General features: G+C 48.0%; 2 protein-coding genes and 1 long non-coding RNA gene across 9 annotated transcripts in view; 2 read left to right on the forward strand and 1 right to left on the reverse strand.

Annotated features, from left to right (window-relative positions):
• The window catches only part of ETV4 (ETS variant transcription factor 4), a 14,342-nt gene extending 14,143 nt beyond the window's left edge, over window positions 1–199 (forward strand). For all 7 annotated transcript variants that reach the window (XM_037068189.1, XM_037068224.1, XM_037068198.1 and 4 more), the window contains one exon: window positions 1–199. This exon is cut by the window's left edge and continues 642 nt beyond it. The gene's annotated coding sequence lies outside the window, so the exon portion shown is untranslated.
• A 1,041-nt stretch (window positions 200–1,240) lies between these two features.
• Window positions 1,241–28,567, reverse strand: DHX8 (DEAH-box helicase 8). The gene is made up of 23 exons (XM_037068167.1): window positions 28,272–28,567; window positions 26,582–26,667; window positions 25,891–25,963; window positions 25,324–25,409; window positions 23,702–23,811; window positions 22,928–23,311; window positions 22,370–22,514; window positions 22,075–22,278; window positions 21,316–21,403; window positions 19,567–19,664; window positions 18,475–18,622; window positions 17,337–17,518; window positions 15,976–16,170; window positions 15,497–15,682; window positions 15,197–15,407; window positions 14,682–14,863; window positions 12,008–12,148; window positions 9,155–9,310; window positions 6,505–6,642; window positions 5,639–5,767; window positions 5,277–5,473; window positions 4,684–4,863; window positions 1,241–3,947 (listed from the first exon to the last, which is right to left on the reverse strand). The coding sequence occupies exons 1-23, from the start codon at window positions 28,417–28,419 to the stop codon at window positions 3,728–3,730; spliced, it is 3,687 nt and encodes a 1,228-aa protein (XP_036924062.1). The 5' UTR covers window positions 28,420–28,567; the 3' UTR covers window positions 1,241–3,727.
• Window positions 28,568–45,320: 16,753 nt separating this feature from the next.
• Window positions 45,321–47,231, forward strand: LOC119003354 (uncharacterized). The gene is made up of 2 exons (XR_005069939.1): window positions 45,321–45,636; window positions 46,889–47,231. It is a non-coding gene; the product is annotated as an uncharacterized LOC119003354 (long non-coding RNA).
• The last annotated feature ends 24,038 nt before the right edge of the window (window positions 47,232–71,269 follow it).

A 71,269-nucleotide genomic window follows, 5' to 3' on the forward strand; every position in this document is an offset into this window, starting at 1 on the left:
TTGCCAGTTCTTGGTGCTGTGTTCCCAGAGGCAGGGGGAGGCTAGAGGAAGGACCTGGGATGGGGGCAGGTTGCTGGTGGAGGCCAGGGGGGCTGCGTGCCTGCTCTGAGGGCCCTCTGCTCTACCTGTTCCTAGGCCCAGGCCTGGGGATGTCACCTCCACCTGCCAGCCCCTAATAAAGGCCCCCGAGTCTCCTGTTCTCCTGTGTGCTCTTTGCTGCCAGAGAGAAGACCTGGGGTTGGAAAGAGCTGGGCCTTGGGGCAGATGATCAGATTTGGGGCCTGACCCCAACACTCAGGTTACAAGTGGGTTCTTGGGAAAAGACAGTTCGCCTCTGACTTCCCCTCTGAAAAACAGGCTCATGGGCTCAGTGATAACATGCCCTTTCCCCTCCTGGGACCTTCATGTGAGAATCCCAGAATAATGCACACCAAGGACTTTGAAATCTAGCCCAGTGCTTTTTGGTCACCTGCTGTGTGATTCCGACAGCCGCCCCCAGTGTGGATGACGGCTGGGGCAGGTCACTGAGCTTGGAGGCCTCAGGGCTTGCTCAGGCAGCGGTTGGCCTGTGGCTTCCGTGACCAACACAGTTGCTCCCGTGAGCCGCACCACTTGCATGCACCCTAACTGCGTACCTGCCTGTGGCCCCAGGTTGCCGTTTCTGCTGGAGCGGAGGACGGAAGTTGGCAGAGGGTCTGAAGGAGGGGAAGGCACCCCCAGGCAAGAAGGTGAAGGGAGAGGCTGGAACAAGCCCTGGGTTCTGGTCACTAGGAAAAGGACACTGGATCTCTGGGGAGAAGGGAAGCAGGATATTTAGATTCTCCTTGCCCACACCTGGGAGAGACTGGAACCCAGGCCAAGTCTTCTGGGGTGAGTGGGAAGCCAGGGCTGGAAAAGCGGTGACACCTAGAGGTGGGCGCGACTGAGCAATCGTGACCGAGGGGTGGCCGTGGAGGTTAACAGGGCAGTTGTGGGCCCGGCCCCTGCTCTAGGGAGGAGCTTCCTGGAAGCCAGGCTTCTCCAGTTAAGTCAGAGCCACAGCCACACGGAGCCTGGGCTGCCCGCCCTCATGAATGCCTGTCCCACTTCCACAGGGAGCGATGCCTCTCGACCACTACCCACAAGTAAAAAGCAACAATTTCTTTTCAAAGCATTGAAAAGAAATGCCTCTAAACAAAGCATTGATGTACCAACTTATAATTTAGAGCAAGGAAAAGAAAAATTTTAAATGCAAGTTTTTAAAAATATCTATGATTTAATTCCATATTAAAGCCAGGCTATCAGTTGAGAAGGCATAAAATTTGAGTGGAAACGGGTCCTGAGTACCAGCCCGTGAGAGACAGGGATTTAGGTGAGAAACAGCATCCCGGACACGGACATCACAGGCTGAGACGTGCAACCTCTGCCCTCAAACATTAACAAGCCACTCCTTACAACTCTTTGTTCAAAGCCTTAGCTTGGAGGGGCACCGCTCAGAGGAGACACACAGCAGCCAGCAAAGGAAATTCTCTGGGCTGAAGGAGAGGCAGCCAAAACCAAACTGTGCTCCAGAGTGGATGACCCAGCAGTAGAGCTTAACAGCCCCACGGGATGGCCCCGCCCCCTACACACAAACAAGCACAGACTCAGCACATGTGCGGGGGCAGGAAACTCCCGAGCTAGGCTCCCGCAGGGGTGCAGTGAACAGACTTTAACGGGCCGAGAAGACTCCAGCTCCCTGCGTGAGACCCACATCCTCTCCCGGGCTGTCACTCAACTTCGGGTAATACTGGTTCAAGGAGAAACAAGGGCCCCATTGTGTGGGAGCAGCAGGGGAGCCTGCCCTCCAAATCTGGCCGGAGGCCCCCTTCTACGTGAGCTAGGCGACTCGGCTACATGCGGCTCCTGACGGACCACCGGGTCAGACCTCAACATGCCGCCGCTGCAACAGCAGAGCCAGGGCCCTTCTCCCTGCGCAGCAAACCCAGAAAGATGACCAGCCCTGTCTGCCCCTTGGCCTGTTACACGTCTCCTTCTCCGCCTGAGTGTAAGGCCCAACATTCCATCCTTGGGGGTCATGATCTCAAGGGTGCCAACGCCACCAGTGCTGGTCACTCAGCAGGGGCAGGTAGGCTGCGAAGCCGGGTTTGTTGCTGACCCAGGGAGACCGGGGCTGGAATTGAGACTGGTGAGCCGGGTGCCCAGCCCCGTTGCCACTCGTTTCCTCTGCCAGCCCCGCACCACCCTCTCCCCGGAAGGCCTGAACTGTTAGTGCGCAAACCCCCCTGCCCTTAATCACAGGCCTGGGCTTCCTGAGGAGCACACTCAGCTCTGACGAGGGGCAGGGACCTCTGTCAGCAGACTCCGCGGCCTGTATTCCTCTCCACACGCTTCTCTGAACTGTCTTCGAGGTGATTTGTCTGCTGCCCAATGACAGCCTACATTCCTTCATTTCCTGGAATGCCGTACGGTCTTAGTGCCTGGCGTGCACTTCCATGGGAGTTCCAGTTTTTACATCAATTCAGAACTCCCTAGAATGGGGATGGGGAGGCAGTGCAAGCCGTTAACATACAATGTGCTCCGTTCCCCTGGGGCTTCTAAACCAGCCTCACCTCGAGTCTCGAATCTCCAGTCTCCAACGGCTCACCAGTTGTCCCAGGACCTGGCCTGGCAGCACCTGTCTGCTCTTCCTAGTCAACAGCCTCCCCCACACTGTGAATGGGGCGCTGGGAGGTGGTTCCTCCCTAACAGTGTGCTGGGGGCAAGCCACCCAGTGCAGACCCGGAGCACGGAGGCTGGGCAGCACGGACCAGCTCCAAGAGGCGTTATGTTGGTTTTCAGTTTGGGGCAGGGGAGCAAAGGCTCTGACCACAAAAACCCTTTGTTAAAGCCCATCGAGGGCTTCAGGGGAAATAAAACAAGAGCTCTGTCGTTACTCACATGTTTCTAAAGGAAATAGGATACACTGCACATGATGAGTGTGGTGGGCGGAGGAGACAGAGAGAGCCTTCCGCAGTCGACATGTGGCGTCTGTAACCACTCAGGCGCCCGTGCAGTCCCGAGAGCCCGTGCAGTGGATGTGGCTGACGGGGGCGGGGATGATCTGCAGCAGGGCCTAGCCCAGGTGCTGAGATAAGACTGGGAGTCTGGGCTGCGCGTCACCTCTCAGCCCAAAGAGGCCCTCGGCTCTGGTCTCAGTGGACTCTCCATATGCACCAACGCCACAGATACTGAACCTCCCCACCCTGAGCCCAGGCCAATTTCCTAACCTTTTAGCGAAAATAAACCTTCAAGGAAAGTCATTTTTGTTTCCTTAAGAAAATAAATATTTTCAGGAGGTCAGTCAGAAGTTCGGGGGTTGGACAGGGGCAGACATGGGGCCAAAACTCCCATCGAGCTTCACGGCTCCCTCCATCTCAGAGAACAGAGTAGGGAGTCAGGGTCTTCCCTGTGTCCATCTGTCTGCACGTCCAGGTGTCAGATGCCTACAACCCCCCGTTTCCCATCCCAGGGCTTCGAGCCCCAGGTGGTCCCAGTGACTTAGGGCAGTGGGGGCTGAAGGCTCTCATCAAACCAGGCATAAATCCCTGTCTCTATTTCATGAGGGAAGAAATGCAAATCAAGTTTGGAAAGCATTCGGTTAAGATATGCGGTCACTGGAGAGCCATGTCCTCAGGCTCAGGATTTCACCAAGGGCGAGCCCAAGCCCTGGGCCGCTGCTGCAGGACAGGCCAACAGGTCCTGCCCCTCAGCGCCGCCGGAAAGCCCGCGATATTCTCCAGGCGTTGGGCTCCTCATAGCGATTGTACAAGGGCTCAAGACGCTGCTGCTTCTTCTGCTTGCTTAGCTTAGTTGGGTCGGAGACCTTGAAGAATGCTGGAGCAAACTCCACAAGCCATCGGGGGTCGATGGTGGTGACCTCGCGCATGTACTCCTTTGTGGTCAGCACCAGCTCGTGGTACACCACCCTGAGGGGGACAGAGATAGGCTCAGGCCTCCGATACATGCTCACCCCAGTCACCCTGGTCCCTGGTGGGCCACAGCTGGGCTTGCATTTGACCCTCTTACCTCCCCTGCCTGACCCGCAAGAGAACACTCTCTCTTCATACAGCCGCGCTCCAGTACTGAGGAGGCTGCATGCCTCTAACCACCAGAATGCTGTCAGGATGATGTGCCCTGGGCCTGCCTTCAACTAGTTAAATGACACAGAGCCAATCACATCTCTTCCCTGGACCTCAGCCTCCCACTCTGTGAAACGGGATGGTGGTTTTTCAGCTGCCTCCGCAGAACTCCAGGGCCCTGAGGAGGAGCAGGGGAGCCTCAGCAGCTGCCATGAGACAGGGAAAGCCAGGCCAGAAGGGCTCTACCTCTCCTTCCCTTTGCCGTGGCGGCCCAGTGGTTTTAAACCAGTTTTATATTAGGGTAGTAAGATTACAACTTTTTCTAAAACGCTACTTGAAAAAAATAATTTTTTAAACAACCTCACTAAACCATCTCTAAGATCCTTCCTAGCTCGCACTTCCATGATGTTCTCTCTCTCAAAAGGGTCTGACTGTGCCTAAGTCGAGCTTCTGCTGCCCTAGAAACATAAGCGATGTTAGAACAGGAAGCGCTGGGGGTGGGTGAAGACACGAACAGAGTGCCAACAGGTTTACAGGCCCTCTCTGCCGAGAACGGCTCCCAGGCTGGGGCCTGCCCACCTACCATTCCGGCTGTCGGTTGAAGAGAGCACTGGAAGGGTGAATGTAGACCACCTGCTGGTCGATCAGGGTCCGGTAACCCTCCTGCGGGTCTTTCTTGGCAGCGTTTCGGAAGAATCCACTGCAGATGGCCTTCTGCACTCGGACTGTGGACTTACCACAGGAAACCACATCCAGCTTGTGTCTATCGGGAAAATAAATCAAGAGAAGACCAAGATGTGAGACAGGGCTGTTTCCAGAGGTCCCACCTGCCAGAGCGACAGCGCCCAGCACCCCAGCCAGCCCTGGGTGCACTGCAGGAGGCTCTGGCCAGTGACAGGACGGACGCGGTAAGAGCCAGAGTTCATCTGATTTGACTAGTCATGTTCCAGAGGCTTGTAAGCAAAGGTTTCTTCCAACAATAAATCTTCCTCTCAGGAACTTTCTGCAGTGACCCTCAGCTGCACCCTTGCGTGGGGAGGAATAAAACAGAGATGGAAAAGCTGCAGCAGTGTTACACGGGAGTCCAGAGCTCCACGGGTCCATGCGTGCGGAGATAAACAGACACAACATTCAAGGAAGTTCAACTGAAATGTGGGGAGAGATGCCAGACATCACCTGTCCATTATGCCTAACATCTGCTTGCGGATGTCCTGGGCCCGGCGCAGAGAACGAGCCTGGATGAAGTTCTCGTAGCACCATGGGTTGGAGAACTTGTTGTTCTTCCAAGAGTTGTACACGGCCAGCAGGGTGAGGTGGTCTCCTTCCGTCTGGTGGAATTTGGCCTTCTTCTGATCGGCGAGGGCTTGTTTATCCTGCCAAACAGTGGGGGAAAGATCATTGTCCACCCGGCAGCTACTAGTGAACACCCAGCAGTTTTGAGGAGCCCCACCTACATGGCCCCGTCAAGCACCCAGGCGATGGCTGATTTCACCCAGCTTAACCGCAGCCCCACCTGAACACAGGCCTGAACGCCCTACCTTGGGCCTGTAGAAGACATTCTGTACAGACAGCATGGACACAATGGTCAGCATTTCCTCACTGCAGCCCAGATGCACAGACATGATCAGCATTTTGCACAGCATTGGTTCCAGGGGGAATTCTGCCATCTAGCGGGAGAAAAAGAAACTACAATTTCTTCCTGTGGAAGACCTATCTGGACTTGGCAATGGGAGACACTGGTCAGAGCGGGCAATAGACCCACCACAGGAAGTTCACCCAAGCATGATGATGTGAGATGCCCATCTCTATCAGAAGATGTTGTTGTTTATTTCCCAGAGAAATCCCAGTGAAAGATACAGATGTTACCAAGAACATAACTACTGCTGTGTAGGTTGAAATTTTGCAGACATCTTTTAAAATTAAGATGAGACTAGCCCTGGCCAGGTAGCTCAGTTAGTCAGAGCATCAACCCAACACGCCAAGGCTGCAGGTTTGATCACTGGTCAGGTCACATAGAGGACTCAACCAGTGAATGCATAAATCAGTTGAACAACAAACGGGTATTTCTCTTTCCCTCCCCCTCTCTCAAATCAATTTAAAAAAAATTAAGGCTAGATTCAATACTATGTGCCACGGTCACACTGAGTATGGAAAAAATGTCTTTTAAAAAAATTAAGGCTAGATTCAATACTATATGCCACGGTCACACTGAGGGTGGAAAAAATGTCTTTTTCTGTAAAGAAGGAGTCTGAACTGAGAGCGGAAAATCCAGGTGAAAAACAGATATCTAGAATTGTACTCAAAGCTTATCCAGAGCCTCAGAGCTTGATTTTGCACAAAACAAAAAGTCTGGGAAAACTGGCCAGGGAAGCTTCCCCAAAAGCACCAGAAGTGTGTCCCCTACCCTGCGTCCCAGGCGAGTAAGCAGGCCCTCGTCATCCAGCGCCCCCAGTGTGTACAGCTGCTCCATGGCTGTGATCAAGGTTTCCATCGGTGGGGCGTCCATGAAGTCGAAGGACAGCAGGTCATTGATGCCCATGGCCTAGAACAGAAGGGAAGAAAGTGTGAGACGAGAGGGTCAGCCTCGCCAGTGTTAACCGGGGGAGAGACGCTGGTCGCTGGTCTGTTTCTTCAACTGCAGTCAGGAAGCCACTGGCAAGATAAGTGCAACCAACCTCCAGGGCTGGGCCACGCAAAACTCAGACTAGTAGAAAGCATATATTTTCTCAGGAAACTTTAAAAAACACTCCCTCAAAATGATAGTATATTCAATTCACCAACAAAAAGAGAACATTAGCCCTGGACAGGGGGCTCAGTTGGTCGGAGCATCATTCACCAAAAGGTTGCGGGTTTGATTCCCAGTCAGGGTGCGTGTGCGAGACAACTGATAGAAGTTTCTCTCTCACTCTCTCTGTCCCTTCCCCTCTCTCTAAAGTCAGGAAACAAATAAAATCAATAAACATATCCTCAGGTGAGGGTTTAAAAAAGGACAAAAACCTACAAATTGGCAAAGGACATCATTACACATTTCTACCAAAAATATAAAAATAGCCAAGAAGCACACGAAGAGATACTCAACACAACTAGTAATTAGGGAAATGCAAATGAAAACCACAATGAGATACCACTCCATATCCTTAGGATGGTTATTTAAAAAAAAAAAAAAAAAAGACATGCATTGTCAAGGATTCGGAGAAATAGGAATCCTCACATACTGCTGGTGGGAATGTAAAATACTGCAGCCAGCGTGGAAAACAACTTGGTGAAACCTCCATTAAGTTAAGCACAGAGTCACCACTACGATCCAGCAATTCCACTCCCCAGTGTACACACCTGAAAGAATTGCAAGCAGGGTCTCAAGCAGACACTTACTTATATGCTAAGGCTCACAGCAGTGTTATTCCCAACACCAAAAGATAAAAACCACCCAAATATCCACCAATAGATGGATGGATAGACAAAATATGGTAAATACATACAATGCAGTATTACTCACTTTTAGAAAGTAATGAAATTCTAACACGATGAACCCTGAAAACATTATGCTGGGTTAAGCCAGATACAAAAGGATGAATGTTTGATTCCACTTGTACGAGGTAAACTCATAGAGAAAGTAAGTAGAATGATGAGGACCGGGAGGTGGAGGAAGGGAGAAAGGGATTGTTTAGTTTAACGGGTGCAGACTTTCTGTTTAGGATGATGAGAAAGTTCTGGAAATGCATAGCAGTCATGGCTGCACAACACTGTGAGTGAACTTTATACCACTGAATTAGCATTTTTAAAAGGTAGTAATGGTAATGTGTTGTGTATTTTACCATAATTAAAAAAAAATAAGACAATATACCAGTTTGCCCTGTCTCTTGCACACACAATTTCTACTGTGCATCTGGGAAGTGCCACGTACCATATTCGGTGGCAGGGACACGAAGATCACGAAGATCACTAAGACACTGTCCCTGCTCTCAGAGAGTTCATAATGGTGAGACACAAGGACACAAAACCCCAACAATGCACTGGAATCTGCATGCCTGGTACAAAGTAAGCAATCAATATATGTTAGCTAATTTGATGAAAAAAAGAAACAAATGAATGTTGCATTATCCAAGTGTATCCACAGCGTGATGTGGTAGGACCTGGGCTTTCTGTGTCTTTCCCATAAACTGATCATGACCATAAACACAGCAGGTGTTCAATAAACGTTCATTGTGTAATAACTATAAGGAATGATAGCAATCAGTAAGCACTGTGCCAAGTGTCTTCACCTGCGTTATCTCATTTATCTTCACAACAACAGATACTAATAATAGCCCTTCAGAGAGAATACCGAACAGAGGGCTGAGCAGGTAAATTTGCCAAGGACACACAGCTGAGAGCACTGCCCGCACTCCAGAGGGTGGAGCAAGTTCTTTTCTGAAGCTCTGTTGCAGCCTCTCTCACAGGGAATGAGCAATAAATGACAGCAGAGCAGGCTGCACCAGCAAAGCAGGGGGCTCCAGGGGAGCATCAGCGTCAGGGGCGGGGAGGAAGGGGGTGTGCCATCATCTGGAAAATTACTCTTGTGGCTCCCCCTGCCAAAGGAGAATGAAGGTCCTCACTGGGGACTGAGAGAGGAAGAGCAATGATTCAGAATGACAACCAAGACCCCAGAGGGCCAGTCTGAAACCTCTACTGATACAAAGTTTTTGGACTGGGAGTTCTGCTTCCCGTTCTAAAAGAGCAGAATTGGATCTGACAGCCAAAGGGATGAAGGAAGTGTGTTTGTCCACAGTTTGGCCCTGATTCAATTTTTCTCATATCCTTTCAGAAAATACTCCTAACAAAGTCTTTTATAATCAAACCTTCTGCTGGTTATTATGGTAAGGAAGACAGATGTGTGTTCACAGCAGACGTGCTGACTTAGCCCCAGACCACAACCATTTGCATTTCACTCAAAGGGACGGGTTCTATGAGGCTACTAAAGTATTGAACGAGGTTCAAAATATTGAGATTCATTTACTAAGGCCATAGGATCAGAGTGTTCCATCAACCCATTCCAGAAAGACAGTGGTTTCTACCTTGAGCGAGAGCACCGTGCTCGCCAAATTGGTTCTCTGGATCTCCGGCACGTTGGTGGTCAGCATCTCATCCCGGTAGGCGCGCTCTGTGTACAGCCTGTAGCACTTCCCCGGCCCGGTCCTCCCAGCTCTGCCGGCGCGCTGCTTTGCCTGAGCCTGAAGGGATGTGCACATGAAAGTAGAGTATCTGTTCAACATCGTTTAACTGCCCTGCCCAGGAAATCCGCTGGAAGAGAGGCACTTAACTACTGGCAAAATCCAGAATAGGCTTTATTTCACTTCCTTTAGGACCATTTCCAAGACTACCAAGGTTATTACCATCCCCTTTCCAACACTCAACATTTCAGGAGAGTTTGTTCACGTGAAACAAAAGCAGAAGGAAAACAAAATGAGTATCACGAAGATCACAGAAATACGCCCTCAAAGTAGGGTGGCATGACATAAAGACAAAGCATAAAACAAGATGACAAAATGCTATTCCTATGGTTACAGCCAGAAATTGAAGGGAACTAAATAAAACAGTCATCATCGTATACCAACGATGACTGTAGCTGTTTTAAAAATTAGGTTTGAGATGCTCAACACCAGAAGGAAATGTTCACTCACATAGGTGAAAAAGCAAGTTATAAAACAATATAACATTGATTTTGTTAAAAAATCACTATGATATAGCCCTGGCTTGTGTGGCTCGGTGGATTGAGCACTGGCCTGTGAACCAAAGGGTTGCCGGTTCGACTCCCAGCCAGGGCACGTGCCTAGGTTGCAGGCCAGGTCCCCAGTAGGGGGCACATGAGAGGCAACCACACACTGATATTTCTCTCCCTCTTTCCCCCTGCCTTCCCTTCTCTCTAAAAATAAATAAATAAATATTTTGAAATAATTTTAAAAATAATTAAGTTAAATTTAAAAATATATCTGTAGCCTAGCCATAGGTTGCTAGGAAACACTGAATAGCAAACTAAAGAGAGCCATTTTTTGACAAAACCATCTGTCTTACAAACCGTATTAGGATTTAAAAATCCTTTTGCCAGCTCCAATGTAATGTGAAAGGTCACGAACCACACAAAGGCAGGCAGCAATCACGCACCGTGGCAGACCCCACAGCATTCCACAGGTGTCTCTCCACATCCGAAAGGGCAAGTGGAGCTCACTTCTCCATCCCTGTGAGTCGCCCGCACCACCCCGAGAAGAGGTACAGAGCACACACACTGGGGCCCGCCCGCCCAGATCCAAATCCTGGCTCCACAGCTGTGTGCCCTCAACCCCTCTGTGCCTCAGTCTCACCTGCGAAATGAGGCTGATGATAAAATCTACCACAGAGGAGCAACACGACCTGCCGATGAGAGGGCGCGGCTGGACCGAGCTAACCAGGCGCAGCCCTGAGGTAGGAAGCAGGACTTCTGACCTCATCGAGTGCGTGTAAGTGCCTGGGACAGCACCTGCTATGGCACTTAGTAGGCACCCAGCAAATGTCAACTACTATCACTTACATTTCAAAATGAAAACAGCCAGATTTTAAAATGTTTATTTTTAGAGAGAGAGAAAGGAAAGGAAAAGAGAGGGAGAGAAACATCTATGTGTGGTTGCCTCTTGCACGCCCCCAACTGGGGACCTGGCCCGCAACCCAGACATGTGCCCTGACTGGGAACCAACCAGTGACCCTTTGGTTTGCAGGCCCACGCTCAATCCACTGAGCTACACCAGCCAGGGTCTGATGGTCTTTATAAATTATGAAAGTAACCCATGCCTCTTAAAATACTTTTAGTATTATATATAATACTAAACAATATATGAAAGTATAAAGAAAGCAAACGCACTTCAGCCATCCGCACGGTAACCAGCAGCACCGTTCTGACTACATGCTTTCCAGTCTCAGGCAGGTGCACAAGTGCACACCATCCACTTTTAAACAAGAATCGGGTCACACTATGCCTGCTATTCTGTAACTCACTTCAAAAAATGTACCACAGTTACACGTTTATGTCATTAAATATAGATATACCTCACCATGTTAACGCCACACTACACTGTGTGGCACAGATATACCATGTTTTATTAAACTACTTCCCTTTTGAGGGAATTTTTCCAGGTTTCTTCTAATATAAACAGTGCTTCAGTAAACATTCTTTTGCATTACCTTTAGATACGTATTCAACCATTTCTAACTTTCAGATGTATCGGAACTGTTTGGTTAAGGAGATGATCTAGATTTTTGATACACTGTGGCCAAACTGCCCTCAAAAAAGGATAATCAGGTTATTCATTTTTAAATATAATTTAGGCAGGAAATTATTCCATAACTATCAAAGAAACACATTATCATCTCTTGAATTGTTACTATCTCAAATACTTCTGGCTAAGTACAGTACTTAAAAAATATGTTCTTACTGCCCTGGCTGATATGGCTCAGTGGATTGAATGTCAGCCCATGAACCAAAGGGTCGCAGGTTCAATTCCCAGTTAGGGCGCATGCCTGGGTTAGGGTCCAGGACCCCTGTAGGGAGCGCTCAAGAGGCAACCACACATTGATGTTTCTTTCTCCCTCCCTTCCCCTCTAAAAATAAATAAATAAATAAAATCTTTTTTTTTTCATGTTCTTACTACTTGTATTAGATAATCTATGGTGCCAGGATTCAAACTCTTTTTTAAGTTCAAATTTTATGGGGCTTTTTAATGTTGAAACACTATTCTAAAGATTAAAAACAACACAAAAATCTTCCTTACCTCATGAAAGCACCCAGTATCTTAAAAACTCACCTTTGAAAACGACCAAGTTCAAAATACAAAACCATAAACGTTTTCAGAAAGGCCCTGACCCGGACGTTCAGGAAAGCTGTGGCAGAACTACCGTACCTGAGAAATGGGGGTCACCACGAGCTGGTCGATTCCTGTCTTGGAATTGTACACTTTCTGCTTCACAAATCCAGGGTCCACCACGTAGTAGATGCCATCGATAGTCAGCGACGTCTCTGCAATGTTGGTGGCAATCACGACCTGCAGATGAGAGGGCACAGCTGGACTGAGCCAACCAGGTTCGGCCCTGAGGTAGGAAATGGGACTTCTGACCTCAAACATCTCCCCACAGGAGTGTGTAGTCATCTCCTTCAGAGGGTCAGATTGCACTTAATCTCAGTTTGGCTTCAAAGGGGCAGAAGGGGAGGTGCCTTCCTTTTAAGGGTCAGGTTGAGGGGGGCGGGATGGGAAGGGATCGTAACTAAGAGAAAAAAGTGGAAGAGAAAAAAGCAAAGGCCAATCAAAGCCAATTTCTTTTTTTTAATGACTTAAAAAAATATTTTATTTGTTTATTTTTAGAGAGAGGAAAGGGAAGGAGAAAGAGAGGGAGAGAAACATCAATGTGTGGTTGCCTCTCATGTGTCCCCCACTGAGGACCTGGCCTGCAACCCAGGCACACACCCTGACTGGGAATTGAACCAGTGACACCCTGCCTCACAGGCCCGTGCTCAATCCACTGAGCTACACCAGCCAGGGCCAAAGCCAATTTCATTTGGTGCAAATGGCTACATAGGCTACATACCTCATTTTCTAGATCCAATGTTGATGACTACAATTTTAATTTTCTAGTACCCTGGGAAAGCAGAGACTTCCTGGCATCACATGTGCCAGTGCAAAATGAGATTTTCCTTCCCCCACAGGGACATCTGGACTACAAAACGGCTGTTTGTGTGTGTGGAACAAGAGGGAGTTGTTTTTTTCCCTAGTCATAAAAGGAACCACGAGGCAGCAGAGGAATTTCACGGTCCGCGTGTACACGGCAGTGTGTGCGATCTAGAAGATTATTGGTCTCAGCTTGGCACTGCCACTGCTCCAACACCCGGAGGTTCAGCTAATAAAACACAATTGCTTGGAAAAAGCACTGCCAGGAGACGCCAGAGCATCTCGCGTCGTGCCAGCACCTTCCCAGCCCTGAGAGGCTTCCACCTGCCGCAGGGCGACAGAGCCCTCTCAAAAAGAAGTCAGTCAGAAACAGGACAGAGAGGAGGCACCATCCTCCTCCCCCAAACCTGCTCCCCCTCCATGTTTCCCTGCTCAGCACCACCTTGCACCCGGCCGCCCGAGCCCCAACCCAGGAGTCATGCCTGGCTGCTCCCCTGCCCCTCTCCCCCGCACTGCAGGCATCCACGAAACCTCGTCCAGTCTAACGCTTTAATGGTATTCAAACCCATCTGTCTTCCACTCCTGGGGAAAGGGAAACACATGTACATACAGAAACTTGTACATAGGTGTCCACAGCAGCATTATTCATCATAGGCAAAACGTGGAAACCACCCAAACGCCCATCAACTGATGAACGGAGACAAAATGTGGTACACATCCACATTCTACAACAGACTATTATTTGACAACAAAAAGAAATGAAGTGCTTATACAAGGTACAACATGGATGAACCTTGAAAACACAGTGTGTCAGAGAAGCTAGTCACCAAGGACCACACATATACGACCCCACGTAAGTGAAACATTCAGAACAAGCGAATCGAGACAGACAGACAGATGACCAGCGGTTCCCACAGGCTGAGCAGGGGGGTGAATGGGGGGTGATGGCCAAAGGGTACAGGGTTTCTTTTGGGGGTGATGAAATCATTCTGAAATTGTAGTGATTAGTGATTAATCATTAATTAAAAATAATAATGGTAATTAGTGGTGGCACAATTCTGTGAATACACTAAATTGTATACTTTAAAGGAGTAAACTGTGTGGTATGCAAATTACATCTCAATAAAGCTGTAACCTAAAGAAAACCCACCTGTATTCTTTCCCGTCGCCTGTTATTCACTCGCCGCCAGTTCCCACTGCCTGAAACCGCCCCGCCTCTCACCTCTAGGCTGTGGCAGGCCATTCCGTGTACTCAGAACACACGCCCCCCCCCCCACCCTGCTGGCTTAGGTGAACACCCACACGTCCTTCGAGACTAGCTTAGATCCTTACTCCAAGAGTACTGGGCTGGGTGCTCGTCCTCTGGGTAGCCAGGGTACCAGCGCTGGCTGGCGCACTGTACATTATAGGCCTGTCCGCTGGGGGATGCCTCTCGGCAGAGACAGAGGCCGGTCCTCAGACTGCCGCCCTGGAGTCTACCCCGAAGCCTGGAAGATGCTCAGAAACATTTGTTGCCTCAAGGAAAGGAGGAGAGCAGCACGGTCACATACAAAACCCTCACTCCTGCCCTGGCTGGTGTAGCTCAGTGGATTGAGTGCGGGCCTGCGAACCACATGCTCATGGTTCGGTTCCCAGTTGGGGCGCATGCCTGGGTTGCAGGCCAGTTCCCAGCAGGGGGCGCACGAGAGGCAGCCATGCATCCATGTTTCTCTCCTTCTCTCCTTCCCTTTCCCTCTAAAGATAAATAAATAAAATCTTAAAAAAAACCCCTCACTCCTTAACAAAGTGGCCGGAGCAGTCTCTAGAGCATAATAAACAGGACTTGCACACGTCTAAGCCGTCCCCGTTAGGGCCAGCGGCACCCGCCACGTGGTTTCAAACACAATGGAGCTTCGCTTCTGCCCAGGCTTACCTTTCTGCTGCCGGGTGGAGCTGGGTCAAAGATTCGGGTCTGCATCTCGCTGGGAAGAGCGGAATACACCGGGAGGATAATCAGCTCGGGAACGTCAGGCCCCAGGGATTTCATTCTTTCATACAGGATCTCGCAGGCAGTGTCAATCTCTTCTTGACCAGTCAGGAAGACAAGGATGTCACCTAAGAAAAGAACAGGGGCATTAATTGTGCGTGTTCTATCCAAAGGCCATAGGGACATTAGCAGACTCCAAATGACAGAAAATACACTCAAATTCCGACCTTTAATAAACCAAGTGGTTTTCATCTGTCCACGTCTATGCCATTTACTTATTATTTGTGTCTGTGTTTAAATAGGTGCATTTAAACCCTGTGCACCATGATTTACATTTTAACTACCATCATTTTACACATGCGAGCCTGACACACTATTTAAAGGCACCTTTAAAAAGCCAAGTGAAAAAGACACCCACACGAGGACTCTGACCTAGGAGGGAACCACACTCTCGCCCCCACCTGGTGGCTCTGTCAAATGGATCTGCATGACCGTGATCAAGCTGGCGTCCAGATAATCCGTCTCAGGCTCCTTCGTGTACAGAATTTCCACTGGGTATGTTCGACCGGGGATGGTGAAGATGGGGGCTTCATAGAAGTACTGAGAAAACTTCACTGCATCCAAGGTGGCGGAGGTGACGATCAGCTTCATGTCCTGCCGCTTCTGGACTGTCTGAAGGAAGTACGCTGCAGCTTACTGACAAGAACTACCCAAGAATTCAGCCCCCCAGAGCACGGAGGGTCACCGGAGCACCCAGTTACCTTCTTCAGCAGCCCGAAGAGCACGTCCGTGTGGATGGTCCTCTCGTGCGCCTCGTCCAGCATGATGATAGCGTACTGGGTGAGGTCGGGGTCGATCAGGCACTCTCGCAGCAGCATGCCGTCCGTCATGTACTTGATGACCGTTTCGGGGCTGGTGCAGTCCTCAAACCGAATGGTGTAGCCCACCTATGGCGGAACGGAAGTCGGAACCTTGGACACAACCTCTCACTTGCACAATCACAAGACTTCAGCCCAGTTGGACCGTTACCCATAACCCTAACAGACAAGAATTTAACCAAGATGTACAGTGATTTCCTCACAGTAACATCCGCTTTGGGCTCGATCCGAAACGCATCAACGATGACAAGAGAACCGCCTCTCCCTCGGGAGAGAAAGCGGCCCTGCTGTCAGCATTTACAGGGACCCACGCCCCTGCCCTTTCCCTGGGCCTTTACAGCGCGGCCCCGCCACCCACTCACCTCCTGGCCTAAGCAACATCCGAACTCCTCTGACACCCTCTTGGCCACCGACATGGCCGCCACCCTCCGGGGCTGGGTGCAGCCGATCTTGCCCCGGGAAGTGTAGCCCGCCTCTGCCAGGTACTGGGTGATCTGCGTGGTCTTCCCAGACCCCGTCTCTCCGATGACGATCAGGATCTGGTTGTCGTGGACGGCCTGAAAGCAGCAGAATACGGATCTGGTTATTAAAATTTGCTGTGCGTTACTCTGAATGAAATAGCTAATGCTTATGTTCTAACAGTACAGGAGAAAAGGCGGACACGATAATACACAAGTGGTACAATTACTTTTAAATTACAGGATTTAAATTACTTTTGATCGTGCACAAAAAAAAAATAATAATGATTTTCCTCTAGGCAATGCTCTTTATTTTAATTGCATGTATAACTTAAATTTAAAATGTTAAACTTTATGGTTCTCTTTTTTCAACTGACTCAAACATTTTTTTAAATTTATTGGTTTTCTTAAATTCATAAAAACAAAAGTGGATGCTAAAACCATAAATTACCACCCAAACCTCCCTAATACATAGTTTTTTAAGTACTACATGCACACAGTTAAAGAGTTCAACACTAAATAAAAAGGAACACACAGGATTCCTTTTTACTGTCAGTCCCAAATCTCCAGTGCCTTACCCCCACTGTTATCTCATTTTTACACAGTTATAACAGCAAAGGGTTGCCATTGGCCTGCATGTCCACTAAAACAGGACTATTGAAACAAGCCAGAGCACATCCACATAACAAAACACTAAAAAAATAATAATGAATAAGGAACAATTTCTGAGCTATGTCATTAAGGAAAAAGGCAAGATGCAGAACAGCGTATATAACACACTGCCATCTAGAAACACAAAATACATATAAAATCTTTCACATCTGTGTTACTTACACACGTATATACACATACACATATAAGACGCTACCGAGAGCACTCACTGGAGACTAGTAAACTCAGCTGCCCCAGGACACTCGGTGGTCTTAAAGTCAGGTCTCCAGAAAATGGAAATAAGTACCTGAAACAGAGCCTGGCCTCTGTGGGGTCGCTGGCCGAGCGCCCCCATTTTTCTCACTGCCCGGAGCCGCTGGTCCGTGCAGCACGACACCCTGTCCACCTGGAACTGCTCTAGGGCCCCCCAGTTCAAGCACATTTACTTCCTCATAGGAATAAAGTGTGTACACTAATACACATTGTTTTAAAAGTACTTAGAAACATTCTGGGTTTTTCCCTATCCCCTTTGGAAAAGCCACTTTAAATGTGCACGTATCTGTCCGGCGGATTCCAGAAGAGCCCCGACCCCCCCACCGCATGGGCCTTCTTACCTGGACCAACTGCTCCTTCAGTTTGTAGATGGGCAGGCTCTCCCTCTGCTCAATGATTGACATCTGCGTCTTTTTTCCGTAAGAAGCTTTGTTGCCCCCAAAGGCATGCTTTTTCCACTCAGGAATGTCATTGGGCATCATCCCAATGCCCCTCATGTTGGCTGCAATCTGCCTGCCTTCCGCTGCAGAGGGAACAAGCAACTTGGCATTGTCCCCAGGCTACCCCACTGTCCCCTCCTCCACATTCACCCAGTACGAATTCTCCGGTACACCCCTCCTTTGTTAGCTCAGTCTTCAAGCTACCACCCTCTCCCCTCCGAACTATTACAATAAAAGCCTCCTAATTCATCTCATGTGCCACCTCCAATCCATTCTACAGCGCACCCTCCAAATCCTTTGGAAATGCAACCGATTGTGCCACACCCCTGCTTAGAACTTGGCAACATTTCCCAGGGAACTTCAGAATTGAGCCCTAATTCCTAACACCATCTACAAGTCCTGGCCTTCCACCCCTCGTCCCCACCACTGGCCCTGTACTCCAGCCACACGGGTCTTCTCTCCCACCTCCCAGCCCCAGCACAGGCTCTTCCTCAGCCCGGATCAGACACGTTCCCTAACCCCTGCCCAACCCCCTTCAACAGACTAAGTCCCGCTTCTCCTTCGGTTCTCAGCTTTCCCAGGGAACTGGCCCAGCACAGCTCACTACATTACCTGTACTTCTCATACACCATTGGTCATGACTTGGTCATTTGGTAATTATTTGACAAACATAATCATCCCCACTGAATTGTAAGCCTCATACATGCAAGGATGGCGTCTGATTCACAGCTATACCCCCAGTGGCCTAACGTAAACCAATAAAATGCTTGTTCTGACTGTATCTGCCAGCAGTTACACACGCTGTACAAAGAATTATATGGAAAGGGAAGTTTCCAAGCTGTATGACTTTTAAGTTACTTAGAGGAAAAACTCAGCTGGTCTAATAATTTGACCAGGGTTACTAAAACATTTTTTACTTTAAACATGTTTGAAAAATAGCCCTGGGGAGTGTGGCTCGGTGGATTGAGCGTTGGCCTGCAAACCGAAATGTCGCCGGTTTGATTTTTTTTTAAGTGCCCACACCCTCCTAGGGTCCTACCATCAGGCAGAGGATCAACCCAATGTTTGTTGAGTCCCATGGGAATAGAGTCCATCTCGGCTTCCCGCTGGGCCTGCTTGAGCTCCCGTCTTTCTTTGGCCAGGGCACTCTGCATCATGGCTGCTTGGGAGAGGGAGCCGTCTGGGTTCTGGTGCACAGAGGGCAAAGCAGCAATGTCAGCATGGACCTCAGCACACAGTAAGCGTCCAGGAATAAAGTGTGGGGGTTAAGCCATTTGAATCTAAAAAATGAGACCCATCTATAAAAAAGTTCATATTGACTTACCAGACTATATGAAAGAATTAAATTGTAGCAAATTCAGAGAAAATGAACTAAGACCATGATAAATCACTAAAAGAATTGAGGTGGCTGGCTTAAAGAGGAGACGCCCAAGAAAGACAGGACATACAGGAAAGGGGTAGAAATTCTTCTGTATGGACCAAGAACTAAAGTGAAGACCGATGGATACTTTAGCAAGAGATTTCAGTTCCGCCTAAATAACTAATGGTCGGATCCACCTGAAGATGCTACAAGCCTCCCAAAGGGCTGGTTCGTCCCCTGTCACCAGCGATGTCAAGCAGAAGGCCACATGGAGGGCCACATGGAGGATTCACGGGGGAACAGGAGAACTGAATGGGGGGCTGGGCGGGAACACTAAGCTTCCCCTTCTCCGAACCTAAAATTTCATCTCCTCTCACTGCTCCGCCCCCCACAACACCCAGTGTCACCGCTCTCTCAGGGGCCGCAACAATTGGTCACGCGAACCCTGCCAAATTGCCTCTGAACACGCAGGGTAACGATTCAAGCCCTAAGGCTGGGGCAAAAGCCATGACGCGGATCAAGCACACATTTATCACTGCTTCCTCCAAAAAAACACTAAAATGAGAGCAAAATAATTAAAAAGCCAAAAACAACAAAGTCGGTATCTCTTTAAAACAAAAACATTCGAGGCGCTGATCAACAGTCAGTACCCCCTCCTGGGGCCTCAGTTCTGCTCACACGGGTCCGATGGCCTGCTCTGGAAAACAGGACCGTCCCCCGAAGACAAGGGTTCACGTGACAAGCCCAGACTGGCGTTCCGGCATTCCTTACCTTGACAATTTTAATAGGGCTCATGTCCATGCTTTGCTTGGTGTGCCCTCTCAGGAACGGGGGCTCTTCCTCAACCAGCTCGATCTCAAGGTCCTCATCTAAAATTCCCCCAAAAAGAATTAGCCAAAAACAAAAAAGTGACCAGTTATTTTCACCAGAATAATTAATTTCCATAAGCAACAACAATGTTTCTCAAAGTTGGCTCCCAAGGTCAAAAGCACAGCAGTGCACGTAAAATCATAACCCAGGCATCTGTTCCCCTGACTCTCCAGCCCAAGAATTAATCAGAGTTACTGTCAAAACAAGTTAAGCCTGTGGAAAAATGGTATTCTGACATTCTAGGCGACAAAGGCACTTGCCATCCAACTTCACTGCTGAGTGTACTCTTGCCCTGGCCGGGTGGCTCAGTTGCTTAGAGTGTCGCCCCAACACCCCAAACTTGCAGGTTCAATCCCAGGTCAGGGCACATACCAGAATCAACCAATCAATGCATAAGTAAGTGCAACAACAACTCAGTGTTTCTGCTCTCTCCCTCTCTCTCTCTCTAAAATCGATCAATAATAATAACAGAGTTTACTCTTAACCCACAATAGAGTGGCAAAGAACAAATTAAGTTGGACAGTGGGATTATACCAAATGCTGGCAAGAATGTGGAGCAACAGGAAGTCACTCACGCTTATAGTAGAAAAGTAAATTGGTACCAAGACTTTAGAAAATGTTTTGCACGGCCTGGTAAAGCTGAACACGCACATTTCCTACTGCCCAGTAACCTTCTACACATTGAGGAAAAGGAGAAAGCCTTGCATTTGTGCAGTAAGAGACAAATACAGGAGTTTTATGATAGTATTCATAAAGGTAAATAAATAACCAGAAACAGCCCTATACCCATCAAAAATAGATTAATTATGGTAAATTTATGTAGAGTAACACACACTACAGCAGTGAAAACAAAAGAAATACAACTATAAAATCAGCACAGATAAATAACAAAAGAATGATAATGAATCAAGAAAATTAAGTTCAAAAATAGACTACTGTTCAGGGACAAATACACAGATGGTAAACCGCTAAAGCAGAGCGAGGAGATGACGGACACAGCATCGAGGATGACGCCGACACAGAGGAGCAAGGAGGGATCCAATCGGGGGCGCGGAGGGGCTGCGAGGCTGGTACAGTCTCCCCACCGGCAGGTGTGCAGATCCACTCATTTCGGAGTTTGTTCGTCAGCGTTACATAGATTATACGCGCTCCATTATAGAGTTTATTTCACAATTTTTTAAACTGTTAATGGACTGAGTTAAAAGTTGTTTCCAGGTGGGAGGGGGTGGGTGGAGATGGAAGAGGGTATAAGGGGAATAAATGGTAATGGAAAAAATACAGAAAGATAAGCAAATTTAAAAGATAAAAAAAATAAAAGCTGTTTCCAGGGCAACTCAGAGGTAATCTAGGTGGATCCAGGACTTTCAGAGTAATTACTAAGAATATGAGATCAAATTTAGTTCCCAAAATACAACTTTTTACATCCTGGAAACATATAAGCAACAAGCATAACTATATACAAATGTTTGCCATAAAAGTGAATCTTTTTGTTTCCGTCATGGAAACAACCCTTGTGCTCTGAGAGATGAGTGGTGAGACCCAAGGAATAAGTGATTCAGAACCACTGGATTAAACCACAAATAAACCAATGGCCCAGCCTGCCAACCGCCTCCCAACCCACCATCCTGCCCAAGCCCAGGGGCTAGTCACCTTCTTCATCGTCCACCTTAGGAAGAATGCCAGTCTCTTCATCAAAGTCTGGAAACTCTTCTTTGGAAAGAACATTGGCAGCAATCATCTAGTCAAAGCACAGAAGGCAGCGTTTGTAACTTGCTAGAGTCAAAACGCTCGTTTAGGAGAGTCAACACAGAGGTTTCGTGTAGGAAACCAAGGTTTTTCCCTCGTGTGACCAAGTACTGCAGAGCCCAAACATCAAAACTCCCGCCCCTGGGGGCAAGACAACATGCTGCCCGCGGCTCACATGCCGCTTCCCCGGGAAGAGGCATGGGCTAACTCTGCCCTTCCCCCGGTCCACAGCACTATGCACATGCCTTACCATGTAGCCTGTGAACCTTAACAATGTTTTGTTTCAATTTGTCTCCGCCACTGGACTTGGAGTTCCACAAAGGCAGGGACCATGATACTTCGGTCTTTGTAGCACCTACACAGTACCTGGGACATCGCGACTCGGATGTTTACTGACAAGCGATGAAACAAGAACAAAAATTTACGTAGCATTACCAGATGCGGACACTAACCTAAGAGCTTTACTCTGTCAACTCACTCGGTCCCCACAAGGCTGTTCTTACAAACGAGCGCACTGAGGCTCACAGATGTGGGGTAACCTAGCTCAGAAGCACACAGCTAGTAAGCAGCCAGGATGCAGTCGGCCATCGGGCTCCAGGGCCCACTCTCTCAGCCACCACACCGCGCTGCGTGGCTCTGTGGCCACGAGAATGAAGGGCCCACCTGCTTGATCTCCCACTTCTCTGGGTCGGAGATGCGGGTGAGGCGCTTGCGCTCCAGGGAGTCGTCCTCCACTTCGGGGGCGCTGACCAGGGAGAGATGAGTGGGTCTGTCCGGATTCCTCATTGAGGTCTCCTCGTTGGTCTCCCCAACGAGATTTCGTCGTCGATTTGGGTTTAGATCTTCTCCGGTCTCCTGATCTACATCCTAGGGGACAAAAACAAGAAAGCCAGCTCCCCTGCCGTCTCTGTGTCTCCTGGGCCACCAGATGTCGTAACAGGCCGCACGTCTCACCTACCTTCATGCTCAGACTGGTCTTGGTCCCAGTGAAGGACAACACTTTGACCTTGACTCGCTGGCCTTTGCTCACCACGTCAGCCACGTTAGCCACACGGCCCTCCCGCCGGAGCTCCGAGATGTGCACCAGGCCTTCCCAGCGCTTCCTGAGGGAGAGTCAGACACATTTGGAGCGTGCCTAAAATACCTTTTCCCCAACAGATTTCCACCCCTGTTGGGCCTGAACAAATGGAAAGGGTCTTAAACTAAAAAGAAAAGTACCAAGAAGGTCGTCACACAATAGAGAAGCATTGTATTACTACCACCCTCCGTCCCAAAGACGTGGGGGTGGGGGGAGGTATGGGATGACAACAAATTCTGATCTGTCTCAAAAGAGCAGACCTCCTAAAGGTAGAGGAAAGAATAAATGGTTCTATGACACTTCAGATATAAAGTCAGTTTCTAATAACCTGATGTGACCAATGTGAGTAGTATCATTAATCACAGTAACTTTTTGGAGTGTGAAAACCCCGGCGATGCGGTGTGCCCATCACTGGTGTGAGAAGCCACCAGCCATTACCTTAGACCCTCGAGCTGCACAAAGCACCCGAACTGCATGATGCTGGTAACTTTGCCATTGTAAATGTCCCCGATGGCGGGCTCCTCGGGGGGAGGGCGGTCCACGTGCTTATCCCGCCATCTGTCCAGAGTCCTCTCTCCATACTTGTCTCGGTCCTTCCGGTCTTTGAGGGGACTCTGACTTCTGCTCCTGGACCAATACCTGGACTTCCCTTTATTCCTCTCCCGGGTCCTAGAACGTGACCGAGAGCGGGACCGGTGTCGCCGCTTGTGGTCTCTGTCACGGTCTCGTTCTCTCTCACGATCACGCTCTCGTTCACGCTCTCGTTCTCGCTCTCGGTCTCGGTCTCGACTCCGACTCCGCTTCTTCCTCTTCGTCTTGTCTCTAGTAAATCAAGAAACACCTGTTTAAAAAAGAAACCCACCCAATTTCATCTTTGCATCCCCAAGCACCCAGCACAGTGCCATGCACATGGTTAAGTGACTTCTAAGACTTAAAACTGAATTAGAGTTTCAATAACTATGACGTCCCTGCAGGTCAATAAAGAATGAGGCTGTAACATATTTAGCCTCACTGAGCCCAGATTTCTATCTTCTGAACATCTTAGCATTTGCTGCATAAATACTCCTGACAGGGAGCAAAAAAGAGATCCAACGATATGATAATGGCCAGTCCAGATTCTATAAACTGGCCTAAAATCTTGCTTGGCTGGCCTACAAAGTTCAACTATCGGAGTACGCGCAACTTCCAAAGGGCAGGGCAGCGAGGACAGACCGGTGCTCGGCATCCCGTGGCTTCTCTGGGCCAGCTGCACTGGGCATCAGAGCCTCGAGCGCTTTCAGGACATTCACAGCGACTTTCACGTCATCCTCATCCAGCATGGTCTGCAGAGGCGGGAGGCAGCGAGGTTAGGAGAACAGAGCAAAAACCATCACTCAAGAATCTGTACTTCAGGAGCATTTGAGATCTTACTTCCCAACACTGACCTCAGTTTGGTTCAAATAAACGCTTATAAAAATTAAAAAAAAAAAAGAATCTGTACTCCGGGTACTACAAATCTGCCAGCTCCTACACCGCTGACACTTCTGTGAAGGAAGCGCGAGGGGGCGGAGTTTTCCAACACAACCTGAGACAGAGGCAGAGGGACGGACAAAGGCTACTGGCGGACGTTTCTACATTTGACAGATCCCCTCGGTCCGTAATGCAAGGCGAAGGAAGGAAATTAGATGTCACCCCTTCTGTGAAAGCATGCAGGTGACGATTATAAACAGAAAATAGACGCTAAAATTTTTTAAAAGCAACTCTCCCGCTGTGACCAGTGTGGCTCATTTGTTTGGGCCTCCTCTTCCACAAAGCGAAAGGTCAGCGGTTCACTTCCCAGTCAGGGCACATGCCCGAGCTGCAGGCTCATTCCCCGGTCTGGGTGCGTGCAAAAGGCACCGGATCAACGCTTCTCTCCCTCTCCTTCTCCCTTCCATCACCTCTCTCTAAAACTAAATAAGTAAAATACTTTCTTTTTAAGATTTTATTTATTTATCTTTAGAGGGGAAGGGAGGGAGAGAGGGAGAGAAATATCAATATATGGTTGCCTCTGCCGGGGACATACAATGTATCGTGTGTCCCCTGCCAGGAACTGGCCTGCAACCCAAGCATGTGCCCTAACTGGGAATCAAACTGCGATCCTCTGGTTCGCAGGCCTGCGCTCAATCCACTGAGCTACACCAGCCAGGAAAATACTTTTTTTTAAAAAGCAACTTTCTCTGCACTTCCTTCTCCCTTTTCACCTGCTTAATTTTTTTCATAGTTCTCATCGGTACCAGCTATATTCTATGCTTATTTGTTTATTGACTGTCTCCTCTCTGCTAGAGGTGTTTACGTGTTTATTTCCTATCTCCGCCGAAGTACTAGAATGTACTAATCTCCAAGGGGAAAGAAACTCTGATCTGTTTTGTTCACTGCTGTATTCCTGGTACTTAGAACAGTGCTTGGCTCATAGTAGATACCCAATTAGTACTTGCTAAAATGGAATTTAAAAACCAAACCATTTCCAAAATCGGACTTCCAATAAGAAATAGAGCAAAAATAACTTACTTTGCACATCGGGTATCTGTTCCAGAATCTTAACTTATTTCAAACCTATTTCATATCCCCAGTCACTGCTTCCCAAAAGTCCTAACCTCATTTCCCTCAAATATCCCTCTCCGAACCCTCCAACACTGTTCTACACGTATGCACTCAGAGAGTGATCACACACTTTCGCTTTGAGAAATGTTACAATAAAGATAAACCTGAAATTAATAATTAATAAATAAAGAAAAAGACAGTAACTAATGAGACTGAGAAAAGGGCAAGGGGAACATGCAGCTATGACAGACATTCTCAAAATGGCATCGTACCCGCACGGAGGGGTTGTCTGGTTGGCAAAGGACGGGGAAGAGTTCCTTCAACTTTTCTTTTTCAGTTTTGGGTTTAACAACCGGATCTTGTTTCATTAAAGAGCATAAAGAAATGAAAAAAATATATAAATGTTTAACACTCTTAATGATTAACAAATGAACTTCGACATTACATTTGCATCAAACTAAAACCAGAACATGGAACTTTTCCATACGTTACTCATTTACTCAAACATGTTACTATAAACATACTTTAACTTTCTAAAAAAACATTGATTACAAAATCCTCAACAACCTATGTAAGCACGGGGAGGTACATCAATATTCATTTGGTTAGTTACGTCTTATAATTCTTACGATTTTAATTTTGTCTTAAGACTCTTGAAAACAAAATTTTTTTGCAAAATTTACTCAATTTACTTGTTCAACAGCTGCTACAAGGGAAACAAACACAATATTCTTAACGGTTAACAAAAGAACTTCAACCCTAGATTTACATCAAACTAAAAATGGAACGCTGATGGTCTACACCATTCAGGAAACAAAGCTCCAGTGGAAACCGCTCACCTTTGCTAGTGGAAGGCTTTGCTGGAGGCCGCATGGTTTGTATAAGACGCAGCAAGTTACTAATAAGGGAATCCTTTGAAAAAAAACAGAACAAATATTGTCAGCCCCTGGGTCAGTGCTTAAAAACACTAAGGAAAGGGGTGTCCTCTGGAGAAGGGCAGTTATTCCTGTCTGCTCCGCTTTCCTGGAAAGGTGTCAGGAAGCCCAGCGCCACCACCACTGTCTGGAGACACGAAAACATTACACACTCGGTACTCAAATCACTGTACATCTGAAACCAACACAGTAATACTGAATGTAAACTGTAACTGAAAAACACAGAAATAAAAAACATCACAAACTTAAAGTTGTATTTAATTGGTCTGCACAAATTGTTTCCTCTCTCTATCAAAACCCTAATTAAATCTTATCAAAACTAAAATTCCAGCCCTGGCTGGTGTAGCTCAGTGGATTGAGCGCGGGCCTTCGAACCCCACGATCGTGTTCGATTCCCAGTCAGGGCACATGCCTGAGTTGCAGGCCAGTTCCCAGCAGGGGACTCATGAGAGGCAACCATACATTGATATTTCTCTCCTTCTCTCCTTCCCTTCCCCTCTAAAGATAAATAAACAAAACCTCTAAATAAATAAATAAATAAATAAAAATTCCATAGTGACATTAAAACAGAACAGGGGTCCCCGGAAATACGCACCGTGAATTCTGCACCATTTTTCACGAGGGAAGCCTTGAAAGTATCAAAGGTGGTGTTTTTCTCAGCAAGACTGATCACAAATTCAGCTGCAAATGAGAAAAGGGATTAAAACAAGAAGAATGGAGACCTGAGCAAAAAAATCAGTTCCAAGCATGCTATGAATGAAACTAATTAGGCTATCCAAAGTCATAAAAGCCAAAGACCACAGTTCAGTACAGGTGAAGAAAAAGAATTTAGACTACTGAGATAGATTATCCACATATGTCCTAGTTAATTTCTTCTAAAGATCTAATTGGCTTTACTGAACAATTCATGAATCAGGCAACATCCCATCAAGTAAATAAAAAGTTACTCTTGTTCTAGTTAGTTTTTATAAATGAAGAGCTGTAACTACCAAATGACCCACCAGACCTTTGAGTGAATTTAAGGGCTGAAGACCTTACTGTCCTATATCATAGTCATCTCTTCTCATGAAACTACCAGCTTACTAGCCAGAGGCAACAGTATCCAAAAGCATAAGCCCATGCAACATAAACACACACACAGGACACACGCATAGGATGCTTTCTTTAGCTTCTGGAGAGCTAGACTGTACACATGAGGGCTAGGCACCTGCTAGATGGTACAATCTCCAAGTTGACGAAAGACAAACTTGACCCCAAAATCTTCCTCTGCAAACCTGCCTAGTTCTTGAAACTTCTAATATTAGAGCTATTTACTAAGAGATTTCCAGGAGAGAAATGCATTTTATGATAGGCTGAAATGCCATTCAAAGTGTAAGTTTCACCCTGGTTGGTGTGGCTCAGTGGACTGAGTGCCCACCCATGAACCAAACGGTCAACAGTTCGATTCCCAATCAGGGAATATGCCTGGGTTGTGGGCCAGGTACCCAGTAGAAGGCGCATGAGAGGTAACCACACATTGATGTTTCCCTCTTTCTCCCTCTCTTCCCCTCTCTCTAAAGATAAATAAAATCTTTAAAATAAAAAAAAAACTAAGTCTCAGAAAAAAATCTAAATGATTTCATCTAGACTTAATCCTAACAAATAACGACATGAATAACGAACATAAATTAGTCTGATCATACCATTTCCACACTGGAATTTGCCTTTACCTTTTTGATGACAGTAAGTGAAGGCCAAATGCCATCAGGTCAGGCTACATGGACGTAAGTTAGTAACAACAGTGCCGCCAGTGAAGACCTTTTAACTATGTGCTACATGCCAGGAACTATGCTCAGTGCTCCACACGAACTGTCCCCTGATCTGCACGGCATCCCTCTCAGGCAGGCATTGCCGGGGCGCAGGGCAGGCGGCCCCAAGGTACCCCACAAAGGTATACTAATTACTCTGAATTAGAGTTACTCAACAAGCAGCTGATGCAAGAAAAATCATGTCTACCACCATCATCATCACCATTATGCGGCTGCTGTTATTGTTGTTAACGCTGTTTAATGATCTGGAATTACGGAAGCTTAAAAACAGAAGCAAGCAGCGATGGCCGCTCTTTCACCCACAGCTCTGCCTGGAGGGCTCTCAGGCGGAGGCCACCGCCGCCGGTTCCCTCTGCCCAAGTCTCCGTGGCAGAGAAAGACTCACTCGGACAAACACATTCAGCCCCTCAGCCCGACTTCTCTTTCTGCTCCCCTTGAAGCCCAAGCCAGAGAACGCAGGAACTTCCCCGAGCTCACCCAGATCCTTGTCGTTGATCCCCAAGTGGTTATCCAGCTCGGTGCAAACCTTCGACACTAGAGACAGATACTCGAGTTTGGCGAGTTCTTCCGCCGGGCCTATCTCCATCCCGGCTACGGCCCCTGCCATGGCCACAGCCACTGCCATGACCACGGCTTCCTCCCCACCTCCGTACTGACGGCTTTCGGGGCTACGACCGCCTAGCCCCAGGTTTCATTTCCGGGTCGGCGCACATTCCTTTTGTTTACGGTAAATTGAAAACACCAGGAACTTCTCGGAGCTAACCGGATAAACAATAGAGATCAGAACGGAAGTGCTTAAGGAAGGGACGGCCGAGTTACGCTGCACACCAGCTGGCGCCCTCTACAGGCCAGGTTGTTTATGGCGGCCTCTCCCGCCCGAAAACGTCCACTCTGCGCGCTCCCTCCCTCTGTCTGCAGAGGGCGACAGTGGCCTGCGCAAAGGACGCCAGGGAGCAGTCGCGACCCGCCCGCGCCTGCGCTTTAGAACTCTTGAAAAAGGAACCCGAATTCAAGGGGGAAAAGCAAAAGTTGCTTTACAATACAGATCTCTATATTCCCAGGTATTTGTCTCTTCGTGACTCAGGACTATCCCAAGCGACTTTATAACAAACCAGCAGGCAACGGAGTCTAGTTCTGTTATTAACTCATTTCACAGGTGGGGAAACTGACACCCACTATCTAGCTGAGGGATCTTGGTCAAATTAATTTCTGGGGCCTTAGTTTTCTCTTCTGAAAACTGGGATAAAAATCGCTCTAACTGGGTTTAGGTGATGACCAAATAAGAGTAATGCAAGGAACCTGACACAGTTACTGCCATTCCCAAGACCAAGACAATGGTCACTGTAAAGTTTGTCAACCATGGGTCCCCTCGGTCCGAGTTCCCAGAATGCCACCTGGTTTCTGTTTTGTAAAAACCACTTCTCAACCCCTGACTCTTCTGGTACTAATGATGCTAATACCCTCAGTCCTCTCAGAACTTGTTCCCCAAACATCTGCTATGCTGTGAACCCAATGTCAGAAGCTCAGGTCTCCCAACCTCTACGTCGGGTCCCCTTTTCCTTTGTAGCAGTTCTGTGGTGAGATGAGGACTTTCCCACATCGCGCTGTTCGGTGTGATGAACCAGGAAACAGGCAGCCCGAAGTGAGTGGTCTTGTAATCAGTCGAAAGGGAGGAAGTCCAACCCTTCTGCTTTGGGCTTCAGGTCACATTATGCTGCTGCGCTTCTGGACTCTCGTTTATCCAGCATTTCACCGTGCGCTAAAGGTCGGCAGGAGAAAACCCTGGAGCAGCAGTTTTCACGGTCTCCACGGTTCTAGGTTCCTGAGGAGTCAGTACTGTACCCTCTGATCTCTTCCTACGCCTCCCCTTTCTCCTCCTCCTCTTTCCAATGCATAGAATGGAAAATCCTGCGCTTGAATCCACGGTCAACTTGCCAGTTTGAAGTTAGGATACCGGGGGCTTATTCCATTTGACTTCTTTTCTTTGTGCTTCTTTACCTTGAAAAAATTATATTAATATTCTGCTTTCCTCTAGTATGTAACTGGAAAGGGGGAAATGCTGCATTTGTTTTATTTTAAAAGCTCTGTGGCGCCCTAGCTGGTGTGGCTCAGTGGACTGAGTGCTAGCTTGCAAATGAAAGTTGACCAGTCTGATTCCCAGTCAGGACACATGCCTGGGTTGCAGGCCAGGTCCCTGGTTGGAGACAAAAGGCAACCAATTGATGTTTCTATCGCATCTCAATGTTTCTCTCCCTCTCTTTCTCCCTCCCTAGCCCTCTCCCCCAAAATAAATAAAAATAAAGTCTTTTTAAATTTTTTATTGAAAATATTTTTAAAATAAAGGATTTTTTAAGATGTTATTTATTTATTTTTAGAGAGAAGGGAAGGGAAGGAGAAAGAGAGAGAAAGAAACATCAGTGTGTGGTTGCCTCTCATGTGCCCCCCCCACTGGAGACCTGGCCCACAACCCAGGCATGTGCCCTGACTGGGAATGGAACTAGCAACCGTTTGGTTTGCAGGCTGGCACTCAATCCACTGGGCTACACCAGCCAGGAAAAATAAGGTCTTTTTAAAAATAAAAAAAAATAGAAGCTCTGTGGGAAGAAGAAAAAAAGGCTATAGAACCCTAACATGTAGTAAGATTAACAGTATAAGACTGTAAGAGATTTTCTAATTATTCAGAAATTATTAAATATTTATCTCGGTAGTAAATATTAACAGGAAATTTGTTAAATGTTATTTACATATGCCATTAACTGCATGTTTTCCAAAGTGAATTTGTTACACCATGGAATTTCTTTTGAAGCTTAAGGAAAACAAATACGTACACAGGTACTGATCATTTGACAGCCTGAACACAGATGCACGCAGAATCCAACCGGAGCGCTGCAATAAGTTATAAATCCCTAACTAGGCAAGTTAAAGTGGGCTGTCATGCCCCAGGCCTATAATTTCTCTAACCAGAGGTTTTCAAACCAGCCCCCTCCAGTGTTCCTACGCATCTAGGTTAATTCCCCTTTGAAATGCCAGGACATCCCTCAAAGGCATACACCTGAAAGAGAGCACGTAATCTTTTAATCCAAACCCTGCCTTCATTTCTTTCACCTTCTTGTGATCTTCCTTAATTTCAAATGCATAAAAGAAGCTGAACTGTCCGTTCTCCAGACCATTTGAGATCTTGTTTCCTGGCAACTGTCAGTCTGGGCTCAAATAAACTCATGACAATTCTCTGCAGGTTTGGATGGCTTTTACATCGACACTACTCTCTCCTCAGAAAAGCTGCTGAATCATTACCCTGACTGGTGTGGCTCAGTCGGTTGGGTGTCGTCCTGAAAACTGAAAGATTGCAGGTTCGATGCCTGGTCAGGGCACGTGCCTGGGTTGTCGGTTTGGTCCGTGCAAGGGGCAACTGATAGGTGTTTCTCTCCTTCTCTTTTTCCCTCACTTCCTCTCACTCTAAAAGTAAATAAATAAAATATTTTCTAAAAATTTTAATTATAAAAAAAGATGCTGACATAAATGCATTCTCGTTGTCCTTTGGATACCATATATTTTTTTAAAATTACACCAGATATCATTAACTGCCCACTATTAGTATATTACCCTTCTTGGATATCCTTCATGTGGCCCTTTTAACATAGCCATTGACAGTTTGCAGTAAATAATTTACCTTCACACAAAAAGAATTAAAACAAATAGTCTATGCTTCGTCACTAACCACGCCACCACCCACGTTGGATAAGAACTTGTATACCACCAACCTCCTTGTAGTAACAAGGGCCTAGTTTTTATGCTTCTTCCCAGATTGATATGTGTTCAGCCCTAACCACAGTTCTCGCGTTATTTCTGCTCTGTCCCAGGGACTGCTCCTAGCTGTGGGCCGTTGGATAAGAGCTTGAGAGGTAGGAATCAGGGTGTGTGTCACTGAAAGGTGGCATCCTCAGGGAAGCTGGCGAGAAAAGTCACAGGACTTCCTGTCACCAAACAAAATGGTTTTGCCGCAAGCAAGATAACCCTGGCTTTTTCTGCTGGCGGAAAACTGAGATCTGAGGGGAAGTACTTCTGCTCTGGAGGGCAACATCAGAGTAGTTTACTCCTAAGTGTGCAACTGCCACTTAGCTGTGCTTGTTACTAATGAAGAGAGACTTCGGGCGGGGGAATGGCGCCCTTTTCACTGCTCCACTGGGGCCCTGAGCCAACTGGAGAGCCTGGGAAACAACCTGCAGCCACGAAGCCCTGAGCCCTCTCCTCTGAGGCCCTTGCTGGACAGGAATAGAACCCCAGCAAAAGCAAAGCAATGGACCACCCCTTACTTTCCACACTTTGTCTTTTCCTCCAAATTCGTCTCCAGTCTGAATCAACTCATCAAACACACATCGAACATCTACGCTGTGCCCAGGCACTGCGGTAAGCTCCAGAAAGGGTCAGTAGGGGGTCTGAAAGGCGATGGAAAATCGTCAGGGGAGAACTAGAATACTCTGAAGGCCAAACTCCCAGCAGGCCTCAGAGCTGCATTTATACCTATGGCCACTCTGCTGCCTTAAGGGCAGGTGAGTGCAAGACCAAAAACAAATCAGGTCTGTTCCCTGGGGCAGCTGGGAGGAGGGGAAGGGGGTGAGGGCCATCTCACAGGCCAGTTCCTCCTGTAGCAATCCATTATTTGTCTGCCTTATCTTCTAATGCCCAAGCACAGCCTCAGTTTTGCACAAAATGTCCCTGACCTAAAATCCCCATTCTTCTTAAGCCATCAACCTGCTATCGGTAATAATGGATGCTTTGGGCTCTAAATTCTCTAAAGCTTTTCAGTAGCAGGCCAAAACTATTCTCCCACAACTAGCTTTTTTGTTCTTTTTTCTTTTTCTTCTCTTCCTCCTCCTCCTGCTCCTCCTCCTCTTCCTTCTTCTTCTTTGTGTGTGGATATGTCTCAGTCAAGCTCCTCCTTTCTCTCTCATTTTAAGGGCTGTCATTAAAATGTCTGGAAAGTCCTGGCCATGTGGCTCAGTTGGTTAGAGTGTTATTCCCATGCACCGCCGAAAGGTTGCTGGTTTGATCCCTGGTCAGGGCACCTATCTAGGTTGTGGGTTCGATCCCCAGCTGGGACACGTATGGGAGGCAACAGATTGATGCTTCTCTCTCACATTGATGTTTCTCCCTTCCTCTCTCATTTAGCCCCACCTCTGGGAATGGGGTATTTTTGCACCCTCTGGTTTCTATTTGAGGTTATTCTTTGGAACCTTTTGTTGTTAGAGTTTAAAGTGAAAGTTTATTAGTGCAGCAGTGAGACAGAGAGATGCTACTCTACCAACAGAGCATCCCTTCAGGAACTTTTAAGGCTTTCCTCTGGAAAGATGGAAAGAACAAACCAAACCAAGAAGTGTGTTGATGGGAAGAGACCAGAGAAACGAGGGACCAACTTTCTATTTGCAAGCCGAGCCTCCCTCCTCCATCCCAAATCTGAGAGTGCCGGGCAGTGCAGCTCTGTGGGGCTCCTTCCTGGCTCTCCAGGCGCTGAGCCCCAGGTAGGAAGGCTTTAGCGATGGCCAGCGCTGCCACCCTGGTGCCTCCTTATCTTGGATTACAGTCATTATGGTGATTTATGCTTCCAGGGTGAAAATTAGCAATCTGGTGAGGTAACTGAAAATGAATGCATCCCTTCCTAGAGTTCACTCCACCCAGCTGAGCCAGGAAATAATACCAGCATATGGGGCAATTAGAGAGCCCAGCTCCTGCTTTCAGAGCCCAGCAGAAAGAGACAGCGTTGGGGGCGGGGGGCCTGTTCCCTGCCTGGCTCAGTCATGACCAAAAGCATCCCCTAACCAGCGCCTCCTTTGCCTCTCAGTAGCGCCCCGCCTACATCCCCCATAAACACCATCCTGTGGTTTTGCCTTTCAAACAAAGCTGTTTGTTCCACACATCACCATTTTACCCTCTTTTATTGCCAACTGGCTGAGGGAGGAGAAAAGGGGAAGTGAGAGTAAACTATTGTCACATGGGCATGTGTGGGGCAAAGATATTCTTTTCTCTTTAGTCATATATTTGCTTGTAGGTGATTCAGAAGAATCTTTCCTGACTCCCATGCCTACTCTCCAATATTGGTGTGAATGGAATATATACAAAAATTTTAAAGGACTTAGAGATCCGACAGCAATGGATCATTCTCACCTTTAACCCCGGGCAAAAACCCCCATCCGGTTTTACCTCCACGGCCTTGGACCTAGGCCTTGGACCTAATGGGACTTCCCCAGTAACGTGTGACGAGGATTGATGGGGGTCACGCTGTCAGCTCCGTGGAAATTTGAATTTAAATGCAGTATTTAATCACTCCAATTTCTCACACAGTCTTAGAGTTGGAAGAGATTTAGGAGATAATGGAACCGAACTCTCTCTGAGAGATCCTGAGTTAATTGGTCCGGATGTGACCTGGGCAGAAGGATTTTTGAAAGCTCCCCAGGCAACTCTGAGTGGCGGCAAATTTGGGAAACGCTGCCCCAATCCGGTAAGGCAGCGATTTTCAACCTTTTTCATCTCATGGTACACACAAGCTAATTACTAAAGTTCTGCGGCACACAGAAAATACATTTTTTGCTGATCCGACAAAAAAAGTATACCTTTTATTGATTTACAAAATAATAATAATAATAAATAGTAATTACTTACCCTTTTGCTCTAAAGTGACTTTTTAAAAAAATCTTGCCACCTTGGGCCAGACTATTTCTAAGATTTTTTTTCAACTGTGAGGTTCTACAATTACCGTGTGTAAATTTTTAAAAATCACGTGCCTGCTTATCTAAAGTGGTCCAATTCATCGAAACAGGAAGTGGAATGACAACGAGAGTTACCAGGGGCTGGGAGGAGGAGGAAAAAGGAGTTGCTGTTTAATGGTTATAGAATTTCGGATTTGCAAGATGAAAGTTCTGGAGGTCTGTTTAACAACAGCGTGAATATATTTACCACGACTGAACTGTGCACTTTACAGACAGTTAAGATGGTAAATGTGGTTCTGCCTTTTTTTTTACCAAATGCAAAACAGAGCGAAGCACCCGTGAGGGCACTGTGCTCTGAGTTGCGCCCTGGACCAGGCACATTGTTACGCTTTCCGTTGGCTCACGGTCACTTCTGCTATTAGAAGGCAGGGGCCCGAGCACGAGCCCACGGCCCACGTCAGCCCACTGCGATGTCACTGCCACAGCCACTGCAGGCACTGCCAAGAATCCAAAACTATGAAAATGCCCCTCTGTCCTTCTGGTCTTCCAATCTCCTGCTGACGCCCCAGTTGACAGAACCCAGTAGGAAGCCAGGGTGTGCCAGTCTGAGGAAGGCGGTGTGCTGTGTGCTGTTGGAGGAAGCTACCAGGAAGAGTGAGGGTGGAATGGAGCAAGATCCACACTGTTAGGAGCTGCCCAGCCCTTTGTCTCTTCCGCACCCACCCACAGCTCTCTACCCACGAATAAACTCAACAAAACAACAACAGAAGCATTATAATGTAACTACACCCTTCACAAACGAAGGCATTCTCACCATTTTCCTGATGAGGGAAATACAAAGTTCCATCAGTCTATGGGGTTAATATCCAACATTTGTTTTTAAAAAGGTTATAAAACTCAACACCAAAAAAAATTTTAAAAAGAAAACTCAGGTGCCTATACTTGTATATAAGGATTTCTGGTACCAAAAATTAACCAATCAGATGCAACCATATTATGCAATGTGACCAATAAGATGCGACTCTATCATATGACCTATATAAGACAGGTAATGCCCACCAGACAACTATTGTTGTGTCGGCTCTTGTTATTTTTTACTTTGACAATCTAAGGGAAGAGAGGTCAGTGGCCGTAAGTCAGTCAGGTATCACACATTTTTAAAATTCTTGCAGCACACCAGTTTCAGGGCACTGGCTGAGAATTTCGGCCCTAATGCAGGGTTTATCAACCAGCCTACCAACATTTCAGGGCGGGATTATTCTTCGTTCTTGGGGGGTTTTCCTAATGCACTGTAGCATGTTTAACAGCACCCCCAGCCTCTACCTACTAGATGCCAATAGCATTCTCTCTCCCTAGTTGTCACAGATGTCAAAAATGTCTCCAGAGATTGCTGGTGTCCCCTGGGAAACAAAATCATCCTGGGGGAGGGTCTCGGGCCCCACCCTCCTTGACCCCTCGGTAGCATTGGGAAACCTCTCCTTTGGAAGACTCCTCCCCCTTATTGGCTTTCACAACACTGCGCTCTCTGACTCTGTATGCAAGGACACACTGATATTCAAAACATGTTTATAAAGCGAACCTAGAAGTTACTCACATGTCTTTTGCTCACTTCCCATTGGCCATTATCTGCAAGAGACAACAAATGTAACCTTTATTTTGGGCAGCCATGTGTATAGTTAATAACTAGGGTTCTGGTCCTATAATACTCTCAGCTTATGCCTTTTTCCCATTTTCCCCACTTTCCACCAGTTGGAGGTACACACATGGTAATGTTGAGTCATCTGGGACCATATGAACAAGGTCATGACCTTGGGTTGTTAGAGCACAAAGAAAGATGGAAGAAGCGTAAGTCTCTGACCTCAAAGAGCCACCATATCAGCCTTACACTGTTTACTCCTGAATTATTACGTGACAGAGAGAGAAATACACTTCTGTCTTGTTTGGATGCCACTGTTCTATCAGCTGGATCTACTCCTAATCAATACAGGACCAATCAAGTTCAACTATCATTTCTAACAACTCTCAGATCTATATCTCCAGCCCCTGAAACTTTTCTAAGTGCTAATCCCATATTTCAGCTATTTGTTGGAAGCTCCAGCTGGATATCCAGCTAGGATTTTAAACTGAGTATATTTACCTTTTTAAAAGATTTTATTTATTTATTTTTAGACAGAGGGGTAGGGAAGGAGAAAGAGAGGGAGAGAAACTTCACTGCGTGGTCGCCTCTCATGCACCCCCTACTGGGGACCTGGCCAGCAACCCAGCCATGTGTCCTGACTGGGAATTGAACTGGTGACCCCCTTTGGTTCACAGGCTGGCACCCAATCCACTGAGCCACTCCAGCCAAGGCTTAAATTTAGTATATTTACAACCAAAATCATCATTCTTGTTTCCATACTAACTCTCCCTACTATGTTCCTTAATGTTCCTTAAAAGACATCTTCAAGTCACCCAGGCTCCTGTGACACCTTCCTCTCTTATTCTACCTGTATCCAATTAATGGCTCCCCAACAACCTTGGTTCCCCCCAACTCCCCAACCTCTCCCATCAACTTAAACCAAACTACCTGCTAATCTAGCCTCCTAAATATGCCCTAGGCCTCCAGAACTGTTGCAGATTCTGTACTTAACTTCTACTGAAAGTCCCTACTCAGCATACCCTTTTCCCTAAAGGCAGAGCTGAGTCATCCCCAAGAAGTCCATCCCAAAGCCTTGCATGTGGTAGGTACAAAATGTTTTTTAAGCTGAAGAAATCAAGCAGCTTGCCAAGGCCACGTGGCTAGTTAGAAATGCCCTGCTATAGAATACCGACAGTGCATACGGACGATAAATTTGCTTCCTGATGTTTTCCCTGGGCCGACAATGTCATGAGGACATGGACTTCTTTGGAAAAGGTAGTGATTTGAGAAATCCTAAACTACAATTTAAATCAGTCTTCTGCCATTTTGAGCCTTTGACATACCCTGCACTATAATTATATCCATGTGGCTGCATAAGGCAAGATAAAATGTAAGCATTTTATATATTTTTGTGAACTAGATGTGCATCTCCGCCCAGACATGCTCTAGCCTGACTGATTCTTCGTGGGCCAGGAAGCGTTTAGAACACTGAGATATTTTTCAAATCAAGAATCTCCGTGGGGTCCTCTGGGCCGGTTTTAAACAGATCAGTGGTTACCACAGTTGATATCTGAGCCGTGTGGCCTGCTCGGAAAATTGAATGTCTGTAGCCAACTTTGTCTATGCGCACACAATCTTTTTAACATTATAACCATATTTAATAAAATAGTAAATGGATCTTCATGACATAGAGGGAAACTAAGAACAATAAAATATAACATACTTGTCTTATTTGACAAGGCACAAGGAAAAGGGCTTCCTTAGACACTGGAGTTCCCCAGCATTGTACCCACGATATTTTTTAAAAGATTTTATTTATTTTTTAGATAGAAGGGAAGGGAGGGAGAAAGACAGGGAGAGAAACATCCACGTGCAAGAGAAATATTGATCAGCTGCCTCTCATACCCCCCCCAACTGAGGACCTGGCCCATGACTCAGGCTTGTGCCCTGATGGGGTTTGAACCGGTGACCTTTCTGTTTGCAGGCTAGCACTCAACCCACTGAGCCACACAAACCCTGGGCCATAATTTTTGTACAGACTTTTAAACCCTAAGAAAAAAAGAGACTCAGTATATATTGAGGACAGGCCTCAAGGGATGGGCCTCTAATTTTTGCTGCTTTTCAAAAGCAAATTTGAACAGGGTTAGTTTAAGCCTTGTACTCTGTCTTTCGGTTCTTCCTAAGAGCTATATTGCCCCCAATTGCCTTGGCCTGAACTAGTCATTCGCAGCTACCTATAAATTCCGGCTGGGTGTGTGATCCAGAAACTGTCCCCTTGGCCTCTGAGGAGACGGTGCTCAGGTTACTATCCCTCCTGCTCCCAAAGAGACCCTTCTTCCTCCGGAGCACAGGGACACGCGCTTTGGGTATCATCCCACTATAGCCACAAATATAACAGAAAGACTTATTAACTGCACATACTAGTCTATGTTGTCAATTGCGTGTATAATGATATATATTATTAATGTATTTATTTATTGTAGTTGTAAACTTTCTGATTTATTTAAATAAACTGTTCCTTAGCCCTGGCTGGTGTAGCTCAGTGGATTGAGTGCAGGCTGCACACCAAAGGGGTGCAGGTTCGATTCCTCATCAGGGCACAAGCCTGGGTTGTGGGCCAGGTCCCTGGTGGGGTTCACATGAGAGTCATGGATGTTTCCCTCCCTCTAAAAATAAATAAATAAAACCTTTTTTTTTAAAAAAGAGTCAATCCCTAAATAAATAAATAAATAAATCTGGTTTGCCTACGACAAAAAGATTTCACACTCGATTATTTTCCTTCATGCCTATACTAGTGGTTTTTGTCTTTTTGTGAGTTCTGTAATAACTCGCAAACTCCTCAGATCAGTCTACACTTTTAAATATTCACAGTTTCATTTATCATTTACCATTTTTAAAGATACTATTTAATTAGACACTGAATTCCACAATTCAGGTCTTGCCTAGGAAATTAGGTTTAAAAGTAACCGCTTTACATAGGTTTGATATGTGAAATAGATGTTGCATGTCACCAAGTTTCTTTGCATTAATAAGTTAAAAGTTGTTCTGGTCTGTCTCATTATCTCTCAGCCCCCACTACTACCTAAATCTCAGGGCAAGATGAAAGTGTCAAAATGTGAGAGCTCTATACCTTACTGTGGTGTTGGATGGTATCATTCATTCCATTTTACGTATGAGAAAACTGAGGCTCAGAGAGGCAAACTAACTAAGTGGGTTAGCTTCCAGACTCACAATCAATTCCCCAATTTCTAGAAATGCCTCATGTCTCTGTCATGTGAACCCCACTCCCACTCCTTGCCTTAGTTGATTGGTCCAGGACCAGACATGTGACCCAAGCCAAGCCAATCACACTTCTTCTCCAAGGACTTTTGAAATTGGAACTGAGGGGAGAAACAAGGACTTCTCTAATGGTAAACTTATGACCCATGAGGCACAGAGGTTACAAGGAGCTATGACCTCCTCTGGGAAGAACTGAACACATAAAGCCAATACACGGGGTCAGGGACAGAGAGGAGAGAGTGTCCTGGGGGGCATTTAAGTCTCTGAGTTCAGTTACCCCCAGATCTAGATGCCTTAGGATCCTTCCACCAGATTCCCCTTTTCACCTAAGCCGAATCAAGCATCTTTATATAAAGAGCAAAGAGGTGTGGTTTGGAGGGTCTAACTCCTCAGCCCGTGCTCTTTTCGCTGCAGGAGATCAAGGTCACCTGCTTGCTCAGATCTTGTCTCTGACCGAACGGGAATGAACAGCACAAAGTTACCAAACCCTGCCCTTCCACTTCATGTGATTCATGCACATATTCAGCCTCAATCTAACCATGGCATGTGGGAAACTGGCGTCTACTGTTTCACATGTCGAGATGACACGTGCACCTGAGGGTATGGGTTTGGAAGGAAATGCTACACTCCCAGCTATGTGTCTGTACCGGATTTGGGTGACATGGTGAATAATCAGCCCCTTGAAGCCACACCCAGGCAAATTCATACAGACTTGGAAGGATGGGAAAAAGAAAATAGAGGAAGTGGAAAATCTGAATTCAAGACAAAGGTAACAGGCCTTCACATGGTGATATCGTTAGCAACTTCCCAAGTACTTTTCCACGCACTGTCTTGTTTTGGGTCTCATGGGCTCCCTGGAGGGACAGAGAGAGCGGCTACAGCATTGCCTACATGTTACAGAGAAGGTTGTGAAGACGCCTACCATGGTGGGTGCTCAACAAACCCATTTATTCATTCATCACAGGTGCTACTGATGCTCCGCGACCATCTGGTGAGTGTGAGCCTGTGCGGCTCAGGGGCATGAAGTGACTTGTCCGATGTGACATGGTTAATAAGGGGCAGCAGAGGTAACTACACTTGCGTTGTCTTGCTCTGCGCTTCACTACACAAGCTGTGTTTGAAACTGGGCAATTCCGACTCTTTCATGAATTCACGTATTACATGTGACCTCAATTCCCCACTGCAGGAGAGAGGCACTTCTCACACCCCCCCCAGTCCTGTGGAAAGTTCTTCAAATAAATGCTCACCAGCCCTAGAAACAATGAGATCCTCCAGCATTGAAAGGCCTTGCTACCCTGTGACCCATGGACATGAACAAGGGTAGGAGGATTGCCTGAGGGAGTGGGGGGGCGCTGGGTGGGGGGGTGCAAAGGGGAAAAATCAGGACAACTGTAATAGCATAATCAGTAAAATAGTAAAATATAATTTTGGAAAAAAGAGGAAGGTCTTGCCACTCAAACAAGCTGGTTCAGAAATCTATGGCTTCACAGAAACAAATGCTCAAGGAAAACGGGATGATCACCTTGGGAGCTAGTGAATGATTCGTGGGTGGGACACGCAACCCCAACTCTCTTTTGCGGGTGTCATGAAGCTAATTCAGGAAGACAGAAGGACGTTTTCTGTGGTGGTGAAAACCCTGCTCTTTTTTTTTTAAGGTTTTATTTATTTATTGGTAGAGAGAAGGGAAGGGAGGGAGAAAGAGGGGAAAAAATAGCCATCCCTTGTCTTTTGCATGCCGCCAACTGGGGACCTGGCCCGCAGCCCAGGCCCACAGGCGCCCTCGCCGGGTGTCAAACCGGCGACCTCTCAGTTTGCAGGCCAGCACTTGGTCCACTGAACCACGCCAGCCAGGGCTGCCCTACTCTTCTATATGGAGGCCAGGCCAGCAGTTGTTTGGGTTTTTTTAAAGGTACTTCTCCCACTGAGCGTATGAAGATGATTGAGGTCTGTCATTGTTTTATTCCTTTGTCACCAGAAGACTGTCAGTTCAGAAACCATGTGCAGAAAATGGATCAAAATTTAAACGGGGGCGGAGGCACTGCTGTCACCTGGGGATCTCCTCCAGCTGAAGTTGCAGAAGCTCTGCGGGCAGCCCCCGAGGGGCACTGTCTCCGACGCCCGCAGCACCTGACGGAGGCCGACGTTTCCCCGAGCTTTTCCAGGAGCACTCTGCCTTCCGACAGGTCACTGTCTCCCTGTTATCCGTCAGTCACTGGTTACCATCCAATTGTCCAGCTAAGTCACGGAACAGATGCCTGACTCTCGCCAACTCAGAAAAAACAGAGATGTTTGGCAAGTTCTGCATGTTTAAAAGAAGTTTACTGATTGCAGGAAGGTGACCTTTTTGGTGAGTGAAAGGGGCAATGGGCTGGTGCTCAGTCCCTTATCCTGATTTCCTGTTTGAATCTGAGCAGATGACAGGTCTGAAAAATGATTCTGTCCTCAAAGATTCTAGAAAAATTGTTAAGTAGAAAAACACTTCTGTTTTATAATTTTGAGCCCCAGACGGGTGGCTCTGTCGGTTGGAGCGTTATCCTGCACACCAAACGCTGGAGATTTGATTCCCCATCAGGGTAAATAAATACCTAGATTGTGGGGTTCAATTCCAGGTTGGGGAGCAAATGGGAGGCAACCAGTTGATGTTTTCTCATATCGATGTTTCTCCCTCTCTCTCTAAAATCAATAAATAAGCCCTGGCTGGTGTAGCTCAGGCCTGCAAACCAGAGGATCGCGGTTCGATTCCCAGTCAGGGCACATGCCTGGGTTGCAGGCTGGTTCCCTGCAGGCCAACTCCCAGCAGAGGATGCACAAAAAGGCAACCATACATTGATGTTTCTCTCCCTCTCTCCTTCCCCTCTAAAGATACATACATAAATAAAATCTTTTAAAAAATCAATGAATATATTTTGAAATTTAAAAAAAATATTTTGGGGAAAAAATAAAATAAAAATAAAAATATTTTGGGGGGCCAAGAACAGGCAGAGGTGCACATTCCCTTACCTGAAGGCCAGCTGCTTCTGTGGCTACAAGGGTTCTCCTCATTTAACTTCCTTGAGCCTCAGTGTTGCCATCTGTAAAGTGGGGGGATAGTGCCCACCTCACATGATTGGGCTTAGGGTTGAATGAGTTAGCACGGGAAGAGTGACTGGCACACAACCTGGCTATGGCACCCAGCCAGTGTTAGAGGTGACACCACTGTCATCATCATTACTTTTATCATTGCAGTTATTCCCAAGTGCGTCCTTGCCTCAGTCACGGCCAGCTCTTTGCCGACCCCATTGTCTCTCAGTCAGTACTTATGGTTTTGACTTGGAAATATTTTTTCCTTGGCTTCTGTTTCTGTCCTCTCCACAGATTTTCTCTGTATCTTCCCCAGTTAGCTGAAATAACGAGAGCCTTACAAGGTCCTCTGTACAATTCCTGTCTTGTTAGTGATCACTGACCTGGATGCCACACGGGCTAGAGGTCATTGTGACTCACAGCGTGGCTGACTTTGAAAAGCTGTCTTTGAGAGGCAGAAGTAAGGTGACCAAGCATCCCAGGTTGCCTGGGGCTGAGGGGTTCCCCGGATGTGGGACTTGCAGTGCCAAATCAGAAAAGTCCTGGGCAAACCAGGACGAGTTGATCCCCACAGGCAGAAGAGCATAACGTAGGTTCTGGAGTGTGGATTCAAATTCTGATCCTGCCACTTCCTAGCTGTGTGACCTTGGACAAGTCACCTAACCTCTCTGAGCCTCAGTCTTCCCCCCTGCAGGAAGAAGATAAGTACTCACATAGGGTTGTTCTGAAAGTAATGAGTTAATTAATGTAAACAGCTCAAGATAGCGCCTGCCCGCCATCTCACCCGTGCATGCCACCTGTCACCTATTACTGACCCAAAGTTGTGTGACATCAAAGCATAATCCAAATAAATGTGCAATGAAACCTCTTTTGACCTGATACAGCCCAACCTGGATCTTCAACTGAACATGTTGTGATTTTTTAGTACTTCCCTTTTAGCCGGAAGTACAAAAGCAGAACAAGCCAATATTTTGTTCCCCACAAATGTAAAGCCCAAGCTTAATCTTTGGTGTCATGTGGGCCTTAGACCAAATCACCTGCGTATGTTTGCTCTGCGTGTCTATGGTCACTGTCCAGGAGCCATCACAGCTGATCCTGACCATAACCACTCCCAAACAAACGAGTCCTCGATCCTGAATCATAGACAGCCAATCACCTTCCCTGTACTGTATGATTCTAGAATCACAGACCATGTAGCCCTCCTTTAACCAGAAAACTGCATTATTCAGAACCTCCTCTGTTCTCAAACGCTCCAGTTTAGCCGGGAGCCCTGCACTAGGAAAGCCAGCCCTCGAGAGGCACTTACATCACAAGGCTAAGACGTTTGTTCTGGGTCGAACTGTGTTCTTCCAACGATACTGCAGTGAGGACTCTGTACCCAATTGCGACATGTGGGTACTTCCCCCCACACCGCTGGACACGTCTGTCTGTGAAAAACATGATCCGCTGTTCATTCATTAAACAAAGGCTCATCGGCGTCTTTAACTGTCAGGCACTCTCGCTGGCACTGACGGTAAACATTGGAAAACAAGACAGATAATGTCTCTGCCCTCGCTGACATTGTGATCCCCAGAGGCAGACAACAAACAAGCGAACAGATAAGTAAACAGGGTGGTGTTTGATAGCAATAACAAAAGGCTACAGGAAGTATACAGCAGGGCGATTGTTTCATCAATGTTTATTTAGACAAGATGTATGAGCACGTGTGACGGGCCAGGCACTGGGCCGGGGATGGAGCTAAGGTCAAACCCGACGGAGATCCCTGCCCACTGGCCCTAAGAAGCAGTGGCCAAGAGAAGCCTCTTTGAGGAAGAGACTGTGGAGCTGAAGGGGAAGTCTTTCCAAGAACCGTGCGGATAAAAAGGCCCTGAGGCGGGAAGGTGGGTTCCAAGAAGAGAAAAGAGTACAGTAGAGCTGAAGCTGAGCAAAAGGGAACTGACACTTTCTGGAACAATCCACAAGTTCCCCAATTTCCAATCTGTAGTTGGGCAGGGGCACCCTGGAACACTTGGCGTGGGTGCAGAGATGGCATGATGGGAAGGTTTCCACTTCCCTCTTCCACTCCCCCATTTTTCTCGTGCCTGGAACACAAGCCTGAAAGGGACTTGTCCAGCTTCCTAATCCAAACTCCAAGGAAAGTGAGAGTTTAGATGAGGAAAAACTAGCCTGCCACCACCCACCAAGCAGAAGCCAGTCACCCCTCCCCAATGTCGGAGGCTTCTGCTTCCCCTCCCTGGGGCTGGAGGGAGTTGAGACCCCCCCCCAGGCAACGTGCTCAGCCACCTCTCCCTTCTCTGCTCTGTTTGTTTGTTTCTTTTCTTAATTTTTTTTAAAAATATTTTTATTTATTTATTTATCTTTAGAGGGGACGGGAAGGAGAGAGGGAGAGAAATATCAATGTATGGTTGCCTCTCGTGAGTCCCCTGCTGGGAACTGGCCTGCAACCCAGGCATGTGCCCTGACTGGGAATTGAACCGCGATCGTGTCTTTTCTTAATTTCATTATTTCTTTTTCACTTCTCGGCTTTGTCAGAGCTCAGAATTTATTCTGCCCCCAGGTGCAGAACCACATGAGGCGAACTGCGTGTTGCTCTGATTTGATGGCATTTGTCTGTTTTCCCTAGAGCAGGGAATTCCCTCCCCTGCCCCCAAGCAGCCTAAACAGCTCCACTTTCATTCTCCTGTGTCTCCCACCTTTGGGTGTGAGGCTGTCGGGTCCCACAACTGGCAAAGAAAGGCATCTTACAGGGGCCACCTCTCTGCCAAGGTAACATAACGCTTTGGAGGGTAACTGACACTGGAAGTAGACGGTGGAAGTTATTCTCAATTTGCAGGTCACAGGGACCGCGTCAGTGAGGCTTCCTCTCTCTCTCTCTCTCTCTCTCTCTTACGTACACACAGTGATTTGCCACCTTCCCTTCTACTTCAGAGGAAGGAAAAAGAGTTCAGAGGCGCGACCCAGAGCTGGCAGGCAGGGGCAGGCTGGGTCAGGACCTTCACTCCAGCAGTCAGGACACTCATCCTGGGGTAAGAATGAAGCACCTCCCTCACCCCAGGGCTCAGCACTTCCCCTGCTTCCCAGCCACTGCTGGGAAGGCTCTCCTACTGGGGCGTGCTGAGAAACTGGCTTTGCATCTTCTGCTACAAGGGCTCTCATTCACCAACGACCCAGAGGCGCCAAGGTGAGAACTTGGAGGAAGCCCAAATTTAAATTACACTGGACAGTCTTGTTGGGAAATGGCAGGTTTCTAGAGGCTGGAGGAGTCCGTACTGTGTGTCCTGATGAACAGCCTTGAGAGGGTGCTGTGCACAGAGAAGAAGGAGGGCAGAGGGGCAGAGACCCCAGTTCCCAGTCCTGGGAAGAGACGTGGGGTCACCAAAGTGGGGCTCAGAGAGGCTTTACCCATTGCTGTAGTCAGCCAGCCCTGCTCCCTGGCTTTGTTGGGGACTATTGATTGACATTGAGTCTTTCCCATTCTTTTGGAAAGGGCAAGCCCCTAACCCCACTTTCCACGTGGTTGCCCTTTAAGAGAGAAATTCTGAAGCCACACTGGTAATAATAACAATAACTCAGAACCACTTAAGGCCCTCTGCCATCCATCCATACTCTCAACCTCAAAATATTATATATTTATAGAATACTTCACAGTTTCTACACCTTTCCCCCCATAAATTTTTGTCTTGTATTTCATGACAAACCATTGAGGTAGCAGGTAGAGGTTATTAGCTACTTTTACTGCAGAGGAAACTAATGCTCAGGGAAGTTGAGTAACTTGTCCAAGGTCAGCCAGCAAATACAGGGAGTGATGAAATAGGGACACAGACCCATGCAACAACCAGATCTTGACGGCTGGCAAACGGAGATCGCGCGTGCTTCGCTTGGCCAGGGAAAACGTGGAACAGGCTTTCCCACCAGAAACCGCAGAGCTTGCTCTCAGTGACAGCCTCGTTACAATGATTAAATCGTTCTGTGTCACTGACAGATTAAAAGATTGGGAGGCAGGTGGACTATGAACCCGAGAGCACCTCGGGGACAGCCTAACCAATGTAAGTCATCCATCACCAGGAGCTGGCAGGGCCCAGTGGGCTCCTCCAGCGCCTTGGGGGACAAGACAGCTGAGACAGCCGGGGGGGGGGGGGGCCCGATGAGCCAGATGTTATCTACTGCCATTTGCATCTAAAGTTCCTCATTTCTTGGCATGAATTGATGGAGGAGGCATAAAGGGGTGGTATAATGAGGTTGGCATTTTTGATTCCTTTTTGACCCCGATTTAGAGCAGCCTCGAGGGGCAAGTTCCCCGAAGGTTAACTGACTTTAGATGATGAGCAGGAATATAATTAGACAACTTAGCCAAGAAGCATCAGGGGCCTGTGGAGGGCAATTTGGCAGAATCTATCAAACTTTAAATGGATGAATTACTCCTACAAATACAGGTTTTCATGGGCCAGATGAAGCATTCCCAAGGACATTCACTGCAGCACCTGTCTGCGTACAGGTGTGCTTCCGAGACTGTGGCTTTGGCTCCAGACCATCACGATAACGCAATATCATAATAAAGCAAGCCGCGCACATTTTTTTGGTTTCCTAGTGCATGTAAAAATGATGTTTACACTCTACTGTAGTATATTAGGTGTGTGATAGCATTATGGCAAAAAAAAAGTACATACCTTAATTTTAAGATATTTTATTGCTAAAATTTGCAAACCATCATCTGATCCTCCATCGAGTTCTAATCTTTTTGCTGGTGGGAGGGGCTTATCTTCAATTTGTAAAAAAGATGTAATATCTGTAAGGTGCAATAAAGCAAAGAGCAATAAAAGGAGGCCTGTATTGAACAAGCGTCTGTTAAACGCTGTAGGTAGAGCAGGAAATACACCCAAGTAGCTGCCCTCACAAGCTTTCATTCTAGAGAGGAAGCGTTTACTCCTTTATTCAATAGATCTTTTCAGAGCCCCCACTACGTGCCACGCACCATTGGAGAGTAGGGTTGCAGAATAAGATACAGGCATTTAGTTACACTTGAATTTCATATAAACACAATATATTTTTTAATATAACTATGTCTCCAATACCTGCCCTCTTGGGACATAAGTATAAAGCACACTTATATTAAAAAGTATTCATTGCCCTGGCCAGGTTGTTCAGTTGGTTGGAGTTGCTCTGTGCACCAAAACGCTATGGGTTCAATTCCTGGTTAGGGCATATATCTAGGCTGCAGGTTCGATCCCCAGGCAGGGCACATACAGGAGGCAACTGACCAATCTTTCTCTCTCTCACATTGATCTCTCTCCCTCCCTTCCTCTCTCTCTAAAATCAACAAAAACATATCATCAGGTGAAGACCACATATATACACACACACATATATATATACACACACATATATTCATTGTTTACCTAAAATTCAAATTTAACTGAGAAGTCTGGATTTTAATTTGGTAACTCTGACAACTCAATTCTAAGAACACTGTAGGAGCAAAAGTTCAGAGACAAACTAAGTGTCCATCAACAGGAGACTAAGTAAATCATAGTAAATCCAAACAATGGGAAATTGTTGCCAAGAAAAGTAACAGCATAGACGTAGATGGTGGTTTGGAATTTTCCCAGATGCGTAGTTGAGTGACAAAAGGAAGGTTCGGAACAGGGTAGAAGCTGCCCCATCCTCTGATAAAGGGAAGGGGACACGGAGATGAGGACAGAGGCGCTCACCAAAGCTCAGACCCTCTGGAAGGCGCCCAGCGAGGGCCACAGCACCGCTTCTGCAGGAAGAGAACAAGACAACTCGGGGAGAGCCAGGATGCCACGACACACACTTTTGAATTTAAAAATATATCCATACATTACTTATGTTTAGAAAAGTGTTTTTTATATTTGTTTTTTCAAATTATAGGGGAAAGTGTATTTAGAAAATGACAGAGGTGGTAGAAGTGAGGCGAGGCAGCCGGCTGTGTAGGCCCAGGAATCAAGTTACAGAAGCAGAAGGAAGGGCCCTGGGAGCGCAGGAGAGAGAAGGACAAGGGTGAGGCGCCCTCGGGGAAGGGCAGAGGGAAGGGAAGGGCACTCGCCTGCTTCCAAGAGGGAGCATGAGCCCAAACTCTTTCTGTAAAGAATTCTGGGGAAGCCTTTTCTCTGGGTCTGTTGAGATCTTGCTTCCAGAACTTGCTTCCAGACATATCCTGTTTGACTCAAATGCATTTTTATTTAAACAAACAAATAAATAAATATCTTTGGCTGGTAGGGCTGTAAGATTCCTGGACAAGGTTGCTGTAGCCTCCCCAAGGGCGAAGGTCTTCCGTAGTCGGGGTTCCAGGATGGTCCTCGAGGAGAAAGGACAGAATGACCGTGGAGTTCAACATCAAGAACCCTAGCCCGCCCACAGAATCAGGTACGTCATTTTCAGAGCCCAGCACAAAGCATTGACCCCTTGTTCATAAATTAAGAATTTCAACACGTCAACAGCAGAGCATTAAATCAAGGGTGAAAGTCCTTGTAAACACTTGACTGCACAGGGCACACGCCCACGGAGCCCGTCCTGAGCACACAGGCACACGCACACACACACATGGCGGCCAGTGGGGAGAGAGGAGCAATTTTGCTGCAAGACACCCCAGCCCTGCAAAGCAGAGAAGACCCTCGGTGGCCGGTAGCTTTCCTTGAATAAGGACGCCCGGGATGTAATTCCTCACAGAGCCGTTCTCCGCACTCACCGCTGCTCTGGTCAGGAGCTCGAAACAGAAACCAAAGCAGTAAAGTCAACATAAATCAAAGCCAACCGTGTTAATAAAATGGATCCTAAGGGTCAGGGTGGCACAGCAGACAGGACATTCCGATTCAGGCAGCTTTAGTATCTTCCTGGACAAGTTATAAAAATGACTGTCAGGGATTTCCCAAAGTTTGCAAAAAAAAAAAAAATGCCTCGTGGCTCATTGAAATCCCATTTCCCCAGCAGTAAATGATTAACCGAACAAGCATGAGCTGGTACAGCTGTTGTTCCAACACAGGCCTCATGTCCGCCTGCATGGAAACCATGCTCCGTAATCTGTACTGGAAGGAAGAGACCCAGCACCAAATCCCTGTCTCCCTGAGCAGCAAGCACCCGACTGCCGGGAGAGCCCTCCATACGGCATCCTGCTCCCTTTCGGAGTGGGGCGCAGCATCCCCACTGAGGGACCGAAGGGGGTCCCGCAGCTTCAGAGCAGCGGGTCATAACCCAGCGGGAAGTGACCTCACAAGGCCAAGGACACCAGAGGGGCCAATGCAGGCCCCCACTGGGCAAGAAGGAAAAGGGGGAGAGGGAGGGAAAGGAAAGAAAGAGACTGTGTGAAGTGAGAGCACCAACCCAAGAGGGGAAGGGGCAGAACAAGGAAGAGAGAGAGAAAACCTAAGGGCCAAGTACACAGTTCCAAAGACAAACTTCCAGCTCATCACCGCCCCCATCTCAACGTCTAGAAGTCCTTCCAGTCCTTGAGGCTCAGCTCAGAGGACACCACCTCCAGGGAGCTTTCGCTGATTGGCAAGGATGTAGAGAAATTAGAATCCTCATACATTACTGGCAGGAATGTCACAATGTAACTTTGGAAAACAGTCTGGCAGTCCCTCCAAAAGTTAAACATAGAGTTCCCATAGGATTTAGTAACTTCAGTCTGAGATACATGCCGAGAGAATGAAAGCATACATCCACACACATAAAAATTTGTCCACAAGCATTCGTAGCAGCATTATTCACGAAAACCAAAAAGTGGAAACCCCCAAGTGTCCATCAGCTGACGGTGATGATGTTTATACTACAGTGGGAATATACTAAAAACCACCGAATTATGTACTTTAAACAGGTGGATTTTATGGTATAGGAATCATATCAACAAAAAACAGAGAAAAATAAATTAAGCACTGTGCGTTCTCCCTCCCAGGAGCAGGCCCATGCCATTCTTCCCTCTTCCTTTCTCAGGTGTGCTTTTTCTCCCCCAAATTCTAGGGGTCCCTACGAGACTTGCAGCTACCTACAGCTCGTCCTGGGCTCATCCCCTGAACCTGTCCCCAAGGCCCCTTTTCTCTTACTTCTGGTGGGCCAAAGCCGCCCCTAGGCTCTTTCCCTTTGCTTCTTCTATCCCAAGTCCTTCCTTGTTTCACTGTTCCCAGCTTTAATAAACACACTCTCGGCATTAAAAAAAAAAAAAAGGCCCTGGCTGGTGTGGCTCAGTGGATTGAGCGTGGGCCTGTGAACCAAACAATCACGGTTCAATTCCCAGTCAGGGCACATGCCTGGGTTGCAAGCCAGTTCCTGGCAGGGGCCACTTCCCAGCAGGGGATGCACGAGAAGCAACCATACATTGATGTTTCTCTTCCTCTCTCCTTCTCTTCCCCTCTAAAGATAAATAAATAAAATATTTTAAAAAAAAGTAAGCCTGTGTCTGGAGGGCAGGAACCAGGTTCTCACCTGTTTGGTCACAGAAGGTGCCTCACACTGTAAATGCTCAGGACAGCTACTCATCAGAACCACCTGGGGGTCTTAACAGCCTTCTGATGCCTGGGAAACCCCCGCCAGACATTCTGATTTAATTGACCTGGGTGCAAACTGAGTAAGTACTGAGAGTTTTTAAAGCTTCCGAGATGATTCTAATTACAGCAAAACTTTGAACCACTGGCTTAGCAAATGGGTGATGACCGGCAATTCCAGGAAGCCAAAAGCCAGCCCCCTCCCCTCCTGCACCTCAGAGCAGTCAGACCAGATTGGTCCTCGGCAACGAGAACAAATGTAGTCATTCCCGCGGTTCACCATGCTGGACAGAAACAAATCAAAACACTCTTTCCAGTTCCTTAAAGCCCATTGCTCTCTCCCTAAACGTGGGGTTGACAAGACCATCAACGATTGAAGGACAATCCCTTCTGCCACACTCGCCTCCTCCATGCCCCTCAGGCTCCATTGCTGCCCCCATTGGTGGGTGGGGCTGGAAAGTAGGGGAGGCAGGAGGAAGCCACTTAATAAACACATTCACAGTGGTGTGTTGCAGGCTTTCCCAGCTACCCTTCCCAGGGACATTCACGTATTCAAAGAGGACCCCCTGCTAAACAAAGGCATGAGGGGCTAGGGACAGAACCTCAGTTGCTGTCGGTCTTGAGAGAGGGTCACTTTCCCTCAACCGTTCAGTCTGTGGCCTGATTGTCTGGCCTGTTTTCTTAGAACCCAGAAGGAGAGCCAAGCTAGCAGCAGTCTGTTTGCTTAGTGACTTGTGTTTTGAATCAAAATTTCATTCAGGTATAATCAGGGATTGTCTGTAACATTTATGGGCTTTCTAGACCAAGCAATCTCACGCTTAATTGAAAGCTCTTTTGTTTTATCCACGGCTATTCCACACAGGTGTGTCTTTTTTCCCCCTTAGTTATTAAGACTTTTAGTTACAGATTACAAAAACCCATTCAATTAAGCTTAAGAAAGGGAGTTTGTAAGATTACAGGTAGAACTAGGAAAAGTTAAGCCTCAGGGAGAGCCAGAATCAGAGCGTATATGGCCAAGTTCAGGGAGTAGAAACTGGGGCGCCACCCTAGTGAATGAAGAAGTTAGATCCCAGAGAGTAATAATCCTCTAACATGAATGGAACACTTACCATGTTCCAGGCACTGGGCTAAATTCTACTCAGATTAAATGACTTGTACATGCTCACACACCTAGAAAATTGCACTGTTCCTTGTTCCCAAGGTACCTGATTCTAACTTTGAGTCTGTTCTCTTCTCTCAAACTAATAATTTAGCAGTAAATTCTTTTAGTAGTTATATGTAGATACCCAAATAGGTTAAAAAATACCTGCTCTGGATCACTTGGAGACTGAGAAATTTGAGTTAAAAAGTATGTTTCTAATTAATTTTTAATGAAATAAAATGTTCTATGCCACTAAAAAAATAATTCTACAGATATTAACTTATTTAATCCTAAGAAAAACCCTACGAGGTTATTCTTCCCTCCTTCTTATTATTATGATGAAATACATTACCATTACTATTCCTGTTTTACAAATGAGGAAACTGAAGTACACAGAAGATAAACAGCACATTCAAGGTCTTCCAACTGGCATTTGAACTCAGGCAATTTGGGTTCAGAATCAGCATTTTAACCACCATGAGGACGATGCTTTCAAGCGTTGTGCGGTGGGCAAACTGTATGCCTCTATGCAGGGGCCCTGACTGGGGCGCGGACTAGGTCAGTGTTTCTCAACCAGGGCACGGCCGGTCAGATCATGTGCACAGGACTCTCTCAGCCCCACTTACTAAAGGTCAGGAGTAGTAGACCCGCCAATCACTGCCACCATCAAACTGTCCCCCAGGGAGGGCCCCACCCTCAGCTGAGAACCACTGGGATAAGCCAACACCCCCTCAAGGCGTCTGCCTCTCTGTTTTGTGAGCCCCATGAGACCTAATACGTGTGGGAGACCGAATGGCCCAGGACCCTGGACACGTTCAATCCACAAGAGCAGGACATGCTCTGTGCCTAGGGCCTGAAGGTGCCCAGAGAGCTCACTGCATGCTCGCTCCCCGGGATCTGGGTGCGCATTGAATGAAGAGGGTGTGCAGTCTTATCTACCTGGGGTGATGGGGACAAAATGATGAGTCATACCTGGTAGCGTCACCTCCAGCAAGCTTTCACGAGCATACCACAGTTTTCACAGTTTAGGAATTAGTCATATCTATTCCCCCCAAAAATGAAAGAGTAAATTTTTTTTAATTTTGAAAAAGAGAAAAGCACGTATCATCCTGCCACCTGCATACCTACCCTTTTGCCAGTTACCCCCGGTCCCTGTCTACACACGCTCTCACAGTGTACAGGCTTACAGCCAAAAAGCATGCCTGCCACCAGGGCTCTGCCCTGGCTGGTGTGGCTCAAAGGATTGAGCGCCAGCTTCAAACCAAAGGGTCACTGGTTCGATTTCCGTGCAGGGCACATGCCTGGGTTGCAAACCAGGCCCCCAGTAGGGGGAGGACAAGAGGCAACCCACATCGATGTTCCTCTTCCTCTTTCTTCTTCCCTTCTCTCTAAAAATAAGTAAATAAAATATATTTTTTAAAAGCATGCTATTTCCACTTACTGGTCCTAAATGTGCCCCATATTGCTACAGAGCCTTCGGGATGAACACTCTTTCAAATGTCTGCACAGCCTTCCATTCCATAGACCTACTTTCGTTTTAAACAATCTCCCAAGTGTTCAGCATTCAGCTCATTGCCAGGTTTGTTGTTTTTTGGTTGTTTGCCTCATCAGTGATGCCACAGTACATGCAGTTGTGAGCAGGCAAAACAGAGTTTATTCTTTTATTATTATTTACTAATGATTGTATTATTTTGCACATGAACAACTGTAAACCTACTTTTGCCCCATCCTGTATTTTTATGCACATGACTCTGCTTCTGTTTTAATTATTCAGATAATTCCCAGAAATGAGATTATTGAGTCAATGGGCGTGGACATCTTCATGACTCTTGGCAAGAAGTTCCATGCCATTTTCTCAGCGGGAAATGCCAGTTTACGATGGTTCCCGACCTTCCCTGAGTGCATCCATTTCCCTGCAACTCGACAGGCATTAAGGGTTCTCGCTCACTCATTTATGTATGTGAAATGGTGGTATTTCAAGTTGGATTAAATTTGCGTTCCTGTGATTTCAGGCATTTTCCTGGTGCCGTTAATTATTTCTATTTCTCATCACATTAATAAATTGTACCTAATGTCTAGAGTGGTAACTATTATCTTCATTTTACACATCAGCAGCCCGCTCAGAGGGGGCGAGGGAAAGTAGCCCAAGTTCACAGAGCTCATCAAATTTAGAAGGACATTTTCAGCTTGCTTAGTTTAGCCCAGTGCCCCTCCAACCGGCCCTCTCCCCAAGCCTGCCCCGACAGACTCAGTGCAGAAATCAGCTTGCAGGATGCTGTTCCCACCGAGGAGCCAATGCGGGGCTGATTCAAAGGGCCTCTGAGCTCTGTAATTAACGCCTATCTGGCTCCAAGTAAGGGGCCGGGTATCCCAGCTCTCGACCTCCTTCCCTGCTTCTCTGCTCCAAGTTCTGTAGAATCAGGAGGGGGCTTCTCGGTGTTTCACCTCTGATCAACTCCTGAGGGCAGTGATCCCCAGACCTGGCTGCTTCCCAAAATCCCTTGAGAGAATCCTTCCCCCTTCCCACTCAAGGATTCCTGACCCAAGGAATCAGAGCCTCCTGGGACTGGGGCCTGGGAATCTATGGTTTTAACCCCCTCCAGGTGATGAACAGGCTCACCCAGGTTTAGAACCCACTGCCTCATAGAGGACCTCATAAGATCTCCTCATAACATCACCCGGGGTGCTTGGTAAGGATTCTGGCCTGCCTTGGCTCTGAGGTTAGAGCCCCAGAATGTGCATTGCAACCAGGATGGCAGCCACAGAGCACACTCAAGGGACCTTTGGGGACTGGAGAAGGGTGTCTGCAGCCACTGCTTACCCAATTTATTCAAAAGTAGAGGAACCTCAATTGAAAGCGGCTCTTCCTTCTTCCCAGAGGAACCAACTGAACTTCCTGTAAATCCAGTTTTCTCGTCTAGCTCCCCAAGCATTAGCATAAAAGCACCAGAGAGTGGAGGAAAAGGAAAACAGCTTTTCTGCCCAGGGAGAAAACTCCCTCCCCAGCAGGAGGGGGGGCTGCGGGGGACAGCATGGCAGGGGGTGTTTATCTGCAATCATGGACTATTCACCGAACTCCCAAACCGCCTCTTACATGCAAATTGTTCATCAGCGTCTTCACTTAGCCATTCATCCTGGGAATCGATGGCAGCAACTTAAATCGCCTTTTTTGCCCCTTTTCCCCAGTCGCACTCCTAAAGAGCCAGCAGAGGCTGGAAGCCACACAAAGGCACCACCTCCTGTGGGACTGGACAGGACATCACCCAGGGACCGGGGCTTAAAATGAGGGTTTGTTTACCCAGGCAAAATCACCAAGATGTTTCTGTATAAATTCCAAAATATTCCTCCCTTTCAGATTGGAGGTTGGGAGAAAGGACATTGAACTTGAGAGTTACAGCCATCTTCCCACCTTACTCTCCACTGCGTCCTTACCTGTGAGCAGGGATCTCAAGTCACAGCCCAGAGCAAGTTATCTGTTAACTAACTGCCCCTTTTTGCAGATTCACAGTATGTCTAACGCCCACGGCCCTGGAGACAGAGGACTGGTAAAACCAGTGTCTCTATGCCATGACCTGAAAAAAAATAAACAAACCAACAACAAAAAAAACCCTGTCAAATTGGCAAAGATTAAAAGAAATTATAATATCCAATGTTGGCAAGATTTCGAGAAAGAGGCACCGGGCAGCTTGTGTCACAAAGCCTAAACATCAGGCAAATCCCAGGCCCCAGCGTTCACACTCCTGGGCATTTATCCCAAGGGGGAGGGAGAGGGTGTACAGAAATTAGTTGCAGTAATATCGGTAATATTTTTAAGTGGAGATGACTTAATGTTCAAGAGAAGAAAATAAACTTTGTAGACATGCAATGAGAACCTAGGAAGTTCTTCGGAAATAATGCTACAGAACAGGAGCTGGCAAACCACACCCACTGGCTAGAGGGACACGACTCCTGCTTTTGCAAATCAAGTTTTACTGGGACACAGCCGTGCTCATCTGTTTACGTGTTGTCCATGGCTGTTCTCTTGCTGCAGTGCCCTTGCAACAGACTTCGTGGCCTGCAAAACTTAAAATGTTTGCTATCCTAACCTCAATAGAAAAATTTTGGCAACCCCTGCTATAAAAGAGTATTTCCTGACGGAGGCGAATGTTTATGATATATTGTTAAGTGAAGATAAAAAATCAGGCCCCCGGCCCCAGACTGGTAGTTCATTTAGAGCTACCAAGGTGTGGGGTCCACAAATCAATGTTTCTCTCTCATCGTCTCTCTATCCCTTCATCTCTCTCTCTCTCTCTCAAGATCAGTAAATATGGTTTTAAATCAGACCACCGCATAATACCACTTTTGTTATGCATATATGTAAGAATGAAACAAATTCACATAGCGGTGGGTCTCTCTGGGTGGTGGAACTACGGGCGGTCAGGTGGGTCTGGGAGTCTCTGACGGGCTTTTTCCCCACATCATCCACGGGGAACACGTGTTGCTTCTGTAATTGGCAAGAGGCAGGAGGGAAAAAAACGAGTGACTGGGAGTTGGATCATTCTTTGGGCTGACTTCAGTGCCCTTTGCACGCTCCTCTCGGCCCCCACTTCAACCCCCCCCAACCCACAACCGCATCTCAATCTTGCCTTGCTTTGCAGAATCCCTGCTCTAAAGAAAGGGGGGGGGGGTCCTTTTGTTCTGGCAGGGGCCAAAGCAGCATTTGCACCTGGTGACCTGGGGTGGCAGGGGAGAGGAAGGAGTGGAGAGGGAGGAAAAAAGCAAAGAAGTGGGTTTTCTATACAGGTTTTGCCTCTGAACTAAAAAGACAAGCTTCAGTAATTTAGTTATTCCAGGCCCATTGTCCAAACCAAACTGCATTGCCACAGTCTAGGACACTGGCAAGCCCCCGTGCCAAGGCTGAAACTGACTACTGGGCAGCACCACAGTGTTATAAAGGGCTCCCTTCCATGTACATGCTCAAAAAATGGTTCCTGAGCACTCGCCAGCAGCAGGCAGAGCCCTACCTCAAAACTGCACAGATACACTTGAACTTTAAAAAGGTGATAAGCTCCATAATAAACTTTTATGCTTGCACAGCACATTACGGCTGTCACATCTCTTGTACACGTTAATGTCATTCTATTTCTCCTGAATCAGTCAATGTATGAAAATAATAGACATTATTAAGTACCCACTGTGTACCTGGCCCCACAGGAACTGTCAAAAAATATAAGTGTAGCACAGTGGACCTCAATGAAGCTGAATGAACATCAGAATCACCTGGGAAACTTTTTAAACTATTCGGGTATCAGAGCCTCCAGGGGTGCAGCCAGGGAATCTGGGTTTTAAAGCTCCCCCAGCCAGCTCTCCCACACGCAAGGAGGCAAGTCCCAGTGATTCAACGGCGGGTTCTGGAGCCTGGCTGCCCATCAGAAGCACCTGGCGTCTGAACGTCCCAGTGCCCAGCATGGCACCCAGATTAAATCAGAACGTCTGTGGAGAGGGATCCGCATTGGTCTTGGGGTTTTGTTTTTGTTGGTTTAAAATCCTCACCAGAAAGAAGGAGAGACAGAAACATTGATTGGCTGCCTCAGTTGCCTCCCGTTCAAGCTCTGATCAGGGATGGAAACAGTAGGCACCTGCCCTGACCGGGAATCAAACCTGCAACCTTTTGGCATATGGGGGGGGGGGGGGGGGGGGGTGACACTCCAACAACTGAGCCACACAGCCAGGGCAACATTGGTATTTTCCAAAGCTCCCCAGGTGATCCCAATCTGAGAACCACTGAACTGAAGGAATGCAGAGGTGATAAGAGAGAGGGTAGGCTTGGGTGGCCAAGGAATGTTTCTGCCGGAGTTGGGACCTGAGCCATGGCTTCAGGCGTGAGCAGAAAGGAAGAAAGGAATTTGAGGGCGGAGAACCGCACAAGCACGTGGTTGGCTTAGGCAAAAGATTGGTAATGTAATGAGAAACTAGGCTGGGAGCATAGGGCAGCGCCAGATCCTGAGGGGCCCCAGACACCAAGTGAGGGATGTAACTTATTTGTAAGAGATGGTCATAGGTCGCGACAAGTCCTTGAGCTCCAGGGGAAGATAAATCTGGGAGTAGATAGCAAGTGCATGGGGAAAGCCTGGAGCCAAGGAGACCAGATAAGAGACTGTTAAAGATTTTCTAAGGTGATAGTACCTAGTAATGGAGACAAAACAGAGACGGACATTCTCACGTGCTGCAGGTAGGTGTATCTCGAGGTCCAGCCTCTCTGGAAGGCAGGGAAGCCTTTGTAAGAATGGAGACGCCCCTACCTCCAAATAGACACAACCCCATGCCACGGGTGTGGATCGGCAAACAGAGTCCATTTTCAGCCTCGTCTTGTTTCCCTTGCCCCTGGCCCCATAGGTAACAAACAACCCTCAGAGCTGTCTGCAGCAGCCCCTCCAGAGGGCAAGTTCACAATGTTGTAGGACTGCACACAATCAGGCTCGGCTGTGGAGCATTTAGGGAATGTTTCCACACAGGGTCACTCGGCACAGAGCCACGTGGATCGTGCAAGCGCCTGAGAAAGCAGCAAGGGTGCTGTGAGCACAGCACATCAGTGGCAAGCATCACTGTCACCGCACCTACTCGCCCTTTCTGCCTATATTCAGAATCCTGCTTTCGTCACACAGCAATGCACCTGGCACCAAGGATGACTTGGTACTGATCTAAGTCATTTCTGGTAATAGGTGTTCTTCCCCTTGTTAGAGGTTGGTCCAAGGGAGTGTTTAACAGTTCTAGCTACCAATGATAAGAGGCTTTGCATCCCCAAAAGAGAGAAGCATGCGAACTGAGAAGCCCTTTGGCTGCCGCCAACCCGCCCTCATTCCTGTTTCCTGATTGGAAGGCTGTCGTGTGAGGATGTTGGAATGCTGGAGCTGTGGCAGCTACTGTGCAACCACGAAGAATCTCAGAGATTCTCAGATCAGGAACCAAGACCATCCCAGAGATTCCGATGAATGCCCTGACCTTGCAGGACTTCTTACCTAATCCTGGAACCACCTACCTTCAGAGTTCCTGTTTTGTGAAATAACGAAATGTCTTTACATTTTGAGTTACTATTCTTTAGGTACTGTATTACTTGCAGCTGAACACATCTGACATTTGCAAATTAATGTGTTCAGTTAGAACCTAAAGAGCTTCTACTTGACACTAGGAATTCAAAGATGAATATTTCCAAACCTCTGGGAGTTTAAACTCTAGAGGGGGAGACAAACAGTCAAACAAATAACTGAGGTATGAATAACGTTCTGCAGGATGACAGGAGGCAAATTCCTTGGCCCGAGAACAAGAGGATGTGGAGAGGAGGTTTTGTTCTAGGCGTCAGGTTTGAAGGATATGCAGGCGAAGATGTTCTGAATCAAAAATACACACTTGGGAGGCATCGGCAGAGAGCTGGCAGTTGAAGTCCTGGCAGATGTTAGTATCTCCCAGTGCACCAGGGATGCGTTCAGCAGCTTAAAAAGGAGAGTAGCAGGACTAGGCCAGGACTGACGCATTCATTGGCTGAGTCCCTTCAAAGCTCCACCTGCTGGTCTTCCCAGGCTCCCCAGGTGGACGCTGCAGCTCCAGGTACCACAGCCTCACATCTTAGTTAAAGGCAGGAAGGGCTGCTTCTCCTCACACCTTTGTTCCCTGAAATCCCTCCCCCTAAAACTCTACGCATGCCCCACTGGCCAGAACTCTGTCCTGTGTCTACCCTTAAACAAATCACAGGCAAAAGGTAAATTGTTCACCGTGATTTCTTGGATCAGTCATGATTTATTCCGTGGAGGGTCACCTTTCCTGAACAAGGAAACAGAGAGAGAGAGGGAGACACAGAGAGAGAGAGAATGAATGAGTGCGGACTATGTGACCAAGAGTGTCTGCCAAGAGAACAGACAAAGGCCTGAGACACCGAACTGGGAACTTGTCCACATGTCTAGCTTGGGGGAGGGAAATGAGGATGGCAAAGAAAAGATCAGAAACGCAGGAGGAGGAAGTTCCAGAAGACCAAAAAAAAGACTTTCCAGAAGGAAGAAGTGACCAACAGCTTCGCACATTACAGGGAGGTCAAATAGATGGGGATGATTCTGGAGGCCATTAATCTTGGTGAGTAGCAGGTCAAGGTCACTCTTGACCTTAGTAAGACTGTTGCCAAGAACATAAAAACATGTTGAAAGGGGTAAGTGGGAGATAATGAAGTGTGCAGGAAAAGAGGGGGAACAAAATATGGAGCAGAGGGAGAACACGTGGAGGGCAAAGCTGTGTCGCCAGAGTCTGCGGGAAGCCTAAGCTGTAGCTGGACCTGATTGGAGCTGAGAGGAAAGACTGACCGGCTTCCTGTACTGAATATTCAACAGGGACCTTCCCGCCAGCTTGACAGGGAGTGATGAGCAAGAAGGCCCCTCCCACCCTGGCTCCGTGATTAATTCCCGTCTTTCTCTCTTGGGGCTTGGCATAAAAGAGGGACTAATCATGCTTTCCCACCATCTGGGCAATTATGGTCTCTCATCAGCTGGTACTAAATGAGGGGTTTGTGACACTTAGTGGCAATCCTGCCTCCATCACATCTGGGCCTTAATCTCTTGAATTAGCCAAATCAAGGGAAATTTGGAGATGTATTATGATTCGAGTGATAGAATAAAGAACCCACTGGCCGGGCTTTGCTCCAAGTCTCCCTCCTTTTGTAACGCTTAATTAGTGAAGGCTGAAATCGCACGGCTGGCTCTGCGGGCGGCTCAGGACGGGGAGACACAGGGGTCTGGGCGGTAGGGTTACAGCAGGAATGTGACTGGCCTGGGTTCCTCCTGTGGGACTTCGTAGAGCTTCCCCATCTGCCGTTGACCCTGGACCCATGAGAAGGAACAGCAAAAGGCACTGCAGGAAAGCGGTATCTCAGGTTGAGCTGAGGGGACCCATGCTGGACAGACAGCCCCCACCTCTCTACAAATAGGGAAGCAGTGATGTGAGGACTGTGTGACCCTAAAGCCCCAGTGTGTCCCTCTGTCCTGGCACCGACTACGCAGCATAGGGCTCGTCCAGGACTCTCTCTGTCCTGTAGACTGCATGCTGATCAATACCCCATCTGCCTTCCTCACATGAGCGACTCAGCACTCAGCACTCAGAATAGGGACTGGCGCAGAGCCACACGCAAGGACTGTGGGGTGCGTGAACGAACAAACCAGCCAATGAAAGACCGAGAGAGCGCAGAGGACACAGTCAGACCACTGAACGCTCCTCAGAAGGCGTTTCTTCGAGAACCACCGTCTGTTCATGGGGTAACACTACGCCATGGGCCCGTGCCTTCTGGTGGAAAGGGAACTGGCTGGGCCCCCTTCTGGGCCCCCTTTAGATCACAAAGCCCCTGCATATCTCGTATCTCATGTACATTTGTTTGCAAACCTCTCTGTGTTGGGCACTCTCCTCAGTGCTCCAGACACGCCGCGAACAAAGATCCCTTCTGTCTACAGCTTACAGTCTAAGGGGGGGAAGACAGACCGGAAGCAAGTAAGCTATAAATCCTTACAAAACCTGCACAGAGAAGGTACTATTATTATCCCTATATATTTTTATTTTATTTTTTAAAGATTTTATTTATTTATTTTTAGAAAGGGGGAAGGGAAGGAGAGAGAGGGGGAGAGAAACAATGTGTGGTTGCCTCTTGCATGCCTCCAACTGGGGACCTGGCTCGCAACCCAGGCATGTGCCCCAAGGGGGAATTGAACCGGCAACCCTTTGGTTCACAGGCTGGCACTCAGTCCACCGAGTCACACCAGCCAGGGCATATGACCCCTATTTCGTAAATGAGGAAACAGAGAGGAAGAGAAATTAAGGGGTTTGCTCAGTCCCACAGCTGGTAGGCAATCGGCATGGATCCCAGTGCAGGCTGTGTGGGGCCCACGCACCGCACCTCTATTCTGCTCCTCCAGTAACGGCCTCGCAGGTTCTTGTGAGGCTCAAATGAGAGAAAAAGCTCTTTATAAACTGCGAGGGACTGGACATGTGTTGGAGCGATGATGTGGCTGATCAGGACCTGTGGAGACGATGACAACGGTGGAGCAGCAACCTGCAGTCTCCCGCTTGCCCCTGGGCCAGGGCCTCTCTCGGCCGCCCTTCAGCTCTGGGCTTCTCCGGGATGCTTGTGATGTGAGCGGTCGGGATCTGGGGGAAGCGCAAAGTAATGACTTCGGCCCCTGTCCTGATGGCTCAGATGGCCTGCAGAGACACAGGCTGGCATATGACCTTGCTCTGCAATCATGATTTTATTTTGGGTCTTCATCTTCCAGGAACAGAAGTCCTGGTAAATAAATAAAATCTTTTTTTAAAAAAGAAATAGCAACAGCCCTGGCTTATGTGGCTCAGCAGATTGAGCACCAGCCTGGGAACTCAACCAAAGGTCGCCAGTTCACAAAGGGTTGCCGGTTCAATTCCCTATCAGGGCACATGCCAGGGTTTCGGGCCAGGTCCCTGGTTGGAGACCTGCAAAAGGCAACCACACATTAATGTTTCTCTCCCTCTCTCTGTCCCTCCCTTCCCCCTCTCTCTGAAAATAAAATCTTTAGAAAAAGAAGTCCCAGTGGCAGGGTGTTGAAGGCGCACTCCCCCACCCTCCGCCCCGGGGCCTCCTCCACGCACCAGCATCCACAGGCTGAGGGAGTGACGGGAAGGAAGGGAGCGCCTGTTGCCACCTGCCTGCAGCTGGGGGCGGAGGCTGGGGGCTGGGGAAGCCAGGACTTCCCTTCAGACAGAGCAGATGGCTGCTGCCTAAGGCGTGCTACACCAGCTCACACACACACACACACACATCCATGAAACAGGCTCCTGCCTCGGAGAGGGGCTTGTCAGACCTTAGAAAAGGGCACTCAGTAGTTACTGGCTGACTGAGTGAGAGCCTCGGGAAAAGGACAAATAACAGACCACATTTGCAAAGCACTTGACAGTTTACAAAGCATTGTCACCTGTACATTAGCTTGTGTCATTCTCTGGGAAGAACAACAAGGTGGGTTTCACCAACATCTCAATTGTCCCAGTGAGAACATGGAAGCTCAGAGAAACAATGCTAATTTTTCAAGGTCTCACCTCTGATCCAGGGGCATTTATTGAATGAATGAATGAATGAATGAATGGGTGAAGTTGGTGAGCCAGGATGCACACCATGTGGTCTTCTCCAAATTCAGTGCTCTTTCTACGGCATACACTGCCACTTCCCCCTCGGGAAGAGTTAAAGAGCGTTTCCTCGGAGGAACTGAAGTTGGAGGCAGTTGTGAGGATGAGGCTCTGCACACGTGTACCCTGAAGGCCAACGTCGCTTTCTCAGCTGATGCCTTCCCAGGGACAAAGTGACCTGTCCTCCACGCCCACCAAGCCCTTGCTCTCACAGCCGTCCCAGCCCACGCCGGGTTGCTGTGTTGTAACATATCCACGGAAACATCACACCCCCCACCCCAGACGGTGCACTCCAAGCCCTGAGCCGTATTCATCTCTACGCCCCAGCATCTGGCATCACCCATAGATGGAATCAATGAAGGAAAGAATGAATGCATGAATGAATGATGAATATGACAGATTCTCTTGTCCCATGTTCTCCAAAACAAAACAATAGTAGCCTGACCCCCAAGATTCTGCCCAGTGGTTTGGTAGCAAGGGACTATTCAAGGCCACACCTGAAAATCCACAATCTCTCTCTCTCTCTCTCTCCCCTTCCCTTAGAAAGCTCGTCACTGTTTAGGAGGCTAAATATCAACAGGGAAACAATCTCAGCTCCCAGGGTGAAAGAGGGGACAAGCGCATCCCAACTGCCCCACCCCGGGCAGCCCCGCAGAGCTAAATTTTCTCCCCCCTCCGAAGGGCCTGCGGAGCACTGCTTCCCTCCCCCCTTGGCTCTCTCACACCTCCCTTTCCGCCTCCCTGCAGACAGCTCGGTGCTGCCACCCTCCCACCCAGCCCACTGCTATCCGAGCTCTGAACACCCAAAAAGGAAAATGATTTGTGCTGAGCGAAGACAGAGCCAGGGAGGAAGGGAAGGGCTGTCCGCTGCCAGCTGACGTTCCACAGACTGAGCTCCCTGTGTCTGTGCCAAGGGCGTGGCTGCCAGCAAAGTCAGAGAGAGACGGAGGAGGGGGAGAGAGAGAAATGCACTGATTTCTACAGCATATCCTGAGCGCAATCTTAAACTGAACTGAATTGACCTCCTCAAGAGGGAGGGTGAGATCGAAGGTCCATGGAGGATAGAGAACTACAGGAGGTCATGCATTCATTCAACAAACAGTTACTAGGCACACTACCTGCCAAGCAGCACACTCAGCACAAGGAAAGTAGGCGTGAAAGATAGCATACCTGTCCTGGGAAACCTCACGTTGGAGTGGGAGAAACACACAGGGAAACCGGCATCTATAGTACATGCGGGGCAGAGGTAGGGAAGAGACGAGCACTGGACACAAGAAGAGGCCAGAGGAGGGGCACATCACCCAGACTCAAAGGGGAAGGTGTAGTCAGAGAGCCTGCCTGGAGGAGGTGACCCCTAAAACTGAGTTGTGAAGAGCGAGGAGGAATTACATCAGTGAAAACAGGAGGAGAGGTGTTCTGAGGCAACAGGAATCGCCTGTGCAAAGGCAGGGGGCTGACAGAGAGACAGCCGGGCCAGCAAGGCCATGACTTGAAGCAGGGGAGTGGGGGGTGAAGAGGAGGAACAGTCAGACTGCAAAAGTCTTTGTAGCCCGTGCGAAGAAGTTTGGTATCTTAAAGACGTGCACGCTTTCATCAGAAGGCTTTGAAAGGAGGAGATAACCAACTGGGGTTTTGGAAAAATGAGTCTGACAACCGCCTGAGAACCAGATCCCCAGGGTGCAAGATGGGAAAGTAGGAGAAGAAGAAGAAGCTAGGGGTGTAACCCGGGGACAGATGGTGGGGACCTGAACTTAGGGTGGTTCCCGTGGGGAGGGAGAGGAAGACGCAGGATTTGTGAGGTGTTCAGGGAGTAGAATCACTGACTGTGGTGACAGGACCAGCATAAGGGGTGGTGACAGGGGAGGGAGAGGACAGGACCCAGGTTCCAACTTTGGTGGCCAGTAGGTCAGATGAAAGGCACTGTGAATAGAGATGGGAAATCTGCATGTCAGGGAAAGTGTAGACAGGAAAAAAATGAGTGCAGTGTGGGGTCTCTTGAGTTGAAGGCACCTGTAGACATTGACGGGGAGATCTTCGGCAGCGGGCGGAGGGGAGGTGCGGAACTCAGGAAGAGGCCTGGACCCGGGAGGCAGCGCGGCTGCTGTGGTTAAAACCGTGGGCGGGGATGAAATCGCCCAGGAGACGGAGCACGTCTGAGAGTGTGTGCTCTCCGCCTTCCTGCCCAGAGGCACGATGGGCTGAGGCAACGGGAGTGAAAGTGTTTGTCCAGGCACGTGGGTCGGCCTGGCCTCTCCTTAAACTGCAGTTCAGTGAACAGGCGGTGGAGAAGGAATTATGAATAACCCTCTAGTGTAAGGTTTTCCTTCCAGATGTGGTCAACACCATGTCCTTCTCACTTCCCAAACTTTCTGGCTTCCTGTCTCTTGGTCAGATCACGGGAACCCTACCAGGATCCCAGCCTTTCCGGTCCTGGAGTCCCCATCGCCTTGCTGACTGTATTCGCCAACTGCTCACGCTCTCTCCTTGCCTCCCACACTCTCCCTTGTCTGATATTTTCAAACTGTTTTATTTTCAGACAGCATTCGTCACTGCCATCAGCTGCCTATTTGAGGTATTCTCATCAAATATTGTATTCGTGTAGTTAAACCATAACTGTGCATAGAGGAAAGCAATACCACAAATAATCCCCCAAAATGACTGCTTTAAATGACTTCTATCTAATTGGATTAGGAAGCTGCTTTGGTCCTTGCCTCTAAATATAGGAGGGTTAGATATTCCAAAAATCAAGTTCAAGCAAAATGGCCATATTAGGGGGAATTGATAGAGGAACTTGCCTAGAAACTTCCCGGTTCTTCCATCCAAAGACCTTGAACACGGCACCCAGCTTTCTAACCGTCCATCTTTCTGTCCACACATCCGTTCCACATTTCTGTCTTCCAGTTCATTCTTCCACCCACCCACCCACCCATCCATCCATCCTCCACATCCATCCAGCTGTTCACCCGTTCACCGTCGGTATATCTAAAAACATCTTTTGATAGGGCAGACCCAGACCCCAGACCCTGGGGTGTTGCTCCACCCCAGACCCTGCACTGGGTGTTGAGGGATATGAAAATGAATGAGACATGGAACTAAGAACCTTCCCATCCAAATGGGAAGAAACACCCAACATAAAAATGACTCTGCGTTACAAATGCTCAAAGAAAAGAATTTGGAAAGAGGACGTAACTCTTTCCAGGGGAATCAGGGAAGGCTTCATAAGAAAGGTTCTTGAAGTGGGAGAGAGACTTGGAGTTGGACGGGGGATACGGGGCAAAGAGACACCACTTACCCCGCGATGTATAGGCTATTTCTCAGCCTGGGGAGTCCATCTCCGGAGCTTCAAACACATCGCCTCTTGGGGCCTCACTATCCTTGTCAATAGATCAAAGGGGGTGTATCAGTGATTTGTCTATGCTCCATTCAATGTAGGGCGACCAACTGCCCCAGTTTGCCCGGTTTCCACAGATTTCTTGGGATTCAGGAGTGGCAATAATGAAACTGGACAAACCTGGAGAGCTTGTCACCCTAATGGAGCCTTAGGGACAGCATAGGGAGGACACAGAGGCAGGAGGTAGTAGGGGACAATCCAGGAGGTTCGAAGCCCCGACTTCCACTTTAACTGGATCAGTCATGACTTGTTTTACACATCGAACTTCAATGTTAGATTTTGTTTGAAGAAACATCCCCACTACTTTTTAAAAAAGAATTTGAAAGCCATCGGACTAAATGATTTCTAGTGTTCCTATAGTCTTTTTAACTTGAAATTAATATATATATGAAAAGCTGATTTTTCTCTCTCTCCATCATTCTGCCTCATGGTTTTTTATTTTCCTTTAATGAGGTAGAGAGGGGCCTAGAAGATATAAATAAGTAGTTTGGCTTGAAAGTCTTCCTTCCTACTGGGCTTCTAAAAGTTCTGAAATAACCGAGCCACGGCAGGTTGGCTCAGTTGGTTGAAGCTTCGTCTGTAACCCAAAGGTAGCAGTTTCAGTCCCAGATGGGACGTGGGACCACCAGTCCGGGCTCATGGGAGGCAACCAACTGATGCCTCTCTCTCATACTGATGTTTCTTTCTCCCTCCCTTCCCCTCTTTCTCTCTTTAAAAAAAAAATCCGTAGCATCCCAGACCAGCCTGTTCTGAAATTTTATCTCTGGGGGTGAGTTCAGGCGAAAAGGGTGCAATTATCCTAAAAACTCCCTGAGAGGGGGCCAACAGAAGCATTTGGATACAGCAGCTCTGCTCCCCCTCCCCTTCCAGATCCTTCTGGCAGCTGTAGGTGAAGCCTGTCATGGGGGCAGAAGCCAGCTGCAAATTGCACTCATCAACAAATTACAGCAATTACAAGCCCAGCCCCAGCCTAATGGGGGTAGGCACCCATCAGACAATCCCCTCCTCTGATGCAGAGGTGCTAACCGCCTTGGACCTTCGCAGCCGCTTTCCTGGTCCGGACCCCAAACCCTACACCGGCCCGCCCCGTCTTCAGCCAATATATCAGGGAGGAGTGCTTCCTCACCTCCTCCCGGGTGCTTCTCCGGGCCATCACTGAGTCCGCCCAGCAATCTAGGCCCAATGCCTGCCTCTGTTCCTTAAGATGAGTTTCCCCCGATCTGGTCCTTGAGACGATTGATGTGCTGCCGGGTCACAGTTCAGCAGTGGGCCAGCTCAGCTCCTGCCCACCCTGACCACAAGGGGCCACGGAGAGGGTGAGGTTCAGATGAAACCTGTGGGGGTGTAGTGGAAGTGTCACCTCCCAGAAGGCAAGGTATGTAGCCACCCACACCTGTCCACAGTTGCTTCCTCGCTCCCCTCCCTGGAGCCAGCGGCTCTGGTTTCAACAATTATGAGGGTGTGTGCGTGGAGGGCATGACACTGGGCACTCTGTGGGAGTGGGGTGTGATAGGGCGGCCACATGACTTCAGAAAATGCTCTCGTTCTCTCTCTCTTGCTTTTTGCCTCAGAATTCTGGCACCTCTATAATCAGGGCTCTGCCGGAGAAAAAGAAGGTTCAGAAATCAGCTCGCCCATCCCCCCAGCCTTCTGGCGGCAACAATCACCCCTTCCTCTCCCCCAGTCCCTGTTTGAGTTTGGGAGGGGGCTGGGATAGGAGGCGTCTTTTCAACGATGATGTTTTTAAGGAAGCCAGCCCCAACCCCACCCTTCCCTTCCAGAGAATGTATCCTGTGATGTTTAAGTTGAGCCCTTAGAATGAATTTCTCCTAAACTGTCCTTTCTCCACCAGAAGTGGGAATGGATACACCCAGTAAAGGGAGAGCGTCAGAGAAGAGGCTTGGGGCAAATGTCCCCTGGGACACCAAGGCTTTCTCCCTGGGGGAGCAATGGAGCGCGACTGGCCCAGGGGCAAGGGAAGAGGTCAGCTGGGATGACTCCACAGCCCCGGCTTCCTGGCGGCTCTGGAAGAAACTCAGCGCTTCACCCAGATAAACTCCAGAAAAGAGAGGGACAGACCAATCTCAGGAGCCAGCGACAAAGATACAGACTGCAGGAGAAACAAGGCGAGACAAAAGCAGATAAGGGCTGAGGCTGAGGTCAAGGGTGAGCGTAGCAAACGGACTGGATTGCCACTCGAAGGCGGCAATCAAGACTCAGGCTTGCTCAGGTCTGCTGGCTCTTGTCTTCTTGGGCTACACCCTGAGATGCCCTCGATGCCCCGCCCAGATCCCCTGGACTGGCTCTTGGTTTTGGTTCCAAGGGCTCCTGGCGGCCCTTTCTCTGGAGACTTGCATAAACAACAACTGATTAGCTGACTGCTGAGGATATAAAAGACCAGCCTTCCCTGTCTCTGGAGGGATCCTTTCCTGGTTCCATTCTCCATCCAGAGCTGCCCCCCCAGGATCACACCAAAATTAGACTCCAGCTGCACAAGCTCATCTTTGTTCCTCTCCTGCCCCAGCTGGCTCCCCTTCTCTGAGACTGTGCCCTCGTAAGTCATGTGCCCCCGAATCCCTGGCTCAGAAGCCAGATCTAGAAGACCTTGGGTACAGATGGCTCCTGGACTCCAGGGCCTCGATGGTGTGTGCGTCATGGAAAGAATGAGAGACTGATTGGATTAATGGTCTGGATGGGGGATGAGCAGGTGGGAGATTGTATCAGAAGATCTCCGTCTTTCCGTGAGTCAACACGATTCCCCCTGGTTCATCCCGAACATCCAATCTGCAGACTGGCCACCCACTTACACAGGTGCAACTCAGCACACGCAGATAATGCAGTTTGTGGATTGTGCGGACCCCCATCTGGCCTCTTCACCCTTGTGTTGCCTGCCTGAGCGCCCCCCCTCCCGCCCCGCCCAGCTCCTCTGAGTGGGCGGCAGGGTGGGTTGAGCAGAAGAAGGCAGCAGGGAAGGGCAAGAAGGTGAAACCTCCGTCTGTCTACACTATTGCTACTATCTCAGCAGTCTTAGGAAAGATCAGAAACTATTGGGTAAAACATGTTGGGAATTTTCTGTGGATTCAAGGCACCTGGACTCCTCATCAAACAGACAGGTAAATGGCTATTTATAGAGTGAAAACACACTGACTGAAGCTAGGAAAACCCCCTGCTAAGTAATCAGGTTTGGATCATTGAGAGTCATGATTTGACAAGGTCCTTTGAGACAGTTGAAGATAGGCAAGGTCTTCACCTGTTCGGAAAGCTTTTCGGGAAGGAGAGCTTACGGACCTGCCAGGATTTTCATTCCTGCCCCCTCACTCCTTCCAGGCTGCTGAAGTGTGAGCTGTTTCTCTTCGGGCTTCGGAAGAACCCAACACGGACCTCCCAATCTTTCACCCATGATGCTCCTGCCTCCAAATATCCGGGCCTGAGCTGTCAGTAAAAATAGCATGTGAACCGCATGCCATTTTAGAAATTCTGATAAGCCCATGTTTTTTACTTAACTCGGTGTATTTACATTTTTTTATTTCAACATACTTATATTAAAAAGTTGGAATGAATGATGCCTTGGCCGGTTGATTACAGTATCCACCCAATACACCAAGGTTGCAGGTTTAGTCCCAGTCAGGGCACGTACAAGAATCAACCAGTGAGTGCATACGTAAGTGGGACAACAAGCTGAATGTCTCTCTGTCTTTCTCCCTCCTTCTCTCTCTCAAATCAAGTTTTAAAGTAAGTATGAATACCCCTGGCTGGCGTAGCTCAGTGGATTGAGCATGGGCCTGCAAACCAAAGGATCGTAATTCAATTCCCAGTCAGGGCACATGCCTGGGTTGCAGGCCAGTTCCCAGCAGGGGAAGCATGAGAGACAACCATACATTGATATTTCTCTCCCTCTCTCCTTCCCTTCCCCTTTAAAAATAAGTAAATAAAGTCTTTTTTAAAAGTACTGATAAAATATTTTACTTTTTTTTGGTACTAAGTCTTCCAGCTCAGTTGGGTATTTCACAGTGTATGCGTACGTCTCAGGTCAGTTCGGCCCCATAGTCTCTGCTGTGTCACCGCGTGTGGCTGGTGGCTGCCATCCAGGCTGCACAGGTCAAAATCTTGGGAGTCCCTTCCCAACACCTGCCCACACTGGGCTCCTCTGCAGGGCGGGGGCAGAGAGTGGGAGTGCAGGTTGACTGTTCTGGGGTGACTTTGGGAGGCACCAAGGGAGGGGAGTGGTAAACAGACTCCAGTGAGCACCCCTGGCCAGGTAATTAACTACTGGGGCGGGAGGCACAAAGCGGTGAGCTTTAAACCTCTGACTTAGGTCTTTTCTCCTGGGCAGCAAGTAGGGCCAAGAAAGCACTCCTAAACCTACAGTTCTCCACGTCCCTCGTTAATCAGAATGCTTTCTTCTTTCTTTTAGCGATATAGGAAAGGAAGGAGAAAGAGAGGGAGAGAAACATCAGTGTGCAACAGAGACATCAATTCGTTGCCTCTCCCACACCCCCAACCAGGGACCTGGCCCACAACCCAAGCATGTGCCCTGACTGGGAATTGAACCAGCAACTGTTCAATTCACAGGCCAGCACTCGATCCACTGAGCCACACCAGCCGGGGCACACACATTTTTTAAGTA

Source organism: Sturnira hondurensis, unplaced genomic scaffold, assembly GCF_014824575.4.
Source record: "Sturnira hondurensis isolate 20B ecotype Veracruz unplaced genomic scaffold, ASM1482457v3 Scaffold0001221, whole genome shotgun sequence".
In the NCBI taxonomy this organism is placed as follows: Eukaryota; Metazoa; Chordata; class Mammalia; order Chiroptera; family Phyllostomidae; genus Sturnira; species Sturnira hondurensis.

Excerpts from the sequence above, each read along its gene's own strand:
- DHX8 (XM_037068167.1), bottom strand. The coding sequence starts at position 28,419 with ATGGCAGTGGCTGTGGCCATGGCAGGGGCCGTAGCCGGGATGGAGATA. Across the intron at positions 17,519-18,474 it reads GGTTGATCCTCTGCCTGATG|CGGAAGGCAGGCAGATTGCA; the intron begins GTAGGACCCTAG and ends TTCCCTCTGCAG. Across the intron at positions 6,643-9,154 it reads GCACGGTGCTCTCGCTCAAG|GCCATGGGCATCAATGACCT; the intron begins GTAGAAACCACT and ends CTTCTGTTCTAG.